A 72089-nucleotide genomic window follows, 5' to 3' on the forward strand; every position below is an offset into this window, starting at 1 on the left:
TAGTGTACTCATACTACACTTCTGCACATCTTTTTGTGCAGATCCAGGTACATCCTACCAGTTCAGACATCAATGAGCTACATATGTACGGAGACTTCGAGGTATATCTACCGGCGTCCGCAGACTCCGGAGTCCCCTTCTATCATTATTATATTGCTTCCTTATTTTCCTTAGACTGTGATATATAGATACATTGAGGATAAATTCTTAGATACTTGTGACTTATTTCTACCGAATTTTTAGAGTTTTAATTATGTGAATTGCAGATTTATTTATTTCACATTTCAATTGTTATTCCGCATTGATAGGCTTACCTAGTCGTAGAGACTATGTATCATCAGGACATCCTACGAAGAAAATTTGGAGTCGTGACAAGTTGGTATCAGAGCTCTAGGTTCATAGGTGTTATGAGTCACAAGCAGGTTTAGTAGAGTCTCGCGGATCGGTACGGAGACGTCTGTACTTATCTTCGGAAGGCTATGGAAATGTTAGGAAAATATTCGCTTCTTTGATTCCTTACCGTGCGCACTGTTGACTTCAAAGTTCTAAACCATTGTCTTTCTATTCTCTTACAGATGGTGAGGACACGCACAACTGGATCCGATGATCAGACACCCGCGCCCCCTGTTAGAGCCGCAAGAGGCCAGGGTCAGGGCAGAGGCCGAGGAAGACCACGCGATGCAGCTAGAGCACCTGCACGAGTTGCTGCACCAGAGCCACAAGTAGCTCTAATTGGAGAGCAGGCACCTGAGACGCCTGTTACTACTCCTGCACTTCAGGAGACCCTTGCCCAGTTTTTGAGCATGTTTGGCACTCTAGCTCAGGCAGGGTTAATTCCACTTGCTCCTGCCACATCATAGGCCAGGGGAGGAGCACAGACTCCCGCCGCCCCTACTCCCGAGCCACATGCCCAAGTTGACAATGCCCCAGAGGTTATACCAGTGCAGCCAGTTGTCCCAGTTTGGCCTGAGGTTAGGACAACAGTTTCAGAGGGGGAGCTGCTCAGGCTCGAGAGGTACAAGAAGTACCACCCTCCCACTTTCAGCGGTTTAGCTTCAGAGGATGCTCAGGGTTTTCTGGAGGAATGTCACAGTATCCTTCATACTATGGGTATTGTGGATTCCAGTGGGATTTTTTTCATGGCATTCCATCTTAGAGGAGCGGCCTACCAGTGGTGGCGGGCATATGATATGGATAGTCTGACTGAGGTAATTTACTCACTTGGACTTAATTTTCAGATATGTTCTTAAAGGAGTATGTTTCTCAGAGTCTTAGAGATGCATGGCACGCAGAGTTTGAGCAGCTGCGCCAGGGTTCTATGACCATGTCGGAATATGCGGTCTGATTCAGTGATTTGGCTAGGCATGCACACCCCTTAGTTGCTACTGTTCGAGAGCGGGTTCGCAGATGTATTGAGGGTCTCTACCCTAGTATCAGATTCGGTATGGCCCGAGAGCTAGAGATGGACATCACATACCAATGGGTGGTGTCAATTGCTAGGAGATTGGAAGATATGCGGACTCGGGAGAGGGAAGAGAGGGAAGCTAAGAGACCCCAAGATTCTGGCACATATAATAATTCTCGTGCCCCAGCTGCAGCCCATCATGGTAGAGGATATGTGAGCCGTCCTATTTATTCAGCACTTCCAGCTTCCAGTGGTGTTCCGGCTACTTCCAAACCTCAGGTTCCATATTATGCATCGCCAACGTCTACTGTACCTCCTGTACGGGGTGCTTTCAGCGGGCAGTCTAGTCGATCAGGCTCGAGCCAGTCCCAGCAGCCACGTCCTCCGAGGGCTTGTTTTGAGTGTGGTGATACTCGTCATATCATGAGGGATTACCCCAGACTTAGGAGGAGTGTACCTCCACAGATTTCTCGGGCCCCACCTACTCCACAGGGCCCTCAGGCTTCTCAGGCCATGATTACTGCACCAATTGCCACTCTACCTGCACAGCCAGCTAGAGGTGGAGGTAGAACAGGTAGAGGTCGCCCTAGAGGGGGAGGCCAGACTAGATATTATGCCCTTTCTGCTAGGACAGAGATCATTGCATCCAATTCTGTGTATCACAAGTATTATTCCGGTCTGTCATAAAGATGCATCAATCTTATTTGATCCAGGATCCACTTATTCTTATGCGTCATCTTATTTTGCCTCGTATTTGGGCGTATCCCATGATTCCTTAATTTCTTCTGTTTACGTATCTACACCAGTGGGTGAATCTATTATTGTGGACCGCGTGTATCGGTCGTGTTTAATTGTTATCAGTGGTTTTGAGACTAGAGCTGATTTATTATTGCTCAGTATGGTGGATTTCGATATTATTTTGGGCATGGACTGGTTGTCACCCTATCACACTATCCTTGATTGTTACACCAAGACGGTGACATTGGCTATGCCAGATCTACCGTGGTTAGAGTGGAGAGGTACCTTGGATCATATTCCTAGCAGGGTTGTTCATTTCTTAAGGCTCAACGTGATATCATGTAAGGTTTCAGTGCAGTTAAGGTGTCTACTAATTGGGACTTCAAATGAGTGACCTCTTGTGGAAATTAGGTGAAAGTTGCATATGATGCACCGAAGTTATATATTTATGCAATGGCATTAGCAGTCCTAAAAAATAAACGGGACTTCAAATGAAAAAGAAAAACAAAGTTAGTTTTCAAATGAGTGACCTCTTGTTGCAAATAGGTGAAAGTTGCAGATGATGCGCCGAAGTTATATCTGTATGCAATGGCATTAGTATGCAATGGCATTAGTAGTCCTAAAAAAGAATCGGGACTTAAAATGAAAAATAAAAACAAAGTTAATTTTCTATGCATGCATAAAAATCTAGTTACAATAAATAGACATATGTGTAATACCTTTAGCATGTTTTCTAAGCAGTCTTCCTTGTAAATTTTAGGAATACCTGACGGTCCTGACCACCTGTCAAAATTAATTGGGAAGAAATTGCCATCAATAGCCAGTAATCCATAATATCCGGCAAAGCAACCCTTGCGCTTCCCCATATGCTGCATCGTAGATATCAAAGTCCACAATGATGCGGTCTCCGATAGGTAGGTTGTTGACCTCATTGACCTTGATCTTTATGTGTTTGGTAGTGTTGTTTGAGTCTTTAATAAAAAACCAAGTTAGTCAACCAAAAGGAAAAACATTAGAAATTTATAAAGTGAAATAAACATACATATAAGGCATATACCTATTGCCTCAACTTTCCAATGTTGTGTAGATTCACATCCAGGATGATGTGTGGACATTACACTTGGATTTGAAGGCTGAGTTGGAGCTTCTTCTTGTTGTGGGAATTCATCAGCTACTGAGGAACTTGCAGGAGCGTGCGGGGGAGCTTGTAATGATATTGAGGGCTCTATAACAAGTGACGGGGCTGGAGTTGTTGATTATGAAGAACGTTCAGGAACATCATATGGTCCATGAGCTGATTTTAATAGATTTCGAAAATGTTTAACCTTTGGCATGGCTGCATATTCATAGAAAAATAAAATATTACCGAATCAAATATGATCTAGTGCACGGAAACCTTACCCCTACCTATCGAGGTAGAGAGGCTGTTTCCGAACTGACTCATCAAGAAAAGTTATATACACAATTAGTGTAAAGAAATTTTTATACCATCAGTGTAGTATAATCTACTATAGCAGGTTAGGATACTATTTTTATCATATTATCAATTAATGCTTATTGTAAAGTTTTAACTATAATTAAACCATAAACTCATTACTTAAATAACACTTGTCTAAATTGTGGCAGCATGGATAACTACGAAGATTCACTCATCGGACGTAGAAAAACTGATACAAGAGGAAAGGAATAATATAGAGGACATGCCTTACTCATTGACTAAATTTTGGTTTGATCATTCCCATGAAGGGAGGACAATGATAGACACAAGCATGGAATAGACTAGGAGAGTGGAGCAGTACTATGTAATAAAACTGCTCATTCAACTCATGCAAAGGAAAAGGCATATATGTATTCAAAGAATATTATATACATGGGGAACACACATAGCATGGAACACTTTTATGGAATAATGGGAAGAATGCTGGATAATGAGTATGCACAAGTAATGGGAAGGGCAGGAACCAAGGCACAATAAGATACATTTTGACAACTCAAAATATAAAATTACAGTGACCATGCCCTTTTCATTGATTAAACTTCTATGGGTGGCGTTATTAATTTTTGCTCATTCTCAGAAAGGGAGATTAATGGTACTCATAAAGGAGAGGTGGGCAGTGCTCTACACAGCAAGCGTGGATAAATTTGCAAAAATATGCCAACCAATTGTGCAAAGATATGACATTTAAGATGGGCGTCAAACGACATGAAGTTTACTTGCCAATTTTATACTTGTTTTAGCTTCATTAGACTACATTTTGTACTATCACTGTTGGATATTAATCTCAACTGTGATAATAGGGATTATGTATACAGATTGTAGGACTTCTTGATTTTGTGTCTTTTATTTTAATTATATATAAAAACTAATCCACTGATAAAAGCATAACACTTGTCTACTGATAAAGAAAAGTGTTACTGGAGCAATTAAAAAGATCTTGAAAATTACTTAGCAGTAATCTCTAAAACTCCCATTTTCATTCAATAACATAAAAACAACTTTGAAAATAGAATCTTAAACTGATAAACTTGAATCCTTTAAGAAAAACATTCATATACAACAAAAACTAAAATGCGAAGCTACAAAAATTTGAAACTGAAACTCAAATAACACTCTTTCTTATCAAATTAACACTGCTTACTGCTATTGAAGCTACTATTGCATAAACCCGGAACCCACCAAGATTCTTCCTTCATCGACATGATCCAGCATAATCAACCCGCCAAATTACTCGAAATCCTTCTATTAACCTTTAATGAACACTCCGAACTACCAGCCACATTTACATATTCAATCTCTTACTGGATAGCCAGTAGAATTCTTCGCAGAAGCTTCGTCAACACCACACGACCGCTAACCTGCTCACAGGAGATAACCCACATGTGAAAATTACATGCCGACATATTCCAACGTCGTTGTACTGGGTATAATTACTACAAAATAAGTAGACCATCCTAAGTCCGAGCTCATTCACCAGCTGCACCAGCCCGTTCACTCCCCATTGGCATCAACTAAACGTGTGACAATACATTTCAATCCAAAGTCATGTTATATCCTTTTTCATATTAAGCTTACCCCTCCTGTCACACCCAATCTTCCTTAATATAGCAGCCGATATTCCAAATTACACCCGTAGACCTAGTCACTGACCACCATGAATCCCAATCATTCCAAACTTTCCTCAAGACGTGTAGCTATCATACCCCGTAACCCATATGCTACCTTTCCACTCTCCCACTTTGGTCAAACCCTCTCCTTTAAGCAACTACTCGACTCCTGTTTCTCACACTTGGCCTTTTAGAAGTTTAACCATCGCGAGACATCTCCCACGTGTCCTTCCTCATCCTTCGCTACCCAATTGTTGCCTTAAATCAATATCTATCTCTGTAGCACTTGAACCAATAGATCGCCACCAACTTTAAACCTCACCGAAGATCATCTTCCTTGAGCCCTCAACACCCGGAATACCGATTCAATCCTGAACCACCGCACACTGCGATCTCTGACAGCCACTTCTCCGGCACTATTTCACAATACCCTGCCTTGAAGGTAAATTGATGAACACCATAACACCGGCAAAATTAACACATTCAATCAAGGGCGACGATACCACATTATTGATGAAACTTCTACCACACTCGAAAATACCAAATCTCGTTATTCCATCAACCCAAATCTAAACATTCCTAGTCTGATTGCCTTTCCTTCGCCGGAAATAAAATACTGGATCTCTGAATCATGCACTGAGTAAACCTTCTTCCAAGTCATTCACTGCTTCGACACATAGACAAGCATCTTTCCATTACACAAACACGGTGCAATAGCAATTCACGAATCGTCATACCAATTGGCGCATAGCCCCAAAATCATCAGAAATACAGCTACTGAGCTGAGATGACAGAACATCCTTCCACAAGGCGATGCCGTTAGCCCCAATCGAATACGCAGGGAGAAACATCCTGCTCTACATCATTAGTGCCATTAAAATTCCTCGATTCCAATTTATAATAAGTGTTTCGCGTCGCATAAGATTGAATAGAAAGGAAATGAAGGCATAAGCCTCAAAGGAATTGAATAGCACGATGAGGAATCAAGAAGGGAAGTGCTCCTAATAGTCCCGTAGCCTCTCGAAGATAAGCACAGACATCTCCATACCGATCCGAAAGACTCTACTAGACTCGCTCATGACTCGTGATACCTAAGTGAACCTAGTGCTTTTATACCATGTTGTCACGACCCAAAATCCGTTAAAGGTCTTGATGGCGCCGGACACTACTGTCAGGAAAGCCAACACTAAATAGTTAATGAAATTCTCATTTTAATATTTTTAAAATTGTAAATTTACTTCAATTTATCTAGTAAAAGATGAATTTACAGAATAATAACAATATTTTCCAATTTCAATACTGAACATCCCATAATTATCCCAGAACCCGGTGTCACAAGTGCATGATCATTTTCTAGGAATTTAAAAAAAGATACAATAACTGTCCGGAATACAAATTGGACAGGAAGAAAATACAATACTCTGAAGGAGACTCTACTGGCTGCGGTGTGTCGTATAGAATGCAACTCACCTAAGTCCCCTCCATAATCGCGCCTCTGCGCCCACAAGGCCGCTAAACATATGTGTACCTGCACAAAAATGTGTAGCAAGTGTAGTATGAGTACGTAAATCAATGTGTACCCAGTAAGTATCCCGCCTAACCCCTAAGAAGTAGTGACGAAGGGTCGACTTCGACACTTACTATGGGCTATAAATGGGGTATCAATGATATAATTAAGTATGAATTATATGAACGGTTGCAAGTTCAATATTTTGAAGTAAGTAAGCAGTTCTTTTATAATTAAGAAATCTCCAAATTTATCTCCCATTATTTAACAATTTAACTCAGGCCGAGGAGGCAATATCATTATTTATAAGTTTCAAGGCAAGCAATACAAGCATGCGCAAATCATGTTGAGGTCGTACGGCCCGATCCAATAAATATTTAAATTGTGCACTGCCAGAGGGTCGAATGGAGCGAACCACTACCGAGATGCTCGGCCCGACCCACAAATAATAATTATTTTTAAGAAAATATAAGTTTGTCATTTACAGTTAAGTATCTCATACAAACCTTTAAGTAACTGAATTTAAGCTTATATAATTTTTTTATCAATATGACTAAGTGATTATATTAGCAAGTAATGACACAAACATTTCAAGTATAACATGATAAAGGTCTAAACTAGCGGACAATAGCATAATAATAGCTATGTACGGAGCTACCTCATAGTTACGTAGCCCTGCAATTAGCAAGAGAAGAAAACATAAGCTGAGGCTGCCTCGCCGGCAGTGAGACTACTAAGAATCGGAAGCTGTAGTGCCGGCAAAGCGCCGTCTCCTCTTCGAGGGCTTCCTCAGTAATCACGGAGCTTCGAGTGCCTTGAAAATGGTTCTTCCTTTCAACCCTTTCATATCTTTTAGTATTTTTTAACGACGTCAGTGACTGAATCTATCTTTAAGCTTTTACCTGTCAGAGTGAAGAAGACGATGCTATAAGACGGTTAGAAGAAGCAGTTGTGGACGATCCTTCGCTCCACTTTGATCTCGGGGTCTTGTTATGGGATAAGGGAGGAGACATTCAGGAAAAAGCCGCTCAACATTTTCTCATAGGGGCGAAGCTCAACCCACAAAACGGTGCTGCTTTCAGATATTTGGGACATTACTATGCTCGAGTGGCTGTCGACTCTCAGAGGGCTCTCAAGTGTTATCTGAGAGCCGTCAACCTTAATCCCGATGATTCAATTGCTGGGGTTTGCCGCATATTTCTTTGCTAAATTACATTTTCTTACTCACAACAGAATCATATTGATTTTTCTCCTTCTCTCTATCAGGAAGCAATATGTGATATACTGGACGGAAGTGGAAAAGAGAGCTTGGAGATAGCTATATGCCGTGAAGCTTCAGAGAAGTCACCCAGGGCCTTTTGGGCTTTATGCAGATTGGGTTACCTTTTGGTTATTGCTCATCATCCTAATCTTCTACTTCAACTTGTACATTATAGGGTTCGGTTCCCTGAAACAATTCCCCCACCCTTGGTTAGGTCAACCAAAAGAAGTGGTCCGAAGCAGTGCAGAGTCTTCAGCAAGCCATTAGAGGCTATCCCACATGTGCTGATTTGTGGGAGGTTATTTTCCTCTTTTGTTTCTCATTAGTCCGTTTTAGTTGCTGTGTAGTTTATTCCGTCATGGTGTCTCTCAGTGTCTTTGTCCATCTTGCACTTATCCAGGCTCTGGGTCTTTCCTACCAGCAAATGGGCATGTTTACAGCCGCTGTTAAGGTAATTACCTTTGTTTTAGTTCACAAGGGGCAGTTAGAGAAGTTAAAAATCCGCGAGATGGGGGTGGGGGATGGGCGGTGGGGTGGGATGATTAGTTCATCTATGGAAACATTCAGTTCAAGTACATACGTAAGGAGAGCTAGTGACCTTTTTCTCCCAATAAAGAAGGATGGCATGCCGTAAAGGATATGGACATCTGTAAATATGCTAATATTACACTTTGTTTATAGTTTACTGTTTCAAAGCTTTGGATTATAGATCCATAGATGTATATGTATTAAAAATTGTTGGATGGAATAAGATGTTTGTATAGTTTATTGCATTGTGTCACAATGATAGTACATCCCTTTGATGTCTGTTACTCGTTGCTCAATCTTGTCTTCTCATTATAACAGTCCTATGCAAGAGCTATTGAATTGGAGGAATCAAGAGTATTTGCATTGGTGGAAAGTGGAAATGTCCATCTGATGCTTGGTTCATTTCGAAAGGTAAAATTTCTCCTTGCGTCTGGACCATGCTCCATTTTATGCAATTATTAAAAAGCTTGATATATGTAGTTTAATTGTGGGTTTGGATTGGTACTCCTAAACATGGGCTGGTTTAGTAGACTGTTGCTTGAACGCAAATTATCAGGTTGTATGCATTATGTCTCTTGGAAATATCATAGCACGTATTATTCTTCCAAAGAAAGTCATGTAAGGATAGACAAAAAGGTTTTTTTTTTCTTATTAAAAAAAAAAAGAAAAATTCTCCCACTAAAAGAAAAAAAATAATTCTCCTAGTAAAAGAAAAAAGAAAACTTCTGTTAGAGTAAGGCTATATGTCTATGAGCTCATATGAGCGAGTACTTGCATAAGCCTTATTTAGGCTCAGCCTCAATGAGTTACAGTGAGTAGCATAAAAGATCTCATGATAATTCAGCGCGATCATACCTATAAAAGATATTCGGATTCTTTTAATGTTTCTTTCTTTACTCTTCCATCCTGAATGAAGGGAATAGAGCAGTTTCGGCAAGTTTTACTAATCTCACCTCTGAATTTGTCTGCGCATCATGGGCTTGCCTCTGCACTCCTTAGTTTGGCAAAGGAATCTATTGATTCTGGTGCCTTTAAATGGGGAGCTTCACTCTTAGAGGTTAGTGATCCAGTAATTTTGAAGTTTCACCTGCTTCTGTAGTATTATGGTGCAGAAGGACATACTTATTCTATTCCTTCTCCCTTCTTCTTTTGGTTGAGATTTTTTTCAAGCGATTTGCTTAATTTCAGGAAGCCTCGAAAGTGGCTCTAGTAAGTACTTCCATTGTTGGCAATATGTCTTGTTCTTGGAAGCTGCATGGAGATATTCAGGTAGTGTCTGGTGAATTTTGTTTTTTCTTTGCATAATGCCATTCATTTTCGTGCAATTTTCTGTACTCTTCCATTTCCCAACCCTTCATGCCTTCCTACAGTGTCATATGGAGTATGTCAAGCCTATCCCCATCAAATTACTTTACTACATTGATGCTTTGGTGTTGACTGGTTGACAATGGTGCTGCTTCTTTCCTTTGTTAGCTCATATACGCGAAATGTTTTCCATGGATGGATGAAGGATAGGGATCAGGAGCTGATGAAAAATCATTCAGTAGTTCAATCCTGTCATGGAAGAGAAACTGTTGCTTAGCAGCCAGATCTGCTTGTCGCTCCTACCAGCGGGCTTTGCATTTGTCCCCTTGGCAAGCTAATGTGTATACTGATGTTGCCATTGCATCTGAGCTTCTTTTATCGTTAAAGGAGAACTGTAAAGATGACATTAACTCTTGGTATATCTTTTGTTTTATTGCTTAATGTATAATTACATTTGTACTAGGATAAGCTTTTAAAGACACTAGTTCATTCAACAGGTTTGTGTCTGAAAAGATGTGCCTTGGAGGATTATTACTTGAAGGTTGCAATAGCGAGTTCTGGGTAGCCTTAGGATGTTTATCTGATCATTCTGCATTGAAACAAAATGCTTTCATACGGGCGGTGCAGTTGGAAGTTTCTCTTGCAGTTGCATGGGCACATCTTGGAAAGGTAACATGCTGCATTAGTTTCCAAGATTATCTGTTTTCGTTTATCTCTCAAAGCTGTCAGAGTTTAGGAGGAATAAGAGATAAGAAGTTAACTCACGAAACTAAATATTTTAGTAAAGTAATTAATCTTTTTCTCTATATTGCTGCTTGAAGATTCTTTGGTAACAATAAGTGATTGATGGATTTGTATCATGGATCACGTAATTACTGTCCCATTTATTGAATATCGATGCTAGAATCCATAGAATTTGGACAGCACTTCTTCCTCCGATCTTGAGAACAACTCGTGGAGTTTGCCAAAATGCATGTAAATTGGTCTATGATAAGATATTCAATCACAAGAGAGTCAACAACAACAACAACAAACCCAGTATAATCCCACAAGTGGGGTTTGGGGAGAAATAGTGTGTACGCAGACCTTATCCCTACCTTGAAGGTAGAGAGTCTGTTTCCGATAGACCCTCGGCTCAAGGAAAGATGAAAAGAAAGCAGTAGCACAAGCATTAACAACAACAAGATAATAAGAAAACGAAGCAAAAGGAACAATACGCAGTATTAGAAATCTTACAATAATAGAACACCAGACTAACACTAATACTACTGGTATGTGAAACACCAGACTAACAAGAGCAATATGCCTGAAAAAAATCATTCTTTTTCTGCATGAACTGTTAGAAAATTTAGCTTGGGCGTGCAATTAGTTTCCTCATTGGAGTCTTAAAGGTGGATCGATTCCTCAATTTATTAATTTGGTGGTTTAGGGCTCAAACCCATGAATTTCCATGTTCAAATCCTTCAAATCAAATCTAACCCTTGGTATAATATCATCATCTAAGCTGAAGTATTTCACTTGAATCTTAAATATTGATTTGATACCCATCTCAAAGATAGCACATGGATTACTAGTTACTATGAATGGAGATTACTGGCTGTTTTTTGGGGTTTGTTGAGTACGGCTTGATTTGTATAACTTTACTTAGATTTAGGCTCTCCTCTTTTCCCCCAAAACTTCTGTAGCTGCTGCAATGGAGAAGCTGTAGCACTTATTTTCCCCCATTCTCTTTCGCTGTCTCAAAGAAGACCAAGCAGAATGCTTGTATTTGCAACCCCAAGTTCAACCCTTCCTGTTGCCATCAGCTATACACCATAACATTTGGCTGGCCTCTTATTATTATATCATTATATATGTACCTGTGAAGCACTTATATGCTGCTAAATAAAGAATACCTTTCAGATCTGAAAAATTGCCCCAAACGCTCTTTCTCCCTTTGTCAATGTTCCAGCAAAGGAGGGAACTTGGTCTATTGGATTTCATGTGCAAAGCTTGTATCAATTCCCTCTTTTGAGACACCTCACATGTGACATGACTATTCTTTCCCAAACAATTCAGTTTTGAATTCTAATTCAAAGAGATATTAAACCATCACATAACATTTGACTTGCCCAAAACTTCACTTTATTACATTTCTAATTCCATTGCTCTTTTTGGACTTGCTAGCCACACTTCTTTTCTCTAAATATTACTGATTTATGGATAAATATTAAGCACTATTTCCACCTCAAAGCCGTTATACAAAGTTTCACTTATCTTTGTCGTCAAAGGTCCAGTTTTTCACCGTGATTGCCCATGGGTGTCAACGATCATTGACAGTAATTGTCATTCCATTTTTATTTTCAATAGTTGGGCAGAAGATGTCCAACTAGGTATTTGAGTGGATCACAACCCGAAATTTTTTGGACGTGCTAAAAGAGGCATCCATGTCGGAATGGGCTTGCTCTCTTTCCCTAAGCGAGGATCCTCTCCCAAGAAAACTAGGATCTTAAATTATCAGTTTCGATTTCTGATTTCAAGTCCCACATGTTTTTGTTTTTGTTTTTTTGTTTTCGTTTGTCTATCGATGATGCAAATAACTTGTAAGGTTAAAGTTTGTCATGAATGGTCAACAATGGGTTTACTTTTCCAGCAGTTGTTTAGATGAAGTCTAAGATATTTGTTATCCCATGAACAACATGTAAAGCGTTTATACTTTATAATGTTGATACTAAATGAGCAATTTGGTGATTAGTTCAATAAATTGTCATCCCTAATTCTTACTTTATCAAAAAAATTTGTCATCCCTGATTATTGTTAGTGAAAATAATATAAAACCGTGATTGTCACCAATAGCCTTCGGAACTCGGCGGTGATGGGCCCGCCCCTCTACCCTTCTCTTCTGAAATATCATGCTTAGTTCGTATGTATGAAGGACACTCAATCTTCTATGCTTAAAGAAATCTCATGGGTACACCACAACATAATAAGAAAACACATGCTACTCCTCAAATGTATAAAGTCCTTCTCTATTCCATCAAAAGCTCTCCTATTTCTCTCTCCAAATGATCCACATGATTGCAAGTGGAGCGACATCCCAAGGTTTGCGTCTTCTCCTCCTCCTTCTGAATGTCCAGTTGGACATTACTTCTTTACTGTGCCTGGCATCACCCATTGAAGTCCAAACCAACCCAACACTTCACCACAAACAAAATGCAATCTGACAAGATAAAAGATGGCAATCTACATCTTCGCCCGAGCACTTGCACATGAAACCAACTGACACTTGTAACTCTCCTCTTCTTCAAATTCTCAGCCATTAGAATCACCCCCTCGTAGCTAGACATGTGAAGAAGCACACCTTTCTCGGTACTCTAGGAATCCAAACTGAGAGATAAAGAAAGATTGCTTCCTGTCTACCCAAAAGTAAACGATTAAATGTCCTTCAAACACCCCAAACAATTAAATGTCCTTTATGCTCGCAATGGCAAGCGTTACTGGGAAGTTGAAGAGGCTTCAATGGAATTTCTTGTGGGGCACAGAAAAGGGGATAAAATGTCATTTAATGAACTAGAATGTGGCTACAAGCCCTATAAGGTATAAAGGGTGTGGAGTGCAAGATTTGAGGATGTTCAAGAAAGCCTTATTGGGAAGTGGCTCTGGAGGTTCGCTAAGAAATGTTTAGAAAAATTTACCTTCAAAAGTCAGCTCTCAGTCTTGCAGGTTTCCAAGACTATATACAGATTGGTTTTCCAACACATGTATTGCACGTGTATTCCATGCTATAAGTATAAATTTCTTAAAATGATATAAATAATATTAAAATAAGTGTGCGCTGAGTTACACAAAATTAGAAAGTAGAAAGTGCAAGCTCAAACTGAATATCAAATATTCAACATAACAGTTTTCTTGTTTGTGATATTTAGCAACCCATGGTTTAAATTTGAATATGAGCAGCGTCGGCTATGGTTGCAAATGCTTCATGTCTTAAAGTTTGTGCCATGTCTTTAAGGAATTGTAACCTTCGCCTTTTTACAGTGGCATACATTTCAAGAAGCTGTTGTCGAATAAAAGTAATAGATACTTATTAGTTACTGACATCAAAAGATTCAATTGATATATACAAATCATAATTGCCCGTAGAGTTATCCTTTGTCTGATTCAAACTTATAAGTCTTTCATATTGTTAGTTTACAAATATGTATAGTGTAGTCTTGTCCCACATTGGAAGATAAGTAATATGTCCTTGTAGTGTATAGCTATAAATAAGGACCTCTTGTACTGTATTCATGATCTAATATCAATAATATATTTCTTTCTCACATGGTATCAGAGCAATTGTGAGATATTTATCGCTGTGCATAAATTCCAGCGATTCCGGGAAGAGAAATCAGTCAGCGGAAGTCTTTTTCCGGCTACTCTTTTAAGGCTGTTTTGCGTTTGCTTCGTCTCCGTCAGTGTTGTGCAAAATCCAACACTACCACAAGAGTCGTCATTGTTCGGCGACCAAACCCCAATGAAAATCTCCGGCAGCAGCTTCCTCACGCACCACCAGAAGCTCACGCGCGTGAGCTCACGCACCGGCGCATACGACCACTTCCGGCCATTTTTTGAAAAACTTCCTTCAGAACAGTTGGGTCGCCTAGTAATTCCGATCCTACCCCTACTGTTTTCATTTCATTCCGACCACTTTGAGTTTTTTCCGGTAGCTACAGTACTATTCCGACAACTACAGTAGGATTCCGACAGCTACAATATTTCCTTATTCTGTTTCTGTGTTTCATTACTCTGTTTTAGTGGATTACAGTTAATTCTTTCTCTTATTTGGTAATAATTTGCAACGATGTCTTTGGGATTTGATGCTTTTGGGTCTAGAAACATGAGTTCTGGAAGCTCTAGTGCTATTATTACCTCGGAACCTTTAATGGGAGGTTCAAACTACTTAGCTTGGGATTCATCTGTTGAGTTGTGGTGTAGAGGCCAAGGTGTTCAAGATCATCTAATCAAAAAGTCTAGCGAAGGAGATGAAAAGGCAATAGCACTTTGGGCAAAGATCGATGCTCAGTATGTCTGCTTTACATACAAGTGGTACTTGGGAGCTTGTTCCTCTTCCTTCAGGTAAATCTACTGTTGGTTGTCGTTGGGTTTATGCAGTCAAAGTTGGTCCCGATGGCCAGGTTGATCGACTTAAGGCCCGTCTTGTTGCCAAAGGCTATTCTCAGATATTTGGGCTCGATTACAGTGATACGTTCTCTCCCGTGGCTAAAGTCGCATCAGTCTGCATTTTTCTATCCATGGCTGCGGTTCGTCATTGTCCTCTCTATCAGTTGGACATTAAGAATGCCTTTCTTCACGGTGATCTTGAGGATGAGGTTTATATGGAGCAACCACCTGGTTTTGTTGCTTAGGGGGAGTCTCGTAACCTTGTATGTCGCCTGCGTCGATCACTTTATGGTCTAAAGTAGTCTCCTCGAGCCTGATTTGGTAAGTTCAGCACGGTTATCCAGGAGTTTGGCATGACTCGTAGTGAAGCTGATCACTCTGTGTTTTATCGGCACTCTGCTTCAAGTCTCTGTATTTATCTGGTAGTCTATGTTGATTATATTGTTATTACTGGCAATGATCAGGATGGTATTACCAATCTGAAGTAGCATCTCTTCCAACACTTCCAAACTAAGGATCTAGGCAGATTGAAGTACTTTTTAGGTAATGAGGTTGCTCAATCTTGCTCAGGTATTGTTATTTCTCAAAGAAAATATGCATTAGACATTCTTGAGGAGACAGGGATGATAGGTTGCAGACTTGTTGACACTCCGATGGATCCGAATTCCAAAACTCTGCTAGGACAGGGGGAGCCGCTTAGCGATCCTGCAAGCTATAGGCGGCTGGTTGGTAAATTAAATTATCTCACAGTGACTAGACCCGATATTTCTTATCCTGTGAGTGTTGTAAGTCAGTTTATGAATTCTCCCTGTGATAGTCATTGGGATGTAGTTGTCCGCATTATTCGGTATATAAAATCGGCTCCAGGCAAAGGGTTACTGTTTGAGGATTGAGGTCATGAGCAGATCGTTGGATACTCAGATGCTGATCGGGTAGGATCACCTTCTGATAGACGTTCTACGTCTGGATATTGTGTTTTACCAGGAGGAAATTTGGTGTCTTGGAAGAGCAAGAAACAGAATGTAGTTGCTCGGTCTAGTGCAGAAGCAGAATATCGAGCAATGGCTATGGCAACATGTGAGCTAGTCTAGACCAAACAATTGCTCAAAGAGTTGAAATTTGGTGAAATCAGTCTGATGGAACTTGCGATAATCAAGCTGCCTTTCATATTGCATCAAATCCGGTGTTCCATGAGAGAACTAAACACATCGAGATTGATTGTCACTTCGTCAGAGAAAAAATACTTTCAGGAGAAATTGCTACAAAGTTTGTGAGGTCGAATGATCAGCTTGCAGATATTTTTACCAAGTCCCTCACTGGTCCTCGTATTGGTTATATATGTAACAAGCTCGGTACATATGATTTGTATGCACCGGCTTGTGAGGGAGTGTTAGTTTACAGATATGTATAGTGTAGTCTTGTCCCACATTGGAATATAAGTAATATGTCCTTGTAGTGTATAGCTATAAATAGGGACCTCTTGTATTGTATTCATGATCTAATATCAATAATATATTTCTTTCTCGCACATGTGTATTTGATCTTCGTTCTTTTTGAAGCCATTTCTGGGCTACACATAAATTGGCACAAAAGCTTCATTTATCCGATCAATGAGGTAATGGAGCTACAAAGTTTTGTTGATATTCTTGGTGGGAATGTAGGTGAATTACCTACTGTATATTTGGGGATGCCATTGGGAGCCAAGAGCAAATCAAAAGAAATTTGGAATGGTGTGCTGGAGAAATGTGAAAAGAAGCTAGCAAATTGGAAGAATCAATATCTATCTATGGGGGGTAGACTAATCTTGATTAACTCTGTACTTGATGCCATGCCTACTTATATGATGTCTCTATTCCCAATTCCAGCCAATGTAGTGAAAAGAATTGATGCATTAAGAAGAAATTTCTTATGGGAAGGCAACAGTGAGAAGAAGAAGATTCATCTGGTTAAATGGAATTTTTTTACTACTAGCAAGAAGACAGGGGGATTGAGAATAAAAAAACGGAGAGTCCAGAATCATAGTTTGATGATGAAGTGACTATGGAAATTTGCGGCAGATGAGCAATCACTGTGGAGAGAGGTCGTTAGGGAGAAGTATGGAATGGAAGGAAAATGGACAACCAAACCAATGAGAAGTCCATATGGTGTCAGTTTGTGGAAGTCAATTAGGAATTTGTGGCCAAAAGTGATTAAGAAATCCAGATTCAAAGTAGGAAATGGTACGAAGATTTCCTTGTGGGATGACAATTGGCTAGGCCAAGGTCCGTTGAAGCTACTTTTTCCAGACATATATACTTTGAATCAACAACAACAAGCAACGCTAAATGAGGCATGGACTAATCAAGGTTGGAATCTTACCTTTAGAAGACTTCTAAACGATTGGGAGATTGATAGAGTAATAGAGTTTTACAATACTTTGGAGCTATTCAGTGGAATCAACTCTAATCAAGATCTCATCATATGACAAGGGAATAGGCAGGGGAAGTTTTCTGTTAAGTCTGCTTATAAGGAATTCAACCTGTCTAATAACCAGGTTGGATGTTGGCCATCGAAGATGATATGGAAAGTAAAAATCCCTTACAAGGTTGCTTGCTTTACATGGTTACTAGCAAAAGAAGCGGTTCTATAATCTAATTAAGAAAGGTTTCCACTTGTGCTCTAGATGTTACCTATGTGGAGAGGAGGCGGAGACAATCAGTCATCTCTTTTTGCATTGCAAATTCACTGTTCAAATATGGAAAATTTTTATCAGTTTTAGGGGAATTTTATGGGCAATGCCGGGAAGAATTCTTGATGTTCTAGCTTGCTGGAATAAAGAGGGCTGCCTTTCTAGTTATAAAGAGAGATGGAGAATTGTCCCAGCGTGCATATGGTGGACAATTTGGGAAGAGAGAAATCACAGGTGTTTTGAAGACAAATCCAGAAACATCCAGAAGACGAAGATGAAATGTCTAGCTCTCTTCTATTTTTGGTGTAAAGGAAAGTTTTTGGAGGATCATGAATCCATTTTTAATGTGCTAGATTCCTTGTGAGAAGAACAAGGATTATAAGTGTTTTAATTTCCTTTTTGGACACTCATTTTGTAATTATGGGTGACTTCACAAATTTAGTGAAGTTTATATATTAATATACAAATATGTTAACTTTTCAAAAAAAAAAAAATATAGAATATGAAAAGTCTTAACAGATGGAAGCTAAAAGAAGAGAACATAAAAAAGAGTAACAGACAAGCTCATATAACCTCTACATAAAAGCTGGAACGGCTACAATAAATTCGATAACTGCGATTCAAAAGTTATTTAAATTTATAACACAGCTAATCACCATCTTTGATGCTAAAAGCTGAAGAGTAAGGTTTTTTTTGGGTCAAGAGCAAAATGGTATATTAGCTATTAAAGGATATTATGGTAAATCAGCTTTTAACTAAAAGTGTTCACACTTGTAATATACTCCGTATGATATGATATTACAACCCATACTCTCAACCAATGTAAGGTCCCTAACAACCTCGAATGCCCACGGCTGGACATTTGGAGCTTGGATAGTATAACATAGGATGTTGGGCTTGACCTTGATAACCCAACATTAAGGATGTGTCTGGCTTTGATACTATGTTAAGAAAAATGAATCGTGGATTTAACACAATTGCAGAAGTTATATCAGGAGTTAAGAATTGTTCAAAACCATAAAAAAAGATTGCAACTCATACCCCCAACCAATGTAGAATTCTAACAATATAGAACATTCAAAGGACTGATAGTAGAAACATATGGTACTCAAAACGGTGGTGGAGGACTGGAAACATCACACTACCTTATGGTTACAGATTATGGAGGAACATTATGAAGGTACGTGGAGAGTTCATTGACAGTATCATCTTTAAAGCTGGAATTGGAAGCATAGGTGGTGCAGAGACATCAGTTTAAGTGTTACCTTCTCAACAAACTACAACATATTGAGCTAGGAGGAGACAACAATTTGTTATGTAGAGAAAGCAGGAAGGTGCTCCTTGGGATTTGAGATTAGGAAAAATTTACGATACTGGGAGGTTATAGAATTTCAAAGAGTCATGGGCAATTATACAAACATAACATTACATTTTCTTTTTGATAAGGTAAAGGTTTCATTAATAAGGTACCAAGATGGTACAAAAAGTTACAAAAAACACCCCAAAACAACCATATCCTACAGGCCTCCTATTAGATCCAGAAACTCTAAAAAATGTTGTTGTTCCACTGATACACTGCTTTTACACCAATAAAACAATTTGTGAATACATTTGTTTCTAATTCTAAAAATGTGCTCCCTGTGTCCTTCAAAACAAGCCCGGTTCCTTTCCAGCCATAAAGTCCAGAAGATGCATAATGGGATGGTTCTCCATATTTGCTTCAGTCCTCTAGGTACTCTTTGATTATGCCACTCTTCCAACAAGCTCCTAACAGTCTGTGGCATTACCCAAGAGATTCCACAGATGTTTAAGAATAAATCCCAGCATTGTCTAGCAATTCTACAATGAAGCAGAATATGATTCACTGATTCTAGATCTCCTTCACACAGATAGCATCTATTGCTAAGATTAAAACCTCTTTTTTGCAAATTGTCTTGTGTCAAACATGCTTCCCAATTTTCCTCTGCATCAAACACCATGTTGATAACTATCTCCATTGCTAATAAAATCATTAAAAAAAAATCAGTGAATGGCATAATTGAACCCCTTTAAACCTCTCTGTATGGATATATAAACGCTTACTCTAGCTGAAGTCTATCAATATTTTACAATGTCCCTAAAACTGTATCAACAAACCGCTTCCAGTAAGAATATATTGATAAAGAAATAACATAGAGCAGCACTTACAGGCATAAGAATATATTAAAGAAATGACATAAAGCAGCACTTACAAGCATTATAACTTCTTTTAACTTTGAATGCATACGCGATTCAGAAACTCTTAAGCATAAATGTGACTGCAGAAAAAACATAGCTAAATCCAGTGTTGTGAAGAGCGTGAAGCGAGTAAAAGCGACAACCCCCATTTCGCTTAAAGCGAGAAGCGAGAAGCGAAGCGAAGCGCTCGCTTTTTTGAAGTGAAGCGGAATTTTAAAAAAAAAATTAAAATAAATACTGCATAGACAACACATGTAATTGTAAGCAAATGTTCAATACTTCAATGTAAAGGATATAAAAATTAGAGAAAGGACAGTTTTTCTCCGTTAAAAACTGGGCAGAGAAAGAAGAACCCAAGGATTGGCATCAATTCTGAGAAAGAACCGAAGGTTAAAAAGAAAATTCGCCAGCATTTCGCTGCTATTTGGACGTTGAAGAAGAAGAAGAAGAAGAAGAAGTAGTAGAAGAAGAAGTCTAATGCTCTCAGATGCTCTGCTTTAAAATCCTAGTCATTTTAATATTAACAAAATATCGTGAGGAAAGATGACTATTGCAAGAGGCTAAGGGGATAAAATCAAAACATGCCTTAGTTCTTTTTGTAATTTCATGACCCTTTTTAGGCATCTACCTTACAACGTAACTACCTCGAGTAACATCTATAAGTACTAACATATATATGTGGTAACTACCTCGAGTAACATCTATAAGTACTAACATATATATGTGGTAACTACCTCGAGTAACATCTATAAGTACTAACATATATATGTGTAAATATTTTGTTCAGAAGGACAATTACATCGGTCCCTGCCTCTAGGTTTAGTCAGAATAGGCTTATACAAGCCACATCATCCGGATAAATTAGTTGCATCAAGTTTCTTTTGCTGCAATATCGTAATATAGTAACATGAGTAGTAGAGAAGAACAACAATGTAAAAAACTACTTTTTTATTTTATTTTAAGTGGCACATTTTTAATTTTAATCTATTTAACAAATTAGATGTGTATTTTTCTTTAATCTTTTCTTATTCCTTTCAAATATATGCAAAATAAATACATTATATTTTTCATAGGTGAATTTGTTCAATAGATGAATTAATTTTTTATAAAATAAAATTGTTATATGTTATAGTACTTGCTATATTATGTTAACTATTTAAAATCAAGTTTAATATAAATATACACCTAATGAATGTAAAGTGTTGAAACTCTAGTAAAAAAAAACGTCTAGAACATCACTTGAAGTTGCTAACCTAGGAAATTATGCCTGAGCGAGGGTTTATCGAAAATAGTCTTTATACCTGCACAAGATAGGGATAGGTCTGCGTACACACTATCCTCCCCAGACCCTACTTGTAGGATTATTGTTGCTAACCTAGGAAACCATAAGGGAAAGTGTTCAATATTAGTACAAAAAACATCCTTCCAAATCACTAAAAAGTAATAGAAAACAACTATTGCTTCTTTTTGTACTTGTTAACTTTATCGAAGCTTTAAAAAAATGGAATAGCAGAAAAATTTCCTAAAACCCAATTGCAACTTTAGTCAATAATCAAGCTTTATTGACTATATTTATGAACAAAGTCAACAATCAAGGTTTAGAAAAGTAAATTCAGTTTGCTAATGTGTGAAACTATTCAATTATTTATTAACGTATTAAATACCATCTAAAAATAGGAATATAACAAAATTTTGAAATAATGGTCATTTAAGGTTTCCTCTTTCAAAAACAATTGTTAATTTACTATCCAAACGTTTAATTTAAAATTTGAAAAAAAGACAAAAATAAAGTATGCAAATACATTATAATCGGTTATTGATGGTCACTTATTTTGTCTTCTTATGATATCTTAAATAAGTTCAATGTTATGGAATATTAATATTAATGTGAAAACTTAGCTAGCGTTTGGACATAGATTTGGTTCAAACTTGAAAAACATATTTTTAAAATTGTGTTAAAAAATAATTTTGAAAGTTAAAGTTGTGTCTGGACATGCATTTTATTTGAAAAGAACTTGAAGTTTTGTTAGTGGACGAAAAAATCTCACCCAAAAGCTACCGTAAACCAGATTTTGGGAATTTGAAAAAAAAGCAATTGTTTTTTCAAAAATCAATCATATTCCATGAACAAACAATATTTTTAAATTTTATTTGAAAAAAGGTTACCAAAATCTATGGTTAAACGGGAGCTTAGTATAACGAATTTGAGTTATACTAAAAATAAGGATGTTATCCTTTATGATACCAATAATATTCTCTTTTATACACCACCACGTTTTCAATTAAGTCCTTATAAAATTCACACAAAATTATAAAAGCCAAAGTAGAAACGAATTCAATTCTGTTGATTGTGAAGGATGAAAGTGAGTTTATTTGTCAACTATTTTTATTAGATAAATTGAGATTTAAAAGAAAAACTTACCCATTTCTGATTGGAGAAGCAAATATCATTTCTATTCCATGATAGTCCTTAATAAATTACGAACCTAAGAATAAATAGACAAAGTTCAGAGAAAAACCTCATCTTAATTGGCTTAATCACCACGAGAAGTCGCACATCTTAATTGACATTCAATAACTACTACAAACTAAAGTTTTATTGAACAATAGTTAATTGGAGGTTAATAAGCAGCCCTCGATTTGGCCGGCATGTAATCGTATATGCCAGTGTTGTCAAAGGCTCATTTAAGACGCGCTTAAGCCCTGAAGCTCAGGGAGGGCGCTTCACCTCGCTTTAGATGCGCTTCAGTGTAGGCAAGACACTAAGGTGTGCGCCTCATTGCCGATGAGTTCTATATTGAATCGAGCGGGTACTGAAGACAATATTATCAGCGAATAAGTGTATTAGTTGTTGACGAAGATATTAGGAATGAGTTTGTTCCTTTTTCTTGAATGACATATGTATTTTTATTTTTTTCCCTTAGTTGCGCCTTTTTTTATTAAAACCCACATTTTAGTTGCGCTTTGCGCTTAAAGCCCCAATCGAACTGGAGTGCTTTTTAGAGCTTTTCGCTTTTGACAAGACTGGTATATGCAACATGTAAGTATTAGGTGTCAGATAATATGTTAAGCAATTTTTTTGGAAGCTTAAATGTCATTAAAAGTTCGTATCTTTACACAAATGCCGGGTCATATTTACTGATTACTTTTTCTAGACATATACATATACATATACATTATTTATACATAATTAATACATAAATTATGTATATATTATACCTCCACCGGCTATTTTTAGTTTAAGCAGTTGGACGAGCTGTTATTTGGGTTAATTTTTCTTAAAAGTTGGATCTGGACTCCACATGCTTTAGGCAAAAGTTGCATGACCTCTTCCATGTAGTACCTTGAATCATCAGGTTTTGTGGGGTAGTCTTGAAACTTGATCAACAAAGAAGGGGCTATTATGGACCAGACAAGCAAGCATGTTGATGACACGGATAGCTCAAGTAGCTCAACTGTGCCTTCTAATATATGTATATATTATACCTCCACCGACTATTTTTAGTTTAAGCAGTTGGACGAGCTGTTATTTGGGTTAATTTTTCTTAAAAGTTGGATTTGGACTCCACATGCTTTAGGCAAAAGTTGCATGACTTCATCGACGGAAATCCTTGAATCATCAGGTTTTGTGGGGTAGTCTTGAAACTTGATCAACAAAGAGGGGCTATTATGGGCCAGACAAGCAAGTATGTTGATGACACAGATAGCTCAAGTAGCTCAACTGTGCCTTCTAATGTAAGAGATATCATATACAACATCAATAACTTATTAGTGTATTCATCTTTTTTTTTTTTTTTGACAATGAAATTATTACTGTATTTTTATCTGCAGCAACAAAGTAAAAATGAACATGTTCTGGCTGTTCACTTGTTTTTTTTCTTTCTTTTCACCTGCTTCCCTCTTTTTCTATTTTTTTGGGGGTTCTCCTTCTCCAATGTGCTGAACTATTCAGCATTGCAAGTCATGATCATACTGTAGATTAAGGTTTGTGTTGTTATGTAAATTGATCGATCCATGTGAGATGATTAGAGTCGTCTAAAGTTGGGTATTTATAGCTTTATCGGCTGGAGGGGGAAAGTCAATTGGCTCAGCTAGCATTTGATCGTGCAAGAAGTATTGATCCTTCACTTTCATTGCCATGGGCAGGCATGTCAGCTGATGCTGCTGCAAGGTAAATTCATTTATGTTATATAAAAGATCATAAAGAATGATGCATTTACATCTTTTATGTGAAATATAAAGCTGAATACGCTTCTTAAACAGGAATCTGAAACCAGACGAGGCTTATGAGTGCTGTCTTCGGGCGGTTCAGATCTTTCCAGTACATTCTCTCTTTCAGTGTTGTTTTCAGAAATTTTTTGAACTTTCACTTTTTTTTTTAAACAAGATGTTTGAACTTTCACCTTGCCTGGGAGTTTTTCATGTTGCTTTTGTATCTAAAGTTTGTATCAGGTGAGCATCATGATGCTTCTGAAAACAAACTTTAGAGTTCAGATACAAACGTATATACAGGCGATTTTCCCAACAAATCAATACAATTGTTACACAATTGTACATGTTTTTTTCCAGTTGTTCATTGTCCAATTTGGAGGTTCTTACAGTGCCTGTGTATGAATAGCTTGCAGAATTCCAAACTGGTCTAGTTAAGCTTGCTCTGCAGTCTGGTTATCTGCGATCTTCAGAGGTACTTAAGCACTCGGTTTACAATCGATTCTTGTCTGTATAGGCTCTGAGTAATTGACAAGGGAGTACTTTGGATAGCATTGAGTCTATAAGAACAACAATAACAACAACAAATCCAGTGTAATCTCACAAGTGGGGTGTGGGAGGGTAGTTTGTACGCAGGCCTTATCCCTACCTTGTGAAGGTAGTCAGATAGCATTGAGTCTAAGTTTTTATAATTGTTATACCAGGCATTTGGAGCCATCCAGCAGGCTTTGCAGCGTTCACCTCAGTATCCTGAATCTCACAATCTGAAAGGGCTAGTTTGTGAGGCACGAGGTGATTATGAAAGTGCTGTTGCCTCGTATAGACTGGCACGCCTTGCTGCCAGAGTTTTTGCAGGAAAAGTTTTAAAATCGTATCCAGCAGATATATCTATTAATTTGACCAGGTCGCTTTGTATGGTAATATACTTTATCACATCTTTTCAGGTTCAAATGGTTTTACTTCAGATTCAATTTGCAATGCTACTCTCTTTTTTTCTCACTGTGTCTGGGTGCTTTGATCAACTCTATTTTATGCAAGTTCTGAAATGCTATCCATACAGGCAGGAAATGCTGATGCAGCTATCCAAGAATGTAAATATTTGGAAAACAAAGGTATGATTCTACTGTTCTGCTTTCTGCTAAAGAAAAATATCTTGGTGAAGAAAACAATAAAAAACTATCATGGTGATGCATTAGTGTGCTGCTTGTCTGTGAGCAAATAATGATTATGAATTAAAATTTTACACGAGTGCTGAACTTCTTATTGGTGCAGAATTGTTAGGCATTGGTATGTCTTAGAGTTCGCTTTAGCTGGTTTTGCTGAAATCATGGAGTAGCTTCTTGTATAGAAATTTTATTTTTGAATTTTCTCTTTCCTGCTTGCCTGCTTTTGCTCTCATCCAATCTAGAGTGCTATGGCGATGTTTGGTCTCTTAAACCTGTAAATTCCATTTTCGCTAGGTCTTCTGGATGTAGAAGGTTTGCAGCTTTATGCGCTTTCTTATTGGAAACTTGGCAAGTATGACCTTGCTCTTTCAGTGGCAAAAAGACTGGCCTCGTCTGCTTTACCAACAGAACATTCATTGGCTGCTGCCTCCATCAGTTTCGTCTGTAGATTAGTGTATCATATGTCAGGGCAGGAATTAGCTATTAGAAACATTTTGCAACTGCCCAGAAGAGCCTTCGAGAGTTCAAAAGTTAGGCTTGTAGCATCTGCTATTCATGCATTAGATGAAAGTCATCAGCTTGACTCAGTTGTTTCAAGTGTTCGTGAGTCTCTTTCATCTAGCAAAGAGATTGCTGCACTGGATTTCCTAGCCACACTTGGCTTACTATTAAGTCTTCTATTTCAGTTGCCTCTTTTGACTTGATGTTGGGTCCCTAAGTGTAAATCAGGATTTTCTTATCGGGGTTTTAGGTCAAACATGGATCTAACGACTGCTTAGGAGTTCAGAAGGGAGTCAATTATCTAAGAAGAGCTCTTCATGTTTCTCCAAACAGTAATTTGATAAGGTGGTTACCTGAGCAGCTACATTTTCATGTTCTCCCACTCTGTGCATGAACTAGTGAATTGTGATTGTTCGTAGCACTTCACGTTAATGTTCTCCATTTATTTGAATTGTGATTTGCTTGAGATTGAAGGGTTGGCTAATTTTGAATGCAATTTTGGTGGCTCTTCCTGATTGAAGTTAGAAAAGAAGTGTGAGATTCTGTTTTTATATTAGAAAGCATCTGTTTCCTTTTTTTTTTTAAAAACAAAAGATTTTCTTGCCGTGGTTTTAGCCAGAAGAAATTTATTGGTTGTGCTCAAGTCCGTTTGTGTTTGATGAAACTAGCATGAGTTATCGTGGGTTTTTTTCATGTCAATTCGAAGGAGCTCAATTAAGCTCCTCGCTGAGACAGGGATGCAAAATGACTATTTGTACATGCATGTTCCAAGTTACATGAGACCCATCATAGAGAAGTGTTGGTGTCGACAAGTTTTGGCAGTACAGCTGTTTTTACTAGTAGAGGGCTCAAATGAACTTGGAAAGAACAAAAAGCTAATAAACAACAGAAGAGATGTCCTAATATGTGCAAGTCATATTCCAACACTTCAAAAGCTTTTTGTTCGTTTTCCTCCAAATTATCCAGTACCCCCATAAGTGATAGCGGGGTGACATTCCACGATTTACATTGTTTTCTTCTTCACATGAATACCCAACGATGCATTCCCCCTCCACTGTCTCAAGTATTACTCCCTATAATGCATACAAATTCAGGGCTGTCCACCATAGTTGACTGGCCACCTTGCAATGCACTAGTAGATGGTTCACTTTTCTACCCGAACACTTGCACATGAAGAACCGACTTATTTGATTTTCGTTCTCCTCAAATTCATGTCGTCAAGATTACTTCCCTAGCCGCTAACTATGTAACAAGCAGACCTTTCTTGGCTCTATCAGGATCTAGATTAATAAGTATGGAAATTCCGGATCCACCCTCTTCAATAGCCCGGTCTATAAGGACTATAGCATGTTAAGATTCAAGTCTTTTGACTTAGATACATAAGCCAAAAAACTTATGCTACCTTGGGACTTGTCAGTGTTTTTAAGCTACCCGGAAGCCGGAAATTTGTAATCTGAAGAAATATTGAACACAAATGAAAAGAACTGCAATACATAACGTTGCTCTGGTGGGACACCGTACACTTGACAGAAAGTCCAAAGATTTTCAATCAGGACATCTTTAATACTAGATATAATTTTGGACATGACATGTAAAAACATGCATGAACTGGATGCCCATTTCACTTCAGCATCAAGGTATGTAAAATCAGTCCAAAAACTTACCTTGAATATTCCAATTTAATGGCATTTAAGTTAGAGGAGAAATTGTTATTGAAAAGGAGTGGAGGAGGTTGTGGAGGAGAAGAAAAACCTATGTTTTCCTCAAAAAAAGAGAAGAAAGACCTAATTGTAAAATGTTTATCCCATAAACCTAATTTTCTGAAAAAGTTTCTACTTGATCTTCACAGTGCCCATTATTATGTCTAAAACTTAAGACTGGCCTTTGGAAAAACTTCCCACTTTATTATGTGGTATAGGAATAATCCAAGAACTACATTGCTTTCTTCATAGACGTTATGGTGGTTTGTAGGAGGAGCAAGATTTCCACATTATAAGTATAAGTTATTGGCAGTACTTTTTTAGTGGAAGGTGTTCCTTTTATTTGGCAAGTAACAAAGTACTTTTCATAGCCTCCAGGGCTTTGTCTAGTGGTAAAAACACATTGGTGATATGTGGGTTAGGCACATGTCACGAGTTCGAGCGCTGCCGTAGACAAAAACTTGGTATTTAAGTGGAGAAGAGTATAGGGATGGACTCATTTTCCATCGAGTTTCAAACCTTGAGCCACTAGCTTGGGATTTTCTTGGTTATAAAAAAAAAGAGTACTTTTCAGTTTTCACAACTGCAAGCAGCAAAGTTGCTTCTACCTTTTGATTGTCTAATATGTTGAAACTTCGTCCTTATTAATGTAAATTATAAAAAAGTTATGGCTTTGCACACAAAGGTGTGGCCTAGCGGTCAATGAAAGTTGAAATGGACCATGGGAGTCCAAGGTTCAAATCTCAGCAAGATGCAAAAAAATGCTAGGTGAATTCGTCCCGTTATATAAGCCTTGATGAGCTGAGTTACTCTTGGGAGATAGTAGGTACGATTGGTCGAGGTGAGTGTAAGCCGGTATGGACACTATTGTTATAAAAAGAAAATAAATAAATTATGAAAGTTCTGGCTCTTGGTGTCAGCCTGTCAGTTTCTAAGTTAACTCCTGCAAAGAATTCAATCTTTCCATAGCTTCACTTAAGTTACACAGCAATGTCCAGTTGTCCACGGTTTTCTTTTAACTTGGGGGGTGGGGGTGGGGGTGGAGTGGATTCCCTCACCCTTTGAAAATATTCACATTGTTGCCCTGTTCTTCATGTTCAAGCATTCTTGCTGAATATCGTTGGTCAGTTTTCTCTCATTTTGCACAATTGATTTGTTCTGTTCATAATTTTCATTCTTGTTTTCCAATAATTGTAAATTTCAATTATGGGCTAGTTCGTTTGAATTACTTGCCATATTTATCTTGATACTTGATAGAATTTAGCAAATGTATTGTTGATTTGCTATTCCCTGTATGAAAATTCTTACCATATGTAAAGTTGCATTTTCTGCTCTTAGTATGATGATCAAAGTTGATTGATCTGCTGTAATATTCTGGTGAATAGGAACCTTCTTGGTTATCTATTATTATCCAGCAAAGAATGGAAAGATGTTCACATTTCAGCTCGATGCTTCATAGTGGATCCTTCTGAACATCAGAAGCAGGAAGGTGTTAAATCCAGTGTTGAGATTTTTGGTGCTGGAGCAGTTGCTTGCTGTACTATGGGGAGCAGCAAGAAGACATTACCCATGTTCATCTGTAGAGAAAGTTTGACATCGGGGTGCAAAACAATCCAGCTGCTGCAGAAGTACTGTTCTTTATCCACGTGGCTTCGGACTTCATTTATGAAATTATTTCTATTATACACTATGTGCAGCTTGCTTTACTGATATATGAATCTGATACTCCTGATGCAATGGAGGAAGACATGGAATTTTTGTCCATGACATATATGCCAAAGCTGTTCCGTGCATCTAATTCGACTGTTTATCTTTATAGGTGTGTCCATCAGCAGCCTTGGGACCATACTTCCTATTACCTGCTTATACTAAACTATCTGCAAAAGGCGCGGGAGGAGAAATTTCCGCATAACATGTGTGTTGTTCTTGAGCGATTAATAAGTGTGGCCCTTCAAAATGAGCTTTATGCGAAGGAAGACATTTCGTACCAATACCAAAAGTTCCAGCTTCTGCTTTGTGCTGCGGAGGTTAGTTTGCAATGTGGGAATAATTTCAATTGCATTATGCGTGCAAAAAGTGCTCTAGAGATGCAGCTTTCAGATAACTACCTCTTCTTTGCACACTTGCTACTGTGTCGTGCCTATGCTGTGGAAGGTAATTATATTGGGCTTCATGAAGAGTACATTAGGTGCTTGGAGCTCAAAACTGATTATCATATTGGTTGGATTTGCCTTAAGTTTCTTGAAAGTCAATACAAGCTGCACTCAGATTCCAGTTCACTAGCCTTGGCCTTTCAAGAGTGTTGCAAAGAGATAAAGACTTCGTGGAACATGTGGATTGCTATATATAATTTGGTTCAAGGTCTAACTGCAGTTTGGAATGGGGAATTTATTGACGCAGAAGAGTCAATTGCACAAGCTTGCTCGTTAGCTGGTGGCGAGAGTTGCCTTTTTCTCAGCCATGGTAACATTTCCTGAACTAACTCCCTTTCTTTTGGGTGGTAATTGCAAATAATTGATTCAAATTTTAAATCGTCAACTATTGGAAATGGAGGGAATCTATCAAATATATTGGGCCAACAGAGAAGACATTCCAAATTTCTGATACTTTGAAAATTTAATTTTCCAGAATTGAATACACTTGATTTCTTTTGACTGGTCAAGTTGAGAAATGAGCATTTAAATATTATATGCTTTGACATCCTTGTAAAATGGGATCTTCCTCTCTCTATTTCTTTTTTCTTTTGATAATATAATACTTGTATTGATGTTGTAAGAAAATCTTTGGTATACAATTAATTGGTAGACAAAAATTAGAGAACTTAGGCCAAAACATGGTTCTCTTCAAAAGACAGCCAATCGTCTATACAAATTGGAATCTCATGGGTGTACCAAAAATGTAGAAGGAGCAAATGATGAGCTCTCTTTTCTTTTTTTTCCTTTCCTTCCCTTCTGAAAAGGTAATAACTTTATATTTATAAGCAACACAAAGTTAGTGCTGAAGTTTCTGTATAGTGAGGAAAACACCAAAAGTATGGCTCTTCTTCTAATCCTAGAGAGCCTCTATGGTTCTAGCATAATTTCTGCCTCATTTACGTATTCCTTTTTTCATAAAAAATGAAATAACATGATAAGCTGTAACTTAGTCCTCTGAACTGATTTGTTCTTCTCTTTAAAACATCTTGAACTGATTTGTTCTTCTGTTCAAAACATCTGGAATCTTAATATAGCATTGAATAGCTTGGTGAACCTTTCTACTCCAACCTCTCCAAAACACTTCCAAGCCTCTATGGAGAAACTAGCTGGACCACAAGCTTTTTTAATCCTCATATTTTTCATGGTATCCTTTACCTTTGTTGGCCTAGGTTTACGAGTGTAGCTAAAGTTTCATGGCATCCTTTACCTCTATGCACAAACATGTGGAGGTCCAAAATGTCATTCTCTTGGTTCGAGTTGAACAATTGATCAAAATAGCCTCTCCATCTCTTTTAGACCTCAGTATCTCCTCTCAACACTTGTTGAGAATCGTCTTTAATACACTTCACCTGGTTTAAACCCTTACCCTTCTTTTCTTTCAGTCGTGCTATCTTTAACATTTCTTTCTCCGCTTCTCGTATCCCTAGCTTCTGGTACAAGCCATCTAGAGTTTCTCTCGGACTTTACTTCTGGCCTTCTTAGCTTCTCTCTTGGCTGTCTTATATTCCTCAAAGGTTTCTTCGTTTTTTGCCTTTGACAACTTCCTGTACCACTCTCGTTTAGCCCTAATAGCTGTTTATACCTCCTCATTCCACAGCCAGGATTCATGTGGTCGAGGTCATAGATCTTTAGACAAACGTAATACCTCAATTGTTACTTTTTTCTAATGCAACCTGACATTTCCTAGGATGTCCGCCTCCCCCTTAAGTCCCAAGCTCCCTTATCTCGTAGTTTTTCTTGAAATGCTAACTGGTTAGCGCCCTTTAAAGCCCACCACCTAATTCGTGATTGTTTGCAGGTCGTCTTCTTTTTCACTCTACTCTTGAGTTTTACATCTAAGACCATTAACCTATGTTGGGTGGTCATTGTTTCTCCTAAAATAACTTTACAGTCCTTACATGTAGTTCATCACGTCTTCTTTTAAGGATAAAGTCTATTTGGTTATGGTTGTGCCCTCTGTTATAAACTCTACTTGTGTGAGTTTGCTCACAAATAAGCTAAGGACCTTATAAATACCCATGATAGAAGCAAGTTCCCACTAAATAGATCTTTTTCGGAGCCACTATTAGGTGCATACACACTTGTCAAGTAGCAGGAACAGTATGTAGCAAAGAAGTTAACTTGATAGTGACACAGTGTTCCCCGTAGCCACCATTTCCCCATCCCAATTTCTCCTATCCCACATAACCAAAATCATACCCTAGTGCCACTGGCCTCCATTGCTTTTGTGACCCACATCTACTTGCCCAAATTTGTCTAACAAAAATACCTGAATCCCCTTCAAGTTGTTTCCTGGAGACATAAGAAGTCTGTTCTCCATTTATGAACTAGCATATTCACAACCCCCTCACAAATGATGAGCCATCATTTGGACAAAAGGGTATTCTACCTCTTTCAAAACTTCTCCTATTTCTCTCCCGAGAATCCACATAAGCGCCCAGGGGGTTGCATTCCATGGTCTGCACTTTGTTTCCCTCTATCCGGTTTCCTGCCTTTCCCTCTGTGTGTGTATCAAATGCTGATGGTATTTATGGTCCCGTTGGGTAATGGAGATTTGATTATTCAGGTGCTATTTGCATGGAGATTGCCAGACAACAGTCCGATTCAGAGTTTCTATCACTTGCTATGAGAAGTCTGAAGAAAGCAAAAGATAGTTCTTCGATGCCGTTACCCTTTGTCTCACTACTACTGGCGCAAGCAGAAGCTAGCCTCGGCTCTGAATCAAAGTGGGAAAAAAACCTCATTGAGGAATGGTCATCTTGGCCACCAGGTTTGATATTTTATCCCTTTGTAAATCAGTTTTGTTTTATTCCGAGCAGTTAAGTTTGGACTGTGGTTGAGAACATTGCTTGACTCAATACTGAGTGCAGTATCCAGTAATAGTGGGTTGCTGACCTTTTAGTCCATTCTTGCCAGAGTGCGAGCCTACTTAATCTTTATATTTTATGTTTTTTAAATATGATGTGGACATACATTTGGGGTTGAAAATTCTGATCTGAGACTTTCACTTTCTCGCACAGTGTTCGGTCAAGGTTTTCTAATATATGCATCTTCCGTCTGAATTCCGTTCCATTTCCCTGTGTTTCTGGACATAGCTAGTTGCCAAACGTGATATGCAAAAGAGGAATAAGAGATATTTATACATAGACTGTTTGGGAAAGTTGAGAAACCCTTTTGTCTTTATGGCAACTACCACACAAAGAAACTGAAAAGAAAAGAAAAGAAAAGAGAAACCTATCTTCCCTAAGTACCCAAATATCGGGTACATCATTGTCCAAGATTTGTGGTAAAATGATCAGTATTGTCAAAGGTGCACTTAAGAAGCTCGGAAGCGAGGTGCAACACAAGTTGGGCACTTCGCTTCGCTTACGCAGCTCCTTAGTGAACGCAATATTTTTTTTGGGGGCAATCCAGCCAATGAATTGCCCTTTTGAAAAAATAAGGTTTGTGGGTTCTGTTTTAAAGAAGAGACTATACAAAACAATAAATATTCTTATAAACGATATGTTAATTATTAGCAAAGTTTTAATGGATGAATATGTTAGTATAAAAAAAGCGATTAAAAATTGATCAGGGCATTTGAATATAAGAATTTCTTTTATGAAGTAAGGGAAATTCATTAAATGGCATCAAGAAGATGCATAGCAAAAATTACAACATAAAGGTATTGTCTGCACATATACAAAAACTTACAAAACTTACTGAACAACTAAGGAGCAGACAAAATCCAGAAATAGTTCAACACTAGTTACAAGGGCTTGATTGAACCAACTAAATAAGTTAATTAAACAAGTGGCTTTAAGAGTGTGGTTGGGAGTTGAAATCCCATCAAAACATCTACGGTTCTTTTCATTCCAAATACTCCAAAAAATAGCACCAAGTACTATTGACCAAGTCTTTTTGATGGATTTCCCAACTCTCCATGAGCATCAACTCTCATAAGCTTCCTTGATACTGTTTGGCATAACCCAGGCAAGTCCAAAAACTGATAAAAACATACTCCAAATGTCAGCTGCTACTGAACAATGCAAAAAAAGATGCCTCACACTGTCAGATTCCATCTGGCACATATAACATCTATTCACAGTTGGTATACTCATTCTGCTAAGATGGTCTTGAGTAAGACAAGCTTCATACAATGTTGTCCACATAAAGCCAGCTACTTTTGTAGGTAGTTTGGTTTTCCATATAAGCTTCCATGGCCATTTGTCGATCAATTCCTTGTTGGAGCATAGATTGTCATATCCTCTTTTGACAGTATAGGTTCTCTCTTTTGATTCACCCCATTCCAACTTATCCTGCACCTGGTAATTGACATTAGCACCTGATAATTTATTGAGCAAATCATTCAACTCCCAATCTTGGATGTCCCTTCTGAAATGTGGAGCTCAAGCACTATTTTGCCAATAATGTGAGATAGTTGCATCTTTATTACTAGAAAGTAAAAATAAAGCTGGAAATTCATCTTTTAGGGTCTCTGTTCCTAATCATTTATCTTTCCATAAAGATATATGAGCCCCATTCCCTAGCTTGAGTGATGACTTGAGCTTGAATTCTCCCCAAAACTTTGAAATGTGTTTCCAGGGGCCTGAACCGTGTGGAGCTCTCCCCTGCCTAGTGCACCAGTTGTTTGCCACGCCACGCTTTGCTTGAATTACTGTTTTTCATAACTTTGAACTTTCCATGTTGTACCTCCAATGCCATTTCATCAATAAACTCTTATTATGCAAGGCAAGATCCTTTATCCCTAGTCCTCCAGGGTTCTTACGAAGAATAACTCTTGGCCATTTAACCAGATGGAACTTGTGAGTGTAACTGTTGCCTTCCCATAAAAAATCTCTTCTTAATTGATCAAGTCTCCTTTGCACCTTAGCTGAGATTGGGAATAAGGACATGAAATATGTAGGTATGCTATCTAGCACACTATTGATGAGTGTAAGTCTGCCTCCAAAGGATAGGTATTGCATTTTCCAGGAAGCTAGTTTTCTTTCAAATTTTTCAATCACTCCATTCCAGATGCCTTGAGACTTGTATCTAGCTCCCAATGGGACCCCCAAATATGATGTAGGGAAAGATCCCACTTTACAGCACATAACCTCTGCAAGCTCATCCAGATTTGGGACTGTGTTAACCGGATAGATGGTTCTTTTCAGCATGTTCATGTGTAGGCCTGAAATAGCTTCAAAGATCATTAGCGTGAGATTAAGATATAGAACCTGTGATTTTTCAGCTCCGCACAAAATCAGAGTGTCGTCTGCATGTAGCAGATGCGGCACTATCACAGAATTGCTCTCTCCATTGCCCACCTTAAAACCCTCTGGCCAATGGAGCTGGTTAGCTTTGTCTAACATTTTGCTTAGGCCTTCCATAGCAAGAATGAACAAAAAAGGTGACGGTGGATCTCCCTGTCTGAGGCCTTTTTGGAGAGAGAAAAACCCAACAGGTCCACCATTGATTAGAATTGAGTACTTCACTGTGGTAACACAAAATTTAATCCATGTAATCCATCGTTCTCCAAATCCCATCTTCCTGAGTATATTAATCAAGTACGCTCAATTGAGTTGGTCAAATGCCTTTTCAATGTAAAGTTTGAAAAGTAAACCAGGTTGCCCAGACTTCGTCTTCCAATCTAATATTTCATTGGCTATTAGAGCTGCATCTTGCAGAAATACAGTGTAAGGCTGCGTACGATAGACCCTTGTGGTCCGGCCCTTCCCCGAACCCCGCGCATAGCAGGAGCTTCGTGCACCGGGCTGCCCTTTTTATTAGAGCTGCATAGTGATCTGCCTTGATTTGATGAAAGCATTTTGATGTCCTGACACTAGCTTCCATATCACCCCTTTCAACCTCTCTGCTATGATCTTTGATTGCTTCAAGTATCCATCTCATATGGATTGCTTCAGGTATCCATCAATGTGGGTGAATGGCATTGGAACGAAGACGATTGTCATTGGAGTGGTGGAACAGATCTGGCAAGCAAGAGGTTGGAACTAAGATGGATCAAAGCATTCGGCATCCCGCTTCATGCTTGGTAACTGGATACCTTTAAAACTATTGGAACTAAGATGGATCAAAGCATTCGGCATCCCGCTTCATGCTTGGTCACTGGATACCTTTAAAACTATTGGTGAATTTTGTGGTGGCTATGTTGAGGTTGATGAAGATACAAAACATACCAGTCATCTTCTCTGGGCTAGGATATGCATGAGGAACACTGAAGCCAAAACACCGGGTAAGATTAATTTTGATATAGGAGATGGAAATTCGAAATCTCATTGTCGGATGAAGTTTCTGCTGCTCCTAGATTCGTCGGAAAATCTGATATGCATCCGTCTTGTTTGACCCCTTTAAGATGGATGGCTTATAGGACTTGTAGATGGCTCCAGATTGCTTCATCCCATTACAACAACAACATATCCAGTGAAATCCCACAAGTGGGTTCTGGGGAGGGTAAAGTGTACGCAAACCTTACCCCTACCTTGTGACGGTCAGAGTTTTAAATTTTAACCTATAAAAAAAATATTACATCTGAGTAGAGATTTAAATTTAGATGGTCTTTTAACTTGATTGACATGGTTTTTACTTCATTTATTTCACTTATTTGCAGTTTTTCAGATTGCTCTACCCATATAGTTGTTATTTATACTTAGTTATTTTGTCTTGCATTACATATGTGCGCCCACACATTTTAATATCTTGTGTTTCCATTAAAGCATGTTTCTAATTGTGGTGCACTTAATATCTCAGTAGATCGTAGTGCTCTTCAAGGCTCTTTGTTTTTGACAAGACTGAAACTGACAGGGACTACCTATTTGTACCGTTACTCTTCCTAGCAAAAAGACAGGAAGCTATTATTGTGTTGTTACTCTTTGGCGGATTGTTTCACTGCTGCTTGGAAACAATGAGCACTATCCAAATTTATGGATCAGTGTCGGATGGCAGTATAAAGAACTGTAACTTAATCCAATATGCTTATCCGATTCATGCTTTGACTTCATTATGTTCTTGCAGAGATTAGGCCTGCTGAACTATTTTTCCAGATGCATTTGCTTGCTAGACGGCTGACAGAAGGTTCTGGAGCTACATCCAATCTGGAGCCATCTACAAGTCCTCTAAGATGGATACTTGAAGCAATCCATATGAATCCGTCTTGTTTGAGATACTGGAGAGCTTTGTTGAAATTTATGGAGTAAATTGCAAGCTCCGCAACTCGTACGACAACTCAAATTCTGTCCTTTCTGCTATCAGCTAGGCATCTCTTTTTGTTTTTGCTTTCTAGAATAGGGCAAATATTACGGTTATATTTGCCTTTTGTATAGTTAATTTAAATTCCGTCTTTCCTTGCTCATTTTGGATCTCTTTCTTTGCAGTTGCCAATTCCTTTCACCTAACATGTATTGTCATACGTGTAGTTCGACATGTGTGCACCATAGGCAATGAGAACTCTTTGTTTCCAACTAAGGAAGGGGTAGGTAAGGCACACTGGCAGCTGTGTGATTACAACTGTATCGGAGAGGAACGTTCTTTTAGCCTCGTACTTTTGAGTAGCTGTCAATAACTTTAGGGGAATTTTGAGCTATCTCAGAACTGTCAGGTGGTGAGGTTCAGCAACAGTTATTGGCAATGGAATAATCTTGTAAAGAAAAATTATCTAATTCGGAATTGTACAGTAAGGTGTCTGGGAATCAATAGGCACGCAGTAAGTAGCGTCCAAGCTTCCTTGATTTAGGGAATGGGGAAAAACATTAAATTTTTATTATAGTTTGTCCATTTACGAACCAAACTGTAAAAGAGTTTTTATTGAGTTCCTCAGAGAAGCACTTCCGTTAGCTACCCAGGTCACCGGGTGAAATTAAAAAATAGCCAGATTTATAACTGGTAATTAAAAAATAGCCACTGATTCATAAGTAATCAAAAATTAAGGAATAGGAAAATTAAAAATAATCTTGTACCCTGGCTGAAGTTATCTCGATTTAGAATGTTATGAACCCAGGCAGACCTAGCAAAAGATAGGAAACAGTGGAAGATCTATATAGTTGATACCAACTAGAGGACTAGTGCTTACTATAAGACTCTTCAGTACAGTAGAAAATTTCTAGCAATGGATAATCCTCAAGTACGGAGTATTGAACTATTATGAGCCAAAATAGAGCATGGATTCATACAATCGATTCTAACTAGCTTGAGATTAAGGTATAGTTGTATCCTCCAGCTGAATTGCTCTCCAAGCTCACCTGCGACACAACAATCGGCTTGAGGAATCTCAAAAACTACCCATTATAAATGTCAGAATAAGAAGTCTTACTACCAGCTACATAAACTCACATATATAAGTGCAGGATCTATAGTTTAGTGTCCTCTTGGTACGTCGACCCATTTTTAGTCTAAATGGGTGGATTATGAAACTGATGTTATTGATTTTTTTGATGAAATGTTTATTCGAAAATGGATTATATATCGCTCATTTTATTGAAAAATTTCAAACATGGTAACTAAACATTGTTTTTATTGTGCTTTACAATTATTAGGCAAACTTCTAGAGAACTATGTCTTCATACTACACTTTTGCACATTGCGTGTAGATCTTGGTGCTGATCTTGGTGCTGAGATGCTGTGGATGACGAATGTTAAAATTAAAGATACACCAGCGTTCCAAATACAAGCTACCACTTGTTCATAGTAGTTTAGGACTTATATTTTTGTTTATATAAATTTCAAACAGATGATGTAAACTTTTTCATATCTGAGTTGTATTCTTATTCTTAATCGCTCATGACTTGTACTACCAGTCATTGAGATAATTGTATTGAGATGATTCCCAGTTTAGATTGTGACATATGTTAGTTGGCTTACCTAGCAAGATGAGTTAGGTGTCATCATGACTTGGTGAATTTTGGATATCTACACTAAAATTATTTTTTGGCATTTCGGGATTATGAAGCATGAATTAATAATTGTGTTCATTTTTTGTATGTGTATATTTATTCCTTATTTTGGTTGACGGATTCTGAATGGCCTAAAAATTTGTAGATCTATCAGATACTGCCCTATGAGAAATATTCACCATGACGAACATCATTTTTGGCGTTTTAGAGTCTAAGAATACTATGCACAGCCACATGTAACCTATTCGTGCTATGCACGACCACTTGGATCCTACCGATACTCAAAAAGTTAACGGACCTAAATTTAGTGGGTCCATCGAAAACAGCCTAATAAGCAACTTACCGTGACTAACAATATTTTTTGGCATTTCAGGGCCATGAAATGGAATTGATGATTATGTCCATCTTTTCATCTGTTTATATAAATGATGATTTTTATGACTCTAATTGACGAACTCCGATTGACTTAAAATTTGGTGTGTTTATTGGATACGATCATGTGAGTAATACTCAGCATGGCGAATATTTTTTTGCCATTTTGGCGTCACACAAATACTATACACGGCCACACGGAACCTATCCATGCTATACACGGTCGCTTGGATCTTACCAGTGCTCAAAATATTGACGGACTTCGACTGACCTAAAATTTGGTAGGTCCATCGAAAAAGGTCTAGTGAACAATACACGAGTAACATCGCTTTTTCACTTTTCACGGTCATGAAACATAATTAATGATTATACCCATTTTTTCGTGTGTTTATACACATACTGATTTTCTTGAATTTTGTTGAATACTTCGATTGGCAAAATTGTTGGAATCATTGGTACTGACTTGTGAGTAATACTTACCATAACGAACATCATTTTTTGGCATTTCAGGGTCATAAGAATACTATGTACGACCATATGGAACTTATCCGTGCTATGCATGGCCACTTGTATCCTAGCGGTGCTAAAACATTGCCGGACTCCGATTAACCTGAAATTTGTGGGTCCATCGGAATAGACCTAGTGACTAATACTCATCACTTTGCCATGACTAACATTATTTTTCGGCGTTTCGGGGGTCATGAAATAGGAATTAATGATTACTACGTTCACTACTTTAATTTCTTAAGAAGTTAAATTGTACTAAAATACCCCTATTACTATTTTTTTTACAAAGTTATCCTTTTTCATTAAAAAAAAAGAAGAACTTATCCGTTAAAATGTTGTTCATTCTCGTGGCTTCATCGTAATGTTTTCCATTGTCTTTCCTGCTTTTGTTTTTGTAAATATTACCAATTCTCAAATTAAATAAGAAGTATTTTTATTATAGTCTTTTATAAAAAAAAAAAAAAATTATTTTGTTTGATAGTAATTGTTAAATAGATATGTACACGCCCTTTTCTTAGTTTGACCTTAAAAATACTTTTTGAAAATATTGTACAAATACAAACTATATTTCCAGTACTAACAAAGAATTCACAAATAATTTGATCAAACATAAATCATAGAGCTTCGAAATACTTTTTGGAAAATAAGTATTGACTAAGTGGGCGTTTGGCCATAAGAATTGTAAAATTCTAAAAAAAATTAAAAAAAAATTCAAGTGAAAATGGTATTTGAAAATTAGAGTTGTGCTAGGACATGAATATTATTTTGGGTTGTTTTTAAAGTTTTGAGAGTGAAAATTTTGAAAAAAGGCTTTTTGGAGTTTTTTAAATTATCGAAAAAATTGAAAATTCATCTTCAAGTGAAAATTGAAAATTTTATGGCCAAACACAAATTTCGAAAAAGTAAAATTTTTTCGAAAAAAAGTATTTTTTTTTATGTCCAAACAGGCTCTAAAATTATAACAATAATAAATCTAGTATAATCTTATAAGTGAGGTTTGAGAAGGATAATGTATATGCGACCTCAACCCTACCTTGAAAAAGTAAAGAGCCTATTTTCGAAAGACTATCGGGTCAAGAAAAGATGAAAAAGAAGTAACACTAGTAAGTAATAACATGAGCAAAATAGTAAAAAACCAAAGCCAAGGAAACCATACTATTGACTAAGGACTCGTTTGGCCATAGATTTTGCCAAAATAAACTTGGATTTTATTTGACAAATACATGTTTGGACATAGATTTTGCCTACATTTTGGCCAAATCCCAAGTCCCAAATCCCAAATCTCAAAGGGCCAAAATATCACTATTATATTTTTAAAAAATTGCCCCATCATTTATTATTTTGTAACGACGTTGTTTCGTCTTCTCGGTCATCTGATAGTGTATCATGTAGTTCATTATAAAAATAATAATTTTGTATAAAATTTATTTATGTTCAGGATTATGGTTTGCGATAATATAATGAATGTTATTGATAATGGTACTGTTGGGTATTTATGATAGTTTTTAGAACTTGTGTGTATAAGTTATGTTTCATATTTTCCCAAACTAAACTTCACCCAAAACAGATGTCCAAACACATTTGCATCTTCAAATCAAATTTCACCAGAATCAAATTTTTCAGAATAAATTTGGGAATCTACTAACAAACGCTAGCTAAAAGTATTTTTTAAATTTGGCCAAACCGAAGCTTGATATTTATGAAACTCACCTTTGATAATTTTTTTGGTTACCTTTGATTCCGTTAAATCTAATATTATATTAAGTTTTTTAGGAGTATTATACTTTTTCCCTGATTAGATCTTATATTATATGATAATTACCTTTCGAGATTAAAGCAGAATTTAATACGGAGGAATTGCGGGAAGATAGGCGAAGTAGAACGACGGCCGTACGGAGGAAGCTGAAATGGAATCGATGACTAAAGAGGACTCCTCGGAGAAAGACGAAATGGGTTCGCTGTTTGATGGGATGGTTCTCTTCAATCCGAGTGCAGATGTCGGGCAATTGTCCACCGTGGCCGATGCCGATGCATCAGCTTCTTCCCCATCTACATCTATGCAGCTTCCTGCTGTATCCAATGAACCCCTTGATGAGAACTTTTTCTCGGATCTCACTCTGATGACTCCCTCTCAATCTCTACTGCTCGAAGAAGAAGAAGATGAACCCAACCTCCATCTGATCTGCCGGCGCTATCTCGGCAGAGTTCCAGTAGGAGAAGAAAAAAAGCTGGTTTAAGGATAGGATATGGCAGAGATAGAGATTATGCTTCTGAATCTCACCCCTTGCCCCATATCCATCTCAATGAGATAGTATCCGCATCCAACGAAGAACAAAAGCTAGAAGAGGAAGCTGAGGAGTGGAGGCAGCAAGAAAACAATATCCCCTCTTCTATTCCTGCAGCCACAGAGCAGGATTCCAATGGCACTGACCCTGACAGAAATGGTAATTTGGCGTCGGCTACTCCTATTTCGGAAAATATGGATGCTAGTCATCTAAATGCGAAAGCAAACTCTGTTGAGTTGAAATTCGAGCAAATCAGGGCCAGCATTGCAGACAAGCTTAAGTTGGCGCGGGAGGCAGTAATGTCGGTCTCCGCAATGCGGAAAGAATCTATCCGTAGGAGAAAAAAGCTGTCGACGACTTTAATGGGGCATCTTCCCGCCATAGGGAGTTGGAGAAGAAGCTGGATGAAGCTTGTGAGGCAGAGGATTTTGAGACCGCTGAAAGGGTCAGTGAAAATCTTGCTTTTGCAGAGAAGGAGAAGGATCGGTTGGTCATCCTCCTCAGAGATGCCGAGACATACTGTGATGTCGTTGACACTAAGATGCAGGAGGTTCTTGACTCACTTATTCAAGCTGAGGAGGAATGTGTTTATTTGCTAAGAAGATTTTCAGAGGTGAGATATGCAGACTATTGGTTGCTAAAGATGATAAACCTTTTTTGTTTTCCTCTCCTTGTGTTACTATCCTCCATCTAAAAATGCTTCTGCAAATTTGTTCTAGTCATCATTTTTTAAGTAATTTGGTGGCATTGCATAGCATAGCACTTATCTGAATGATTATTTTTCTCTTTTCTTTATTTCCCCCCCTGCTTGAATTGGGATCTTCAGGTGAATCTACATGTATCTGTGTTTAGGCTGCTCAAACCATTGTCTGTATGGTAGCAAATTGTTCCCTTTTTATAAAATTGGTTTTATCTAATTTTAAACAAGGGACTCCTTTGGTCTATTGTAAATTCTTCATCTATGACATGTTATAATCTTTTTCATAAATACGGCACGCGTCATAATTATTTCAATATTGTAAAGGCTTCTCTCTACTTGGTAAAATCTAGATCTTAATCCGTATTCAACCCTAAGGAGCTCATGTGAAGTTCTATATATGACCTTTTTCTCAAAAAAGAAAGTTTATATATTAAGGCTGATTACACACATCTGTGCTATAGCATTGAGCAAAAATGATGTTTGTTGAGATTGGAAGTGGTCAATTCAGATGAGATGGCAGTCCCATTTAATGGCTCATGAGGCGGAACATCTGGCACACCAAAGTAAGTTGTGTAAGTGTTCATTACTTCAGAAGTGGAGCCAAGTGGAAGAAGTTAAAGAGAATTTAGTAAGATGATCCAAGATCATATAGGAAAAAACTTGTGAACTGTCTATTCTAGGTAAGGTAATGCTACTTACCCCAGCAAGAGCAGATACAACAAAAACAAATTTTGTTTTTTCATATGGATATGGACTTGCTAGATACTCTGGCGTAATATAATTATGTATTTCCATTATTTCTTGAGTCACATAAATAAATGCATTGTATAAAGTAATTATTCCTCTTGAACTTTTTCAAATACTGTTCTCAAAAGATAAAAGAAAAAAAAAAGATCTTCTGAACTATTGTATTTCTCATGTTGTAAGTTTTACTGAATAAGCCGAGGGTGTATCGGAAACAGCCTCTCTGCCTTTAAAGGGTAGAGGTAAGGCTGCGTACACACTATCCTCCCCAGACCCCACGTACGGGATTAAGCTGGGTTTTTTGTTGTTGTTGTTGTTGTTGTTGTAAGTCTTATTGAATACTGGAAACACGTATTGATGTTACAACCATTTCTTGTGTGTAAAGTATTTTCAGCTGATTCAATTCAGATAGGTAGAAATTTTTGAACTTGATTATTTTTTTTTTCAGGAAGCTGCAAGTAATGCAGATTCGGTCCTCATGAATGCAGAAGCAATGTCTTCAAAAGACAGTGCTGAGTGGCTTTCATCAGTTGAAGCCATAGAAGTCACCAAGTTCGAATTAGAAATTCAATCCCAACTAGTTCATGAAGCTAAATCCATTTTGAATGAATCCATTGATCAATCAGTGGAGGATGACCAAAGGGAAATAGATGTTCTTTGCATGAGAAAAGAAGAATTGGCCGAAGAACTGAGGTAACTGCTTGCTTTAGTGAAAGAGAAGGAAGCAGAAATAGCAGAAAATGATGCTCTCATTCAAAAAGTTGAGAGCAGGATTGATGGGGTTGTCTCTTGCTTTAAAGAGGTTCAAACAAGTATAGGTAATAATTATGATAAATTGCAGTCATGCCTTTCTGAGCTAATGGTCGAGAATGAAGTTTTACTGAGAAAAAAAGAAGGATATTGATAACTACCTTTCTCAAGAAGAATCCAGAGGAGAAAAGATTAAGAATCTTTCCAGGAGTTCTGCCGATGAAGCAAACATGTACGAAGAAGTTGCTGGTCTTAGAAAGAGTCTGTCGATGTTCATCTCGAAATCCAAGGCCTATAGAGTGAATCTTGCCAAAAGTGAAGAAAGGATCTCAGAGGACGTGCAAATTCTCAAACAGGAAACTTTTGCTGCAAGATCTTCACTTCAGGTTAGTTCTGCTTTGAGTATCTGTATTCAGATTCTCATATTAGAGCAATATCTACGTCAAATAAGATACTTGCACTATTTCTGCATTCTAACCTTAAAGTGAAAGTATGTTGTTCATAATTTATTAGGCTTAAATTACGTAGAACAACAATTACTCAATCGTGAGCTACTTGGGATCAGTTATTTGCATCCTTATTATCCAGTCTATTCCACTTGAACCAGTTTCATCTCACTATTTCAATAGTTTGAGGTTCTATAACTCTGGAAGTTCAAAGTTCTATACATTTTCTAGTGATATACAAGTCTGTGGACATACCAAAGGACTCCTAATAAACACTGGACCTAGTGCAAGCATGCCAATATGACTAAGCATTAATCATCACTAGCCGGTACTGTCTATGGATCTTTTACTTCCATTGTATTTTATTATTTGTTAATTCTGCATGAATTCTAAAAGATTGCAAGTTTTAGACAACTTTCTCCACGAGACTTTAGATATTGCTCATTACACCTTTAATCATCATAGTTTAGAGTGGTGCATTTGGAGGTTTGAGGAGGACATGACCAAACCATCTCCTGTGACGTTTTCTCATTTTATCCTCTGTGTATATTACTTGTGCCTTTCTGCTGATGTAATCATTTGAGGAGACATTCATTTTAACATTGACATTGCTGCGGCACTAATCTTATTGATATGGGCCTTAAAGTCACGACATTCTCTCCCATACAACATAGCTTGTCTTACAACTGTTCATGTCTTTCATTTTGGTAGGTATCTGCCTGTCGCATAGCATTCTCATAGCACACCTCCATTTCTGTCATTCTGTTTTAGTTTTCTGTTGTTACATACCATTCTCCTGAAATATTGAGTTTAAATATCTAAATTTTATGTATTTAGAATCCTCAATACCATCTAATCTCACCTCAACTTCACTCTTATTATGCTATCTAAATTTGCAGTGCATATTTTACTTCTACTTATCCTAAAATCCTAACTTATCAAGATATTAGGCTTAAATTGCTTTTACAAAACATTTGGCTCATTCTCCAGATAGTTTGGGGTAATAGATGGGCTGCATGGGCCGAACATAAAGCTGAAGGTAGCAGGGTTGGGAAGGATTTTAGTAAGTTGAGATAAAAGGCTTTTAAGTTTAGAACAACAACGTGGGAATTATTCTATCTCTTGTTTATTTGGAAGTGTGACGGAAGAATTTAGATGGTTTTTTTACGGTGGTATATTGAGCACACACAAAAAATGAAAGGGATGAGTTGTGGATGGAATTGGCAGCAATAAGAGGATTATGAGATTGCACTTGGTTATTGGGCGGTCTTTAATGTTGCTAGATTCACCGAAGACAGGAGAGTATGTAGAAGAAGCTCAAGTTCCATGAGAGCTTTTTCTGATTTTATACACGATATTACCCTAATAGATTTACTTTGCAGGGAGGATTGTACACTTTGGGAGAGAGGAGATAACAATGCACAAAACCTATAGAATCGACAAATATTTAATTTCATCAGAGTGGAATGAAGTTCTTAGAACCATTAAACAAGAAACCTTGATAAGTTGTTTCAGAACACAAGCCCATATTGCAGGAATGTGGAGAGTGGGTCAGAAACATCTCGTATATTAAGTTTGAGAATATGCGGTTGCACTGGGTATAGAGCCGAGGGTCTACCGGAAACAGTCTCTCTACCTTCACAAGGTAGGGGTAAGGTCTGCATACATAACTACCCTCCCCGACCCCACTTTTGGGAATACACTAGTTATGTTATTGTAATATGCGATTGCAGGTTGAGGGTTTTCTTGATAAGTTAAGCAGGTTTTCAACCAAAGTTCATCAAATGTATCTTCTTGGCGTACTTGTGTCTCCAAAAAGGTTACAAATGCTATGATCCTATTACACAAGTACTTTATCTCAGCAGATGTAACCTTTTTCGAGACATCCCATGCTTCTCACCAAATTCACTAAGTCAAAATGCCTTCTCGAAGATTCTTCTTGTTCCAATTTTTTCGTCTCCAAATCCTCTCACTCTAGCCCCTCTCCTCTTCAAGTCTACTCCAGTCGACTTTGACCAAACCCTTCACTAGCTAATCCAGCAGAGGTTTCTGTTCATGATAACTAAACAAAGTCCACTGAATGACTAGTTGCCTGCTTTAATGACATCCCCTGCTTTGGTCAAGCACTCATCTGATGATATTGATCTCTCTATTGCACTTTGAAACGATATTTACCCTTTGTCACCTTCATTTCATGCCTTTGTTACCAATTCGTAGTCTCATACACTGTCAAAATAATTAAGACTGGCAGAGGCGATGGCTCATCTAGGTTGGTGTCAGGCTATGATTGTGGAAATGACTGTTGTTCATGATAACGGTACTTGGGAGATAGTTCCTTTACTGCCGGGCAAAACAGCAATTGGATGTTGCTGGATGTGTACTGTCAAGATGAGTGCTGATGGGGAGGTTGATCCTCTCAACACTAGATTGGTAACAAAGAGGTATACTCTGATTGATGGTTTTGATAATGGTGATACTTTCTCTCTAGTAACGAAGATTGCATCAGTTCACCTCCTTATCTCCATGACAGCCATGTTTTATTGGTCCCTTTATCAGTTGGATATCAAAAATGCCTTTCTTCATGGGGAACTTGTCAAGGAGGTATACATGGAGCAACCTCCCTGCTCCGAGGGAGTCTGGGTTATTGTGTCTCCTGTCCATCTTTGTATGGTCCCACGCAATGACCAAGGGCATGGTTTGGACATTTAAGTATTGCTGTCTGATCATGAGAGCATTAGTCAATTTAAACAACATCTTGTCGATTACTTTCAGACCAAAGACATAGGTAAACTAAGATACTTCCTAGGCATTAGGTGGCGCAGTACAGCAATGGAACTGTCATTTCACAAAGGAAGTATGCTTTGAACGTATTGAAAGAAACTGGCATGTTTAAATGCAAACCTGTTGATACTCCTATGGACCGAATACTAAGTTTCTTCCTGGATAGTGGGAGCCCTACGGACTCCATTCGTTATCAAATATTGTTCGCGAACTCTATAAAACTTTACGATCTCATGACAAGACATCTCATTCACTATTACCTTAAAAAAAGTCATCACATTAACTATCAGTGTTCTTAGCCGGTTTCTCCAAGCTCCTTGTGACAGTCATAGGTATATCAGAGGTTCATTTATGGATCTCAGGCTGCTCAATAGAAGCTTTCTCTGCAAATGAAGAGGATCGTTTAAGGAGTTCTTGTACAGCTTCTCTGCTCATGTAACATGTGTATGGAAACACATTAGAGGGCTATGGGATTAGTTTTGCAAGTACTCGTATAAAAGTGGGAAATGACAGGAAAATTATGTCTTGATATTGATAGATGAATGAGACAGTCTCTGTTAGAGATACGATAGAGTTGGGCTGCTGTAGAGTTGTAGTTGTGTGCAAATGTGTTGTAACTGTAAAGATAAATTTGATTATATTGCGTTGTATTTAGATTAGAAGAACTCTAGCTTTTGGAGTCCTAAAATGACACCACTGTTGCAGCAACATGCATGTGTATATATTGCACTGTTGAGCATACCAGATGTATGAAAAAGGTCTGGAAGCAATACAGTTCGCGTGTGCTCCTAAGTTTATTTTCTTAAGAGTTTTCAATTCCTTCATGGTAGCAGATCATTTTCCAGATGGTATATACCTCAGTCAAGGTAAATATGCTCAAGAGATTTTGCAATGCAGCAACATGTTATGCTCTCGAGCCGTACAAACTCTTCTAGCTCAAAAGCATGGGCTTCATGAAGCAACTGGATCCTCCGCCAATCCCACCAGGTACCACAGCATTGTATGAGCTCTACAATATCTAACAGTCACCAGGCCTGAGATTTCTCATGCGGTGAATCTGGTTTGTCAGTTTATGCTGTCTCTTTACCACGCTACATTTTGGCTTAAGGAACACTTCAAAACGTCCCTTAGCCTTGTTGGGTTTTCCGATTCTGATTGGACTGGCTGCCCATTAACCAGGCGTTCTACAACAGGGTTGTGTGTATTTTTGGGGGTCGAATTGCATTTCCTGGTAAGCAGCAAACTCTGTTGACTCAAAGCAACTTACAGAAAGGGGTATGCCTTCTGTAGCAAATATGACAACCTTGAAAGGGATGCTAAAGCGGTCAACCTACAAAAAAGGCATATGCCTTTGCACTGCCCAATGGTGTCTCAAATCTGGTAACTGCTCTTGAATATTTTGAGTAAGGTGAGCAATAGGCAGAACAATCAGGTAAACCTCTTCTGTTTGGAGGGAAATAAATTGGTAAAACTAGGAGGAGGACCTGGGAAACTCCCAGCTTGTGTAGGTGGTTCATTTGGGAAGAAAGGAAGGAATTTGAGATATTCTGAGAGCAAAGCAGAGAACATTCATAGATAAAAGCTCGAGTCCTTTTATTTTGGCTTTTTGGTGTAATATGGAGACGAGAGAGCCGGGGGGGGGGGGGGGCATGCGGTTGAACACATATTAGCTGGTGAATCTTATTTGAATAGAAACTTCACTAGCAATCTGGGGAGAAACCTTTTATCTGGATAGCAACTTCTTGCTCAGGAGTCAGTACTCAAATTAGCAGGCACCAGCATCCTGTTGCACGACAGATTGCTATTATAGCTTTCTCGGTGTTTTGGCTAAGATCTCGTGTAGTGCACAACACTTTACTATATTAGCTGTGTAAACACTTAGAACGTCAGCAACCATATACGTAACTGAATTCTCTTTTTTTATTTTAAATCATGGAAATTGCAGTATTGTCAAATGCTGTCAGGGTTCAAAAGAGCGTCTTTAACGAAGTAGTTCCTCTTATAGTGTAGCTTTTTGTATTTTTTTGAAATCTTTTTATGAGAATTCTAATTGCAGAATTCATTTCAAAAGAGTATTAGAGTAGTTAAAATCTTAAGAGTAAGGTACACAGTGGAGAAGTTACATGAAAGCATCATCTATTGTGGTTCTAGTTTTAAACACTGCCAGGAAAGTACTTTGAGGTGCTTATAAAAAAACAACTACTACTCCTTAATCCCAAACTACTTGGTTATATGAATCTTTTATATTCGTTCCACGTTTAGACTTGTCCCACTACCCAGTAATTAGTCCTCTGGAACAAATCACGAGTTTTATTTTGTGCGACTATAACAGATACTTTGCTTCCATTCTATCCTATGATTCACTCTTGGATTTCAAGAAATTGAAAGTCTTTTGAAATAACTTTCCTCCATGCGATTCTAGTGCTACCTCGTCTTATTTTAATATCTTTGACTATCATGGTGTCTCATGTACTTTTCAATGCATCTGGTCCTCGTATGGCATGGCCAACTATCTCAAACAGTTTTTCCTCCGTGTACTACTTGCACCTTTTGCCCGAGTCACACATCCATCTTAACATTTATATTTTTGCAGCACTCTTCTTGCGTATACGGGCCTAATATTCGCTCATATATAGCATTGCTGGTCTCACAACCTTTTTATAAACCTTGCTTTTCACTTTGGTAAGTATCCTCTAATCACATGATACGTCCGTCTAGCACTCTTTCATTTTAGCCATCATATTTTAACTTTATATGTTACATCTTCATCTATTTTCGTGTTCCTAGATCTTTGCTATTACACACTTTGCCATTTGCTTCCGTTGCCTAGTATCTTGTTGCTGCTACTATTTGTTTATTGCTTCCTTTTCACTGTTCTTGAGCCGGGGGTCCATGGGAAACAACCTCTCTACCTTCATAAGGTAGGAGTAAGGTTTACGTACACATTACCATCCCCAGGCCCTACTTGTGGGATTCCACTGGGTCTGTTGTTGTTATTGTTATTTTGTTACATCTTCATCGATCATGCAAATCTCTTGAAAAACTGAGGCGAAATATCTAAACTGTCCGCATGTAGGCATCCCAATCCCATTTAATCTCACAACAAGTATTGCATCTGAAATGTTTGAGCTTCTTGGGATTGGCGACCATGAAGTCACCAAATGTATTCATGGACGCATTTTATATGCAACTGATAGCAACACTAAGCAAGACTTATTAAGTATTATTTTTGCAACCTAGTACCTGAAGGTTGTAAGCATGACTACTGACTTTCAGCCTAATGAAGGTCATAGTTTTCATTAATTTAATGTGCAATGCTTGGAAAATGCTTTAACATTTCTTCAATTTCCATCTCTCTAATATTCTTTTGCATCTCCACTTGCAGGAGTTATCTTCAACTAAGTCAAGTATCCAGCAGGAAGTTGAATCCTGTAAGCAGCGGCTTCTTTTCATTGACAGGAGAATTCCAGAGTTGGAGGCAGAGAAGAAGGTTGCTGCTACTACAAGAAATTTTAAAGAAGCAGCACGACTAGCTGCAGAGGGTAAGGCCTTGTGCATTGAAAAGGAAGAAATACAGTGCAAAAAGGACAGCACTAAGTTAGAGCTTAAGAAGCTTGAGGATAAAATATGCCACACCGTTGATAGGCTGCAGGAAACTGAAGTGCAGATTTCATCTAAGGAAAAAGAGTTGGCTATGACTAGATTCCAGAGGCTAATTCTAATTGCTAGAGCGGCTAGAGCTGAGAGATCAGCGGCTTTGGAGTTGGGTCACCAGGAAGAAGCTGAGGCTTTAATGGCAGAGGCTGATGCTGCCGAGGTTGAAGCAAGAAAACTTGAACCAATTTATAATTTCAAGGAAGAAGAAATTGAAGATTTACCGAAACTTTTCATATCATCTGAGCTTGTATCCATGCTTGGTGGCAAGCAATTGGCAGAGTTGGCTGCTTCTGCAAATATAGTGGCATCGTGAATCTTTTGCAACTTAACTATGAAATTTGGAAGACTTATGGCTTGGGTTTACTGGGAGCTTTCCCTGACCATTAATAAAAGCATTTGTGGGGGAGCTTTGTTGGTGATGATGACTTTTGTCAAGGGTGTAACTGACAAAAATGGCCTTCTTGGAGAGAACATAGCGCTAATGATTATAGGGCGTTTGATTCCTTTGCATTACCTTGCTGAGGCGGAGACTGGATGGCGCACAAACAAATAGGAAGGCTCAACATCGTCTCTCTTTTTTTCATTTTGGCTTACTTTTACCTTGTGTGGTAACTAGTATCGTTTTTAGTATAAAGGTCTCCATCTAAGATCATTTCTTAGCACCACTCTTTTTTTTTTTGGAAGAAAAAAGTCAGCAAGTCCTTTTGTGTACACTAGAGTGGGGAAACGAAAAGAAAAGGGCTCTTCAGTTGAATGTGAATTGTTGAATATGTGCAGATCTATAGAAGTTGGAATTGGTTTGATCAATGTCTTTTCGCTTCTTGTCAGTATTGATAAATGAGAAATTTACTTAGCTATATTGTAATAGAAACTTATTTATCACTTTTATTTAGGGTCATACAAATTATATTCTATATCTATATTTACCTTTATGTACAAAACCATAAAAAAGAAGAAAATAAAAGATTCCTTAAATTTAGCACTCCATTCTCTCTTTCACCAACCCCTTCCTAAAAATTCGAATTTCATCCATTTTTCAAAAGATTTTATATCTCATTTCCTCTCCCTCGTACTTATCACCCAAAATTGGTACTTCTCTCACAATGCATATGAAAATGGTCTCTAAAATTAAGTAGCAAATGGTTCTCTATTGATATCCATTAAAAAGTTCCGAAACTTTGAATTCAATATTCGAAATTTACGAATCTGTGATTTGTTTAGATCGACTGTTCTTTCAAATGACAAAAGAATATACCTTCTTTATATCTCAATTTTGAAGGAAATTGGTTAGAGTTGGTTTTTGATAAAATTTCAGATTGAAACTCAAAGAAAACGAAGTTGCAGGAATTGTGTGATGATTTTATTATAAATGTATCACAATTATTTTAGAATTGTGTCATAATCGTATGTTACTTGTATCTGATACATCAATACCTAAAATAATACTTGATACAATACTAATACAATCACCAATAATATGTTATTATTTTTAGGTTCTGGGGATTATTTAAGGAAGTATACTTACCTCTCTTACTGTCTCCTTACGTCCACGGGTTATGTAAAAGCATTATGTAGGCGATTTCAAGCATGTTTCTCCTGCAAACCATGTTAAGAGTGACGACGACATTTTCTCTAGAGTGGGAACTTTGAGACTCAGTCGGAATATGACCTTGATTTGTCAAGCTCTGATGCAGACATTTTGCTTGTTGCTTTATTTTTACCGTTCCTTAAGCCGATGGTCTATCGGAAACAACCTATCTGCCTTTATATGGTAGGAGTAAGGCTGCGTACACACTATCCTCCCCAAACTCCACGTATGAGATTAAGTTGGGTTTGTTGTTGTTGTTATTGTTGTTGATGCAGATATTGAGTACAAGAGAGGAAGAAGCTTGGTTCCTTAAGTTGGCTTTAAAAGGCCAAGTTTGACTTTGGTCAATATTTTGAGCAAACAAACTTGGATAAGTATTTTGACAGTTTTGATAGGTCCGTATCGTGATTTAGGACTTGGGAGTATGCCCGGAATCAAATTCCGAGGTCCCTAGCCCGAGATATGGAATTTTGATGAAAAATTAAAATGTTTAAGTTTAAATAGTGACCGGATGTCTAATTATGTGAAAACGACCTCGGAATAGAATTTTGATGATTCCAACAGCTCCGTATGGTGATGTTAGACTTAGGAGCGTGTTCGGAATTTTATTTGAAAATCCGTAGTTAAATTAGGCTTGAAATGGCTAAAAACAAGAATTTAAGTTTGGAAGTTTGACCGAGGAGTTGACTTTTTGATACCGGAGTCGGAATCCAGTTCCGAATTTTTTTTTAGCTCAGTTATGTCATTTATGACTTGTGTGTAAAATTTTAGGTCAATCAGACTTGATTCGATAGGTTTCGGCATCGAATGTAGAAGTTGAAAATTTCATAAGACAAAAATTTCAAGTGAGTTCGTACAAGACCCAACTTTGAACGAGAATATCTACATATATATATATATATATATATATATATATATATATATATGGCGTTATGTGATGATCTACCTATCAAATGAAATATCTTTGAGTCTACTTTCTAACGCTTTTAACCTTTCGTCATTCGGACATTTCTACAAGAAGTTATGATCAAATACCGAAAGGCTGTCCTGTAGCTCGCTACAGAGCTCGCAAGGCCAGGTGTAAATCAGGCTTTAGCCTAGCGAGGCTAGATGTAATACCAGGCTTTAGCCTGGAGAGGCCAGCCAAAAGCCAGGCTTAACCAGGCTTTAGCCTGGCGAGGCCAGGCCTGTCGCGAGCTAAGACCAGGCTTTAGCCTGGCGAGGCCAGGTCTGTAGCCTGGTCTAGAATTTTGGAGTATCCATTCTTCTATTGTTATAACCCGACCCAACTTCGATAAATAAGCCTTGAAGCTCATTTTGGAGAAAAAATCTGATATTTTTAGAGAGAAGGGAGAGTGTTCTAGAGAGAAGAAGAAGCTCAAGTACTATGTTTATCAAGATCTTGTTCAAGCTTTGAAATCCAACAAGGAAATATCACAAGATCTTTACCCAAGAGGCAAGGTTCTAACCCCTAGTCTTCAATTTCGAGTTTGGGTAAAGATGAGTGATTAAGAGTATAATTCTTGGGTGTAATAGTATCATTCTTACATATCAATAAGGTTTATGGAAAGATTCTTGAGTTCAAATGGGTATAGATTGGGTTGAAAATGGTAGAAATCTTCAAAGATTTTAATTGAAGATTTGGGGGTCGAGTTGATGTCTAATTTGGTGAAATTTGTATGGTTGGACTCGTAATTGAATGGGTTATCAGATTTCATAACTTTCTCCGGATTTCGAGATGTGGGCCCCACAGATGAAATTTTAATTAATTTCGAGTTTTTTTATTAAAAATATAGTATTCTTTTTATAGAATTGATTCCTATAATTTTTAGTGATTGTAGTAAATTATTTTGGCTAGATTCGAGCCAGACAGAGTTGGATTATCGTGAAAAAGGCCTTATAGTGGATTAAATTGGAGCAAGACGAGGTAAATCTCTTGTCTAATCTTGTGAGGGGGAAATTACCTCATAGGGATTAAATTGAATAATTATTGATAATTGTGGGGGGCTACGTACGCACGAGGTATCGAGAGTCCGTGCGTAGCTACTATTAATGCTAAAGTCCGGGTAGTTTAGGACTCAAAGTATGAATTACTTGTGTAAATTGTATTCTTTGTTTAATTTATATATATATATATATATATATATATATATATATATATATATATATATATATATATATATATATATATATATGAATACATTGTGAATTTTCAGATAAAGATATTAAAGGATGGAGACCTTATATGCTTGATTTTCTGTTTAAATTAATTAATTGTTAAAAGAAATTATTCTTCCTCCCGAATTTATCTCTTAATAAATATAATCTCCTTCCGGAGGTACATAAGAAAATGTCCTCCTTTCTTGTGGAGCGGGCCGAACGCCTCGGCAGGATAGATGCATCTATGGATCGCGCCGCACGTCCCTCGGCAGTGTACACGACACTCTGGATCGGGCCGTACGTCTTCAGCAGAAATCGTGCTTAATAATAATAATAATAATTATACGATACTTTGACGGTTTATTGCAGCTTGTAAAGCTATTTGATAAATTAAAAATTCATTGAAATTGAATTACAGCTTGTAAAGCTATTTGATAAATTGAAAATTTATTGAAATTGAATTGAAATTTGCAACTTGCAAAGCTATTTGATAAATTAGAAATTCATTGAAATTGAATTGCAGCTTGTAAAGCTATTTGATAAATTAGAAATTTATTGAAATTGAATTGAAATTTGCAGCTTGTAAAGCTATTTGATAAATTAAAAATTCATTGAAATTGAATTGCAGCTTGTAAAGCTATTTGATAAATTAGAAGTTTTATTGAAATTGAAGGATTTAATATATATATATATATATATATATATATATATATATATATATATATATATATATGAGAGAGAGAGAGAGAGAGAGAGAGAGAGAGAGAGAGAGAGAGAGAGAGAGAGAGAGAGAGAGAGAGAGAGAGAGAGAGAGAACTGTTGCATTTTGAAAGAATTTAATTATTTCTGTTGGTTAAATAAATTATTGTTATATTTTGTGAATCATGCTGATTTAAATATTCTAGTTTATTTTAATTATTATTATTGACCCATAGTGAGTGTCAAAGTCGGCCATCTCGTCTCTACCACTTCGAGATTAGGCTTGATACTTACTGGGTACACGTTGTTTATGTACTCATACTACACTTGATGCACTTTTTGTGCAGGATCTGAGATAGGTACTAGTGGAGGACCTATCATCACATATCCCCGCCATCCCGAGGCATAGTGGTGAGCTGCCTTTCTGAGTCGTTCTGCAGCTACCAGTGTCTCTTCTTATATTTACATTCTGTCTATTTTATTTCAGACAGTATTTGGAGTTTTGTATAATCTACTAATGCTCATGCACTTGTGACACCGGGTCTTGGCACACACATTGATAGAATTTGGTATTTTATGATTTTCTTGGATTAAAAGTTTAATCAATATATGTTTGATTTATCAGTTGGCTTGCCTAGCTGTAGTGTTGGGCGCCATCACGACCTATAGGTTAACTTGGGTCGTGACAACATGGTATCAGAGCACTAGGTTCACGTAGGTCTCACGAGTCATAAGCAAGTCTAGTAGGGTCTTGCGGATTGGTACAGAGACGTCTGTGCTTATCTTCGAGAGGCTACAGGGCTGTTAGGAATACTTCCCTTTTTGATTCCTCATCATCCAATTCGATTCCTTTGTTGCTTATGCCTACATTTCCTTCATATTCAATCTTATGCGACGTGAATCGCTTGTTATACATTGAGGATCGCGGAAAATTTTAACGATACTACAGATGTAGTATAGGATACTTCTCCTTGTGTAATTAATTGGGCTATTCTCATCGCCTTGAGAAAGGCCGCTCTATCAATTCAAATTAAGTATCAGTACTACCTAAGGTTTTGAGATTTTGCATTGATTGTTATGATGATTCGTGCGTTGTTATCGCACAGTGTTCCCGTCTATGTGTTAGGGTAGTAAACGACTTGAAAGAAGGTTTTCTCAGTACATGTTTTAATTCCAGCAGAGAAAAGGCAATCAGACTATAAATGTTCAGATTTGGGGTTGATGGAGTAACGGAGCTTGATATTTTCGAGTGTGGTACAGTTCTCAATTTTGATGTGGTGTCATCGCCTTGTAAAATACGTTAAGGTTCGCCAGTGTTATGGTTTTCTTAAACTCGCCTTCACGACGGGGTGTTAGGAATTGGTATAGGGGAAGCAATCATTAGAAATCGCGGTGTGCAGTAATTCAGGATCGAAGCAGCATTTCTAGCATTGATGTCTCGAGAAGGATGATCGTCAAAAAGGTTTAAAGATGGTAACGAGCAATTGGCTCAAATGCTACAGAGACGGATTTTGAGTTAAGGCAACAACTGGGCAGCAAAGGATGAGGAAGGACATGTGGAAGGTGCCTTGCGGTAGTTAGGTTCCGAAAAGGCCAAGTGTAAGAAAACAGAAGCAGAGTAGTTGCTTAAAGGAGATGGTTGACCAAAGTGGGAGAGTGGCAAGGTAGCACATGGGTTACGTGGTAGGATGATTACATGTCTTGAGGAACATTTGGAATGATTTGGGATGTAAAATGGACAGTGACTAGGTCTACAGACTTAATTTAGAATATTGGCTGCTATATTGAGGAAGATTGGATACAACAGGAGGGAGTTGCTTGATATGAAGAAGGATACAACATGACTTTGGATTGGAATGTATTGTTGCACCTTTAGTTGACGTCCATGGGGAGTGAACGGACGGGTGCAGCTGGTGAATGAGCTCGGACTCAGGATGATCTACTGATTTCGTAGTAATTGCACCCAGTGCAGCGATATTGGAATATGTCGGCATGTAATTTCCACAGGTGGGTTATCTTTTGTGTGCAGGTTAGCAGTCGCGTGATGTTGATGAAGCTTCTACGAAGAATTCTACTGCCTACCCGATAAGAGATTTAATATGTAAATGTGGCTAGTGGTTCAGAATGTTTATTAAAGGTTAATAGAAGGATTTCGAGAAAATTTAGCGAATTACGTGTGCAGGATCATGTCAACGATGAAGAAAGAATCTCGGTGGCTTCTAGAATTTTGTAATTGTAGCTTCAAGCTAAGTGGGAGAGCCCCATTGTCTATGATTGGATTGCGTAATGTCAAGTTGTGCGGTTTCTGGTTATCGGTGTATTGGTGGGTCATTGTAACTAAGGAAAGAAAACATCAGTGGTAATTTAAGCAAAGGATTTGGGGAATGTGTGCCATATTTGGCCTTATCAATTCATATTTAGGTTTTTGGAAGACTCAGAGTTTATGCTTCGTGTAGATGTAATGCACAGGAAAGTGAGACAGTCGGATGTTTCCTTGATAAAGTGTCCATGTGCTAGCAGAGCCTTGGAATTGATCATGTTTGGGAACAAGGCAGAGCAAGTGACTCTCAATAACGATCTTAGTGGGTTCAAAAAAATTAAAGTGCGGTGTCTAAGGATCTCGAGTCCGTAGTATGGTTGAGTATCGAGCTTTTACAGCAGATTATGAAACAGGGCTTGGAGTACTCTACGTTATCTTTAGGTTGTGGTGTAGCATTTGAGAAGCAGAATAAAATAACTTCGAATTCATAAAAGAAGTATCAGAATGTGTGTAACAGTTGAAGATGAAAAAGTGCGCACAAGGAGGGGTATGAAACAGGGCTTGGAGTACTCGCAATAGTGTGATGTTGAGTACAATCCCATATATTCTATTTTGTGTGTTTGTGTCCAATTTTCTGAGGAAGGTTCATGACACCTTTTCAGTTGTTTAATTAGTCACGTAGGTTGAGTAATCCTTTCCAGAGTTCATTTTTCTTATGTATCACAATCGAGTCCATAGCTTATTAGCTCATCGTGGCATCATATGAGGCTTTTTGATTGTGTCTGAGGAGGTTTATTGCCTGAGCAGCTTATACTTAGAGATACGAGATTATTGGATTTGGGATCATTGCGATCGGATTATATGGAGTGTAATAAAGAGCAAATACCATTATTTGGTTATAATAAGGCAATGGTTATTGTCAGAAGGAGAAACTCAATAATTGTTGACTCGGCAGTTGATTATGAATTTCTACACATTTCTTCCATCGTGGAAGCATTTCAAGAGTTGGAACATGACTTATATGTATCATGAGGTGTGTTGTGAACATCAGATTCGTGGAATTTTGGCTATTGTTATAGGAGGATGTTATTATAGTCATGTGAATGATGCGGTGCATGGTCTAAATTCAACAAAGGTATGCAATCCTGTATTAGTGCATCGTGTAGTGATTGATACGACATTTATAGGTTGGAAACAGGCATGGTGGAGAATTCTGGATGTTAGAATTGGGCTCTAAGGCCTATTTGCCTAAATAAAAGGGAGAATTTTAAGATTGGCTCGAGTTAATATGCTCAACTGGGTGTGGTAGCACGGGTAGGTGCACGAGGTGTTCAACAGTAATTTTGAATAACTCCGGAACACTCCTTAGCACGTTTGAGGACGAACATATATTTAAGTGGGAGAGAATGTAACAACCCAACCGGTCATTTTGACTTTTAGAACCCCATTCCCCTAAATAAAACTTTCCGTATGTGCTTTAAATAATTTATGACTTGTGGGGATGGTTGGTTCGGGATTTGGAAGTGTTTGGGTTGAAATCGGAATACTTGGTTCCTTAAGTTGGCTTTATAAAGCTAAGTTTGACTTTGGTCAACATTTTGAGCAAACCGACCTGGATCAGTGTTTTGACAATTTCGGTAGGTCCGTATCATTTGGGACTTGGGTGTATGCCCGGAATCAAATTTCGAGGTCCCTAGCCCGAGATATGGAATTTTGATAAAAAATTAAAATGTTTAAGTTCAAATAGTGACCGGATGTCTAATTATATGAAAACGACCCCGGAATAGAATTTTGATGATTCCAACAGCTCCGTATGGTGATTTTAGACTTAGGAGCGTGTTCGGAATTTTATTTGAAAATCCGTAGTTAAATTAGGCTTGAAAGGCTAAAACAAGAATTTAAATTTGGAAGTTTGATCGAGGAGTTGACTTTTTGATACTGGAGTCGGAATCTAGTTTTGAAAATTTTCTTAGCTCAGTTATGTCATTTATGACTTGTGTGTAAAATTTGAGGTCAATCGGACTTGATTCGATAGGTTTCGGCATCGAATGTAGAAGTTGGAAATTTCATAAGACTAAAGTTTCAAGTGAGTTCGCATAAGACCCAACTTTGAACGAGAATATCTACATATATATATGGTCTTATATGATGATCTACCTATCAAATGAAATATATTTGAGTCTATTTTCTAACGCTTTTTAACCGTTCGTCATTCGGACATTTCTACAAGAAGTTATGATCAAATACCCAAAGGATGTCCTGTAGCTCGCTACAGAGCTCGCAAGGCCAGGTGTAAGACCAGGCTTTAGCCTGGCGAGGCTAGATGTAATACCAGGCTTTAGCCTGGAGAGGCCAGCCAAAAGTCAGGCTTAACCAGGCCTTAGCCTGGCGAGGCCAGGCCTGTCGCGAGCTAAGACCAGGCTTTAGCCTGGCGAGGCCAGGTCTGTAACCTGGTCCGGAATTTTTGGAGTATCCATTCTTCTATTGTTATAACCCGACCCAACTTCGATAAATAAGCCTTGAAGCTCATTTTGGAGCAAAAATCTGATATTTTTAGAGAGAAGGGAGAGTGTTCTACAGAGAGGAAGAAGCTCAAGTACTTTGTTCATCAAGATCTTGTTCAAGCTTTGAAATCCAACAAGGAAATATCACAAGATCTTCACCCAAGAGGTAAGGTTCTAACCCCTAGTCTTCAATTTCGAGTTTGCGTAAAGATGAGTGATTAAGAGTATGATTCTTGGGTGTATTAGTATCATTCATACATATCAATAAGGTTTATGGAAAGATTCTTGAGTTCAAATGGGTATAGATTGGGTTGAAAATGGTAGAAATCTTCAAAGACTTTAATTGAAGATTTGGGGGTCGAGTTGATGTCGGAATTTGGTAAAATTTATATGGTTAGACTCGTAATTGAATGGGTTGTCAGATTTCATAACTTTCTCCGGATTTCGAGATGTGGACCCCACGGATGAAGTTTTAATTGATTTTGGGAAATATAGTATTTTTTTATAGAATTGATTCCTATAATTTTTAGTAATTGTATCAAATTATTTTGGCTAGATTCGAGCCAGACAGAGTTGGATTATCATGGAAAAGGCCTTATAGTAGATTAAATTAGAGCAAGACGAGGTAAGTCTCTTGTCTAATCATGTGAGGGGAAAATTACCTCATAGGGATTAAATTGAATAATTATTGATAATTGCGGGGGGCTACGTACGCATGAGGTGACGAGAGTCCGTTCGTAGCTACTATTAATGCTAAAGTCCGGGTTGTTTAGGACTCAAAGCATGAATTACTTATGTAAATTTTATTCTTTGTTTAATTAATATTAATTGATATATATATATATATATATATATATATATATATATATATATATATATATATATATATATATGAATACATTGTGAATTTTCAGATAAAGATATTAAAGGATAGAAACCTTATATGCTTGATTTTCTGTTTAAATTAATTAGTTTTTAAAAAAAATTATTCTTCCTCCCGAATTTATCTCTTAATAAATATACTCTCCTTCCGGAGGTACATAAGAAAATATCCTCCTTTCTTGTGGAGCGGGCCGAACTCCTCGGCAGGATAGATGCATCTATGGATCGTGCCGCACGTCCCTCGGCAGTGTACATGACACTTTGGATCGGGCCATACGTCCTCAGCAGAAATCATACTTAATAATAATAATAATAATAATAATTATACGATACTTTGACGGTTTATTGCAGCTTGTAAAGCTATTTGATAAATTGAAAATTCATTGAAATTGAATTGCAGCTTGTACATCTATTTGATAAATTGGAAATTTATGAAAATTGAATTGAAATTTGCAGCTTGTAAAGCTATTTGATAAATTGAAAATTCATTGAAATTGAATTGCAGCTTGTAAAGCCATTTGATAAATTGGAAGTTCATTGAAATTGAATTACAGCTTGTAAAGCTATTTGATAAATTGAAAATTTATTGAAATTGAATTGCAGCTTGTAAAGCTATTTGATAAATTGGAATTTTTTATTGAAATTGAAGGATTATATATATATATATATATATATATATATATATATATATATATATTGAGAATTGTTGCATTTTGAAAGAATTTAATTATTTCTGTTGGTTAAATAAATTATTGTTATATTCTGTGAATCATGCTGATTGAAATATTCTAGTTTATTTCAATTATTATTATTGACCCATAGTGAGTGTCAAAGTCGGCCATCTCGTCTCTACCACTTCGAGATTAGGCTTGATACTTACTGGGTACACGTTGTTTACGTACTCATACTACACTTACTGCACTTTTTGTTCAGGATCTGAGATAGGTACTAGTGGAGAACCTATCATCACATATCCCCGCCATCCCAAGGCATAGTGGTGAGCTGCCTTTCTAAGTCGTTTTGCAGCTACCAGTGTCTCTTCTTATATTTACATTCTATCTATTTCATTTTAGACAGTATTTGGAGTTTTGTATAATCTACTAGATGCTCATGCACTTGTGACACCGGATTTTGGCACACACATTGATAGAATTTGGTATTTTATGATTTTCTTTGATTAAACATTTAATCAATATATGTTTGATTTATCAGTTGGCTTGCCTAGCTGTAGTGTTGGGCGCCATCACGACCTATAGGTGAAATTGGGTCGTGACAAGTACAACCGACCCCATGTACTGGTAAGTACTAAGCCTAACCTCGACGAAGTAGTGAAGAGGCTAAGGCGGTTCACTTACATTAACATGTACGCAATATTAGTAACAACAACAATAATAGAAATAAATCAGGTAATTCATTTATAATGATTGAAGGGAACTCAGCAGTCATAACCAATTATCATTTCCATTATTTCTGTTGCAGCGTGCAACCCGCTCTCACAATATATCCACATTCAGTTCTGTTGGCGTGCAACCCGCTCCTCCAACATATTTATTTTAATCAAGTCTGTTGCGACATGCAACCCGATCCTCCAATATTAACTTTTTAACAAGTCTGTTGCGACGTGCAACCCGATCCTCTAATATTGACTTTTAATAAGTCTGTTGCGGCGTGCAACCCGATCCTCCAATATTATCTTTAATATGTCTATTGCGACGTGCAACCCGATCCTCCAATAATGACTTTTAAAAAGTCTGTTGCGGCGTGCAACCCGATCCTCCAATATTGACTTTTAATAAGTCTGTTGTGGCGTGTAACCCGATCCTCCAATATATTAATTATAATCAATCAAGTTGCGGCGTGCAACCTGCTCCTCCAACATTTTCATTTACCAATTCTTATAGAAATTTTTTTTCCAATAAATATATCAATTAATATAAAATTACAAGATAATAAGCATACAATAATTATGGTTTAATTATGAAGCAAACAATGACAAATAGCAAATTATTATGGAAATCAGGGAGCAAATAGGAAGTTTAATATTTATTATGCTAAATGTCAAATAACAATTAAGGCACATAATTCAAATAGCATGTAACAATTAATGCAGGAATTTAAGAATTTATATTTGCAAAGAATAAGAGAGAAATAATTATTATAATAATTAATTTATGATTAAAAATAATTTATGATTTTTCAAGTAAGCAGACAAACAATTAATTTGACGACGTATAGACACTCGTCACCTCGCCTATACGTCGTTTACATGCAATTCACATAACAAAAAATTTAAGGGTTCTATTCCCTCAAGTCAAGGTTAACCCCGACACTTACTTCGCTTTGCAAATTCCAAATCAATTATTCAACCATAACTTTTCCTTATAAATTTTCGTCCGAAAGCTTCAAATCTGTTCACAAACAATTCAATATATTCAATACTAATCATAGGAATTAATTCCATATGAATTTACAAATTTTTCGGATAAAAATTTGAAATTCATTAATATATTCGGCAGTGAGACCCACGTCTCAAATCCTGAAAAACTCGCGAAATCCGAACACCCGTTCCGATACGAGTTCAACCATACCAAATTTGTCCAATTCCGATATCAAATGGACCTTCAAATCTTAAATTTTTATTTTTGGAAGATTTTATAAAAATCTGATTTTTCTTCCATAAATTCACGGATTCATGATATAAATGAGTATGAAATCATGAAATATAATCAATATAGGATAAGGAACACTTACCCCAATGTTTTCCCGTAAAAATCGCCCAAAACTCGCCTTACCCGAACTCAAAAATGGGAAAGAATTGAAAATGGGTCGAAACCCCATTTCCAGAACTTAAGTTCTGTTTCTGGGATTTTTACCCTTTGCGAACGCGGTCAGTGCCTCGCGTTCGTGAAGCACAATTATGTGTTGTCAAATTTTACTCTTCGCGAACGCGATGCATGCCTGTTGCGATGCATGTGTTGTCAAATTTTACTCTTTCCCTTCGCGAACGCGAGGCTTCTATCGCGAAGGCGAAGCTTTGAACCTCAAGCCTTCGCGAACGCGGTCACTATGTTGCGAACGCGAAGCACAAAATGTGCCAGTCTAATTTAGAAGTCTGAAGTCTGTAGAAAACCAGATTTCTTAAGTCCGAAATTATCCCGTAACCTATCCGAATCTCGCCCGAGCCCTCGGGGATCCAAACCAAACATGCACACAAGTTCTAAAATATCATACGAACTTGCTCGCGTGATCGAATTGCCAAAATAACACCTAGAACTACGAATCGGACACCAAATCAAAGGAAGTTTTCAAGAAAATTTTAAAACTTATATTTTTACAACCGGACGTCCGAATCACGTCAAATCAATTCCGATTATCACCAAATTAGGCAGACAAGTCATAAATATTAAAGTGGACCTATACCGGGATTCGGAACCAAAATACGGACCCGAGGTCAATAAATCCAACATGAGTAATTTCTTAGAAATCATTAAGCTTTCAAGCTTTTAATGTTTCATCAAAATTTTATAACTCGGGCTAGGGACCTCGGAATTCGATTCCGAGCATACGTCCAAGTCTTAAATCACGATACGAACCTACAGGAATTTTCAAAACACTGATGCAGGTCCGTTTTCTCAAAATATTGACCAAAGTCAACTTAGTTGAGTTGTAAAGCTCTATTTCCCATTTTAATCCATTTTTCACATAAAAACTTTCCGAAAAATTGTACGAACTGCACACACAAGTCGAGGAATGATAAAATGGTACTTTTCGAGGTCTTAGAACACAGAATTACTTATTAAATTTAAAGATGATATTTTGATTCATCACATTCTCCACCTCTAAAACAAACGTTCGTCCTCGAACGGAGTTAGAAAAATACCTGAGCTGGAGAAAAGGTGTGGATATTTATTCCGCATGTCCGACTAGGACTCCCAGGTAGATGCTTCTACCGGCGGACCTCTCCATTACACTCAAACTGAAGGATAACTCTAAGACCTCAATTGTCGGACCTGCCGGGCTAGAATAGCCACCGGCTCCTCCTCGTAAGTCAAATCTTTGTCTAATTGGACTGAGCTAAAATATAACACATGGGGCGGATCACCATGATATTTACGGAGCATAGACACATGGAACACCGGATGAACCGCTGATAAACTAGGTGGTAATGCAAGCCTGTAGGCTACTTCACCCACCCTTTCAAGAATTTCAAAGAGTCCGATATACCTACGGCTCAACTTGTCCTTCTTTCCGAACCTCATTACACCTTTCATAGGTGAAACCCGAAGCAATATTCTTTCTCCAACCATGAATGCAATATCATGAACTTTACGGTCGACATAACTCTTTTTCCTAGACTAAGCTGTGCAAATTCGATCCTGAATAATTTTGACCTTATCCAAGGCATCCTGTACCAAATCGGTACCCAACAACCGAGCCTCTCCCAATTCAAACCAACCAACTGGCGATCGGCATCGCCTTCTATATAATGCCTCATATGGAGCCATCTGAATGCTCGACTGGTAGCTATTATTATAAGCAAACTCCGCAAGTGGTAAGAAATGATCCCAAGAACCTCTAAAGTCTATAACACAAGCGCGAAGCATATCTTTCAATATCTAAATAGTGCGCTCTGACTGTCCATCTGCCTATGGATGAAATGTTATACTCAACTCCACCCGCGTGCCTAACTCACACTGTACAACCCTATAGAAATGTGAGGTAAACTGCGTACCTCGATCTGAAATAATTGACACGAGCACACCGTAAAGGCGGACAATCTCACGAATGGAAATTTCAGCTAACCTCTCTGAAGAATAGGTTACTGCCATTGGAATGAAATAGGCTGACTTAGTCAACCTGTCCACAATGACCCAAACTGCGTCAAATTTTCTCTGTGTCCGTGGGAGCCCAACAACAAAATTCATAGTGATACGCTCCCACTTCTACTCAAGAATTTCTAATTTCTGAAGCAAACCACCAGGTCTTTGATGCTCGTACTTAACTTGGTGACAATTCAGACACCGAGCTAAATATGCAACTATATACCTTTTCATTCTCCTCCACCAATAATGTTGCCGCAAATCTTGATACATTTTAGCGATACCTGGATGAATAGAATACCTAGAACTGTGTGCTTCTTCAAGAATTAATTCACGAAGCCTATCCACATTAGGCACACAAATACGGCCCTTCATTTGCAGAATTCCATCTTCCCCCACAGCAACCTGTTTGGCATCATTGTGCTGCACCGTGTCCTTAAGGATAAGTAAATGAGGATTATCATACTGTCTCTCTCTGATGCGCTCATATAAAGAAGACCGAGCGACTGTACAAGCTAGAACCCGACTGGGTTCTGAAACATCTAACCTCATGAACTGATTAGCCAAAGTCTGAACATTTGCAGCTAATGGACTCTCACCAACCGAAATATACGCAAGACTGCCCATACTCACAGCCTTTCTACTCAAAGCATCGACCACCACATTGGCCTCTTTGGGGTGATACAAAATGGTGATATCATAGTCTTTCAACAACTCCAACCATCTTCTCTGCCTCAAATTAAAATCTTTTTGTTTGAATAGATACTGAAGGCTGTGATGATCAGTAAATACCTCACACGAGACACTGTAGAGGTAATGCCTCCAAATCTTCAGCGCAAGAACAATGACTGCCAATTCTAAGTCATGAACATGATAATTCTTCTCATAAACTTTCAACTGCCACGACGCATATGCAATTACCTTGCCATTTTGCATTAATATTGCACCAAGCCCAATGTGAGATGCGTCACAATATACCGTATATGATCCTGAACCTGTGGGTAATACTAATACTGGCGCCGTAGTCAAAGCGGTCTTGAGCTTCTGAAAGCTCAACTCACACTCGTCTGACCATCTGAATGGAACACCCTTCTGGGTTAGTATGGTCAATATGCTTTCTATAGATGAAAACCCTTCCATGAACTGACGATAATAACCAGCCAAACCCAGAAAACTCCGGATCTCTGTAACCGAAGTAGGTCTAGGCCAATTTTGAACGGCCTCAATCTTCTTAGGATCCACCTTTATGCCTTCTGCCGAAACAACATGTCCCAAAAAGGCAACTGAGTCTAACCAAAACTCACATTTTGAAAATTTGGCATATAACTGATTATTCTTCAAGGTGTGAAGCACACTTCGAAGATGCTGCTCATGCTCCTCTCGACTGCTGGAGTAAATCAAGATATCATCAATGCATACAACCACAAAAGAATCCAAATAAGGCTTGAACACCCGATTCATCAAATGCATAAATGTTGATGGAGTATTTGTCAACCCAAATGACATCACTAGGAACTCGTAATGCCCATACCGAGTCCGAAAAGCTATCTTAGGGACATCATATGCCATAATCTTCAACTGATGGTAACCAGATCTCAAATCAATTTTCGAAAATACCTTGGCACCCTGAAGCTGATCAATTAAGTCATCAATTCTTGGCAGCGGATATTTGTTTTTGATAGTGGCTTTGTTCAACTGCCGATAGTCTATACACATCTGCATCGAGCCATCTTTCTTATTTACAAATAATACTGGTGCACCCCAGGGTGAGACACTGGGTCTAATGAATCCCTAATCAAGCAAGTCTTGTAATTGCTCTTTTAATTCTTTCAACTCTATACAGTATAGTGGAATAGAAATGGGCTGAGTGTCCGAAGCCAAATCAATACAGAAGTCAATATCTCTATCGGGTGGCATCTCCGGCAGATCTGTAGGAAATACTTCTGAAAATTCACGAACAACTGGTACTGAGTCCATAGAAGGGACATCCGCACTGGGATCGCGAATATAAGCCAAATAGGCTAGACATCCTTTCTTTACCATACGCCGAGCTTTTACATAAGAAATAACCCTACTGGAAGAATGGTCAGGAGTTCCTTTCCACTCTAATCGAGGTAACTCCAGCATAGCTAGTGTCACTGTCTTGGCATGACAGTCCAATATAGAAGATCCACACTAGCTTCAAGATTACCAATAATAACCACACACGAACGGTGGACATGATCTACTACCACAGAGTCTCCCACCGGTATAGATACACACACAAAAGCACCCAGAGAATCACAAGGCAAAACCAAATATGAAGCAAAATAGGAGGACACATAGGAATAAGTAGATCCTGGATCAAATAGAACTGAAGCATATCTATGGCAAACTGGAATAATACCTATGATCACAACATCAGATCACTCGGCCTAAGGCCTAGTTGGAAAAGCATAAAACTGGGGCTGGGCCCCACCACTCTGAACTGCGTCTCTGGGACGACCTCTAACTGGCTGGCCTCCACCTCTAACGGTCTAACCTCCACCTCTAATGGCCTGACCTCCACCTATAATGGCCTGACCTCCACCTCTAGCTGCCTGACCCCTACCTCTAGCTGGCTGAGGAGGTGGTGAAGCAACTGGTGCCGGTATGATGGCACGAGAATCTTTCCGAGATCTGTTACTCGCCAATCTAGGGCAATACTTCCTGATGTGACCAATGTTCCCAACCTCATAACACCCATCCTGATACCATGGCTGCTGAAGCTGAAACTGACCCAGATGGGCCGGATAACCACTGTAGTAACTCTGGAGTGATGGTGCACTGATAGGAGCTGAATGTGCATTGAATACTGGCTGCCCAGAGTAAGGCATAGTAGGACCGTAACTCCCTGAAGCACCGGGAGATACATGAAGTGCTTAATGAAACGGTCTGGGAGGATTACCCCTACCAAAATTACTCCGGCCTCCAGACGAGGCACCACTGTAACCACCGAACTAACGAGGCCTCTTATCGGACCTCTGCCCTCTTTACTGTGCAAGAACCATCTCGATCCTCCTTGCGACATTAGCAGCCTCCTGAAAAGAAATCTCAATTCCGGTCTCCTTGTCCATCTGAAATATGATAGGGTGTGTGAGTCCTTCAATGAACCTCCTTACTCTCTCTCCTTCCGCAGGTAGTAAAAGGAGAGCATGACGGGCCAAATCCACAAAATGAGACTCATACTGAGTAACAGTCATACTGCCCTGCTGTAGACGCTCGAATTGCTTGCAGAATTCCTCTCTCAGTGTGACAGAGAGGAACTTCTCCAGAAATAGCTGAGAGAACTGCTCCTAGGCAAGTGCAGGTGATCCGACTGGTTGGGTCAATGCGTAATCTTTCCACCACCTCTTGGCGGAATCCGTCATCTGAAATACAACAAAATCAACCCCATTGGTCTCAACTATACCCATGTTCCACAGCACCTCATGGCAGCGTTCAAGATAATCTTGTGGGTCCTCAGAAGGTGTACCACTGAAGTGAACTGGAAAGAGCTTAGTGAACTTATCCAGTCTCAATAAGGCCTCAAAAGACATGGCAGACCTATCAACGGTCTGTGCCGCAATAACTGGCTGAACTACCCCAACTGGCAGGACTGCTGGAGCCTGATTCTGGGGAGCCATATACTCCGGAGCGGGAGTAGTGGGAGTTTGTGCTCCTCCCCCATCCTGTGAAATGGCTGGTGCCACTGGAAATGTACCATTCTGGGCCACGCCCTCCATAAGACTCACTAATCAGACTAGAGCGTCCTGAAGCACTAGAGTGGCTATAAATCCTTCCGGGACCTGAATTGATCTAACTGGTACATTCTGAATTGGGACCTCCTCTTGAAGGTCTACCTAAAGTTCTACAACAGGTGTAGCTGCTCGAGCTTTGGACTGAGCTCTACCTCGGCCTCGACCTCTATCCTTGGCCATAGTTTCCACCGGGTGTTCTGGTCCCTGTCCATTGGTAGAGGTATTACGTGTTCTCATCATCTGCGTGAGAATAAGAGTAGAATGGTTCAATCATCGATGATAGAATAAAATCGCATGACAGAATAAGAAAGAAGTGATATTGTTCCTAAACTTCATAGCCTATGAAAGATAAGTACAGACGTCTCCGTACCGATCCTCCAGACTCTACTAAGCTTGCTCGTGACTCGTGAGACCTATGTAACCTAGTGCTCTGATACCAACAGTCAGAACCCGAAATTCCCACCTTCAGACCGTGATGGCACCTAACATTTCACTTGCTAGGCAAGCCAACGTTAGAATAATATTAACCATTTTTAAATCAGTTTTAAATCTATTAATAACAAGGAAACAAATGCGGAAGCAAAGTTTGAAATATAATGAAATAATCCATCAAAACAACGATGTCTAAATACCATCCCAGAATTGGTGTCACAAGTGCACGAGCTTCTAGAATAAATACAAATAAAGGTCTGAATAAAATAAAGCTGTCTGGAAACAAACACACAGCTAGAGTAAAGTAGACGGGGACTTCAGAACTGAGAACGCCATGAAGTTATACCTCAAGTCTCCTCTGAATAGCTGAAATCCGAGCAAGTCTACGGTATGTCGCTGGGACCGACTCAAAAATCTGCACAAGAAGTGCAGAGTGTAGTATCAATACAACCGACCCCATGTACTGGTAAGTGCTGAGCCTAACCTCGACGAAGTAGTGACGATGCTAAGGCGGTTCACTTACATTAACCTGTACGCAATATTAGTAACAACAAAAATAATAAGAATAAATCAGGTAATTCATTTATAATAATTGAAGGCAACTCAGCAATCATAACCAATTATCATTTCCATTATTTCTGTTGCAGCGTGCAACCCACTCTCACAATATATCCACATTCAGTTCTGTTGCGGCGTGCAACCCGCTCCTCCAACATATTCATTTTAATCAAGTCTGTTGCGGCATGCAACCCGATCCTCCAATATTAAATTTTTAACAAGTCTGTTGCGGCGTGCAACCCGATCCTCCAATATTAACTTTAATATGTCTGTTGCGGCGTGCAACCCGATCTTCCAATATTGACTTTTAATAAGTCTGTTGCGGCGTGCAACCGGATCCTCCAATATTGACTTTTAATAAGTCTATTGCGGCGTGCAACCCGATCCTCCAATATATTCATTATAATCAATCAAGTTGCGGCGTGCAACCTGCTCCTCCAACATTTTCATTTACCAATTCTTAGAGAAGAAATTTTTTCAATAAATGTAACAATTAATATAAAATTACAAGACAACAAGCATACAATAATTATGGTTTAATTATGAAGCAAACAATGACAAATAGCAAATTATTATGGAAATCGGGGAGCAAATAGGAAGTTTAATATTTATTATGCTAAATGTCAAATAACAATTAAGGCACATAATTCAAATAGCATGTAACAATTAATGCAGAAATTCAAGAATTTATATTTGCAAAGAATAAGAGAGAAATAATTATTATAATAATTAATTTATGATTAAAAATAATTTATGATTTTTCAAGTAGGTAGGCAAACAATTAATTTGACGACGTATAGACACTTGTCACCTCGCCTATACGTCGTTTACATACAATTCACATAACAAACAATTTAAGGGTTCTATTCCCTAAAGTCAAGGTTAACCCCGACACTTAACTCGCTTTGCAGATTCCAAATCAATTATTCAACCGCAACTTTTCCTTTTAAATTTCCCTCCGAAAGCTTCAAATCTATTCACAAATAATTCAATATATTCAATACTAATCATAGGAATTAATTCCATATGAATTTACAAATTTTTCGGATAAAAATCTGAAATTTATTAAAATATTCGGTAGTGGGACCCACGTCTCAAATCCCGAAAAACCTCACGAAATCCAAACACCCGTTCCGATACGAGTTCAACCATACCAAATTTGTCCAATTCCGATATCAAATAGACCTTCAAATCTTAAATTTTTTTTTTGGTAGATTTTATAAAAATCTGATTTTTCTTCCATAAATTCACGGATTCATGATATAAATGAGTATGAAATCAAGAAATATAATCAATATACGATAAGGAACACTTACCCCAATATTTTTCCGTAAAAATCGCCCAAAATTCGCCTTACCCGAGCTCAAAAATGGGAAAGAATTAAAAATGGGTCGAAACCCCATTTCTAGAACTTAAGTTCTGTTTTTGGGGTTTTTACCCTTCGCGAACGCGGTCAGTGCCTCGAGTTCGCGAAGCACAATTATGTGCTGTCAAATTTTACTCTTCGCGAACGCGAGGGCTACTTCGCGAATGCGATGAATGCCTGGCTTGGCCTTCGCGAACGCGAAGGCTAATTTTCCTGGCCAGCCTCTTTCCCTTCGCGAACGCGAGGCTTCTATCGCGAAGGCGAAGCTTTGAACCTCAAGCCTTCGCG

The 72089-nt window shown here is 38.1% G+C and overlaps 1 protein-coding gene and 1 pseudogene across 1 annotated transcript; both read left to right on the forward strand.

Annotated features, from left to right (window-relative positions):
• The first annotated feature begins 7415 nt into the window (after window positions 1-7415).
• On the forward strand, window positions 7416-36995 carry LOC108946751 (tetratricopeptide repeat protein SKI3-like). Its single transcript, XM_070195216.1, is given in 21 exon segments — window positions 7416-7579; window positions 7665-7940; window positions 8022-8144; window positions 8231-8314; window positions 8417-8467; window positions 8863-8955; window positions 9461-9601; window positions 9733-9813; window positions 10018-10265; window positions 10347-10518; window positions 23932-24047; window positions 24140-24197; window positions 24495-24560; window positions 24790-25002; window positions 25146-25197; window positions 25546-25918; window positions 26002-26097; window positions 28838-29080; window positions 29272-29915; window positions 32214-32417; window positions 36659-36995. Coding segments are annotated over 21 exon segments (3519 nt in total). The 5' UTR covers window positions 7416-7576; the 3' UTR covers window positions 36841-36995.
• Window positions 36996-41243: 4248 nt separating this feature from the next.
• On the forward strand, window positions 41244-51581 carry LOC138906435 (uncharacterized; annotated as a pseudogene).
• The last annotated feature ends 20508 nt before the right edge of the window (window positions 51582-72089 follow it).

This window comes from Nicotiana tomentosiformis, chromosome 2 (assembly GCF_000390325.3).
Source record: "Nicotiana tomentosiformis chromosome 2, ASM39032v3, whole genome shotgun sequence".
Classification (NCBI taxonomy): Eukaryota; Viridiplantae; Streptophyta; class Magnoliopsida; order Solanales; family Solanaceae; genus Nicotiana; species Nicotiana tomentosiformis.